Below are 72,089 nucleotides of genomic sequence, written 5' to 3'. Positions count from 1 at the left end.
AATATGGTTTGGATTTCTTATGTACTTGAATTCCAGTTTCCTTGATAATATCCACGGACGAGGCAAAAGCCTTAGACAAATAAAATCTCGAGACGAAGGCAAACTCGTCTAAGATTTCCTTTAAATGAGGATAAAGCAAAGAAAAAATGCTAAGGCATGCTCGTCCAAGATTCCTTTAAAAAAAAAAAAATGAGAACAAAGCAAAGGGAAAAATGCTAAGGCCTTCTCGTCCAAAACTTTCCTTCAAAAAAGGATAAAGCAAGAGAAAGAAGCCAAGGATTGCTCGTCCAAAGCTTTCCTTCAAAAAAGGCAAGAGAAAGAAGCCAAGGACTGCTCGTCCAAAGCTTTCCTTCAAAAAGGATAAAGCAAGAGAAAGAAGCCAAGGACTGCTCGTCCAAAGCTTTCCTTCAAAAAAAAAAAAAAGAATAAAGCAAAAGGAAGAAGGCCAAGGCCCACTCGTCTAAGGAAGAAAAGTAAGCCTTAAGATATAACATTCCAGAGACGAGCACTCGTCAAGACGAGAAAACACAAACATTATAAACTGCTTTCGAGAAGGCGAATAATAATTGCCTAAAGGACAGGCTAAAGTAATGCAGTCATCATCAGTCCTAAGTGGGTCGTCCATAAAAAGATTGTAGACGGTCATTCAACACTTAGAGCATAGGTTAAAGGACAATGACATAAATGATAACAAACAAAGAAGATATTCTTTAACTTGAAAAGGGTAGACGGCCACCGTCCAAAAACCCTTATAAAATAAACAGTAAAAGACATTGTTCATAAGCTCGTCTAGAACACTCTAGACGAGGAAATTGTACTTGAATAACATTTCAAATTCTCAAATACATTTTAAATAAAAAAGAGGAAAAGAGAAAAGAAGAAAGCTAAACAACAATAACAACTTCTTCAAGAGGAAGGGGCATCAACGTTGGGGTCGTCCTGAGCTGGTTTGGTGGAAGCGTCGTCCTCGATGTTGACATCGTCTGAGCCTGTGTGGACGAGGGAACTTGTAGCAGCAGCAAGGTTGAGTTTAATGGTGCTAAAGTCAACTTCAGGAAAGTTGTCCATAGCATCCATTCTAAAGTCCTCAAACCCTGCTGCGTAGTTTGTATCCATCAGGTTAGTGAACTCTTTGGACGCTTTGAATTCTTCCACTGCCTCGTCTTTAGCCTTCTTCAAAAGTAGATTCAGCTCGTCGTTCTCCTTTTGAAGAAGTTCAAGACGCTCGTCTTTCCTAGCAAAGCTTCGGACTTCCGCCCCACCAAAGCCTTGAACTCCTCGGCCTCGTCCTTGGCCTTGTTCGCCACCTCCTCGCCCACGTCCTATAGTCGTTTTGACCTCTTCTATTCTTTTCTCCCGGGAGGACCCTCGTCCCGTCCATCTCCGTGGCTGCTGGACGCAGCTATGAACTTGGACATTGCCTACATAGAAGAATAGGAAGTTCAGATGATAGAAGTAATATTGGGAAAACATGGACAAATTAGGACGAGGCAAAGATGGTTACCTTGAAGAGATCGTGGATGCCAGAGTGCTCGAACTCTTTCAAGGACATGTCGTAGCACGCGGCTACGTCCTCGCCCTTCACACTTCGGAATCGTTCCAAGCCCGATCCTCGTTCTCCAATAAATTTGTAGAAGTCCTTTGAGGAGGCTGGGACGAGTCAGGAGCAGGGGACTTGGACGGAGTGGCGCTGAGGGGCGTGGACGAATCTACGTCAACGACCAGACTACTGGCCGGGAGTGAGGAAGTTCAGGCCTAACGGTTTCAGTCCTAGACGGCCCGGACTTAGCTTTCTTCCCCCGACGACTTGGCAAGCTAGCCAAGTCCACATGCTTGGACAGGCTTTTCCTTTTTTCTCCAGAAGCAGGACGAGGCTGGGGCTGAGGCTTAGGTCTAGCTACCTCGTCGACAACTTCCTTCCCCTTGTTTCCCTTCATGGTTGCCATTCCTAAAAAAATATATATATATATAATAAATAAATATAAATAGTAATCATAAACAAAAATGAAAAGTGCATATCTTAAGAGGAGCACTCACGTCTACGGGTAGTTAACTCGTGTGCTAAAGCTTCGACGAACGGTTCAGGGCCGAGTCCCCACTTGTGTAGACGCTTAAGGGTCACTGACGAGTGAAAGTCTCGTTCAGGATGTAGACGGGCCCTGTGGACGCGGTCATGATGGAACTTGCTCAAAGAGGGTCGTCCAACGGCTGGAAAGGGAAGAAAGAAATTAAGGTTAGACCATCGTCCAAATAGAAAGTATAATATAAAAGAAACAAAAAAGAAGAACGTAACATACCTTCTGGACGAAGGTTCCCTATGTCTCCAGTATAAGGAGCAAATGAGTCTCTACCAATCTCAACGGGATGCCCCGCCCAGAAACCAGAGACGAAGAAAAACTCCGTCTTTCGCTCGTCGGACGAGGGCAAAGACTTAACCGCCCAGCGTCATTGCCCCTGGCTGTGAACTGATGGAAGCCTCGAGATTGATTTATTTCGGAGGCTTTATAGCAGTACAAGAACTCGTCCACGGTAATAGGACGGTCCCCGTCAAACACCTCCATCCATAAGACTTGCATGGAGACAATTAGTTTCCATGCGTTGGGGTTAAGCTGACACACCCCCAAGCCCAGCCTAGTGAGTAATTCCCTAGCAAAGGCATTTAAAGGAAGTCTAAGCCCCCCTAACAAATAGGCTTCATAAACACCTATTCCAAAACGAGGCTGGCAACACCACTCACCTCGGACAGCTAGCCTAGGGTTTAGATCATCAGGAATCTGAAACCAAGTCCTAAGGGAATCTAACCTTCTCTCGTCCGTCCTGGAAGGAACCTCTAGAGCACAACTATATACGGTTTCCTGTTCGTCTAAAGGGGAGGACGGCGGGGAGCTCATCGAGGTGTCAGCCCCAGAGGCTGTCCTCGTCCTAATACTCTCTTGAAAAGTTACTAGAGGTGTCATAACTAGAGTCGTCGTGATACTCGTCTATGGCCCTGACCACACTGTCGCTAAACGAGCAGGAGGCCATTGAAAATGTCCTAACACTTAACAAGGAAAGCTAAAGTAAGTATAGAAAGATTACCTGGCTCTAGACGAGGGACACTAAGGACGCTGAGGATATTCTTAGACGAAGCGACGGACGAGAGTGTCAAAGCGGAAAATTTGAAAAAGTGAAAGGGGCATGAGAGAGAAACCACTATTTATAAGCAGAAAAGTCTCGGTAACCGCAACGACGGACCTAATTATAAGGTGACACGTGGTGCATGCCTCGGAGGAGTAAACCAGTTGACTAACCTCCTATGGATGTGCGACACGTGGTGCGTTTTAAAATCTGTTGATACATCATATAACTCCTGGACGAGGGGCAACTGATGTGGGATGAAAACACTCAAACCACCCAAACCGTCCATGGACGGTCATCACCTCGGCAGCCGTCGGCCCGTAAGTTATCCTCGGACGAGGGTAACGAACAAGGACGTCCGCAGGTGATAGCGAAGCTACATCCCTCGTCCGTGGGATGCGCACAGCCTACCCTGAGAGGACTCGTCCACGTAAAGATCCATGGACTAGGATTTTACACTTGGAATCAGCAGGTGCACTCAACGAAGGAAATTCAGGACGAGGGTATCGTACTTAGGAGAATCTCCGAATATAATGTGACAATCCCTTATCCCACGCATAACGATCATGTATCCGTTGTGAAATAGAAGTGTAACTCCTGAACGGTTATGGCAGTTACGTTTAAGCCTCGAATCCAGGAGAGGTTCCTATTTCGATAACCGTCTATGAAGGCACTATATAAAGACTGATTCAGAAAAGGCAAAGGTATGTTCAGTTTTTACTCAAAAAAAGTTGGAACTCAGATTACTTAGAGGGAAAAACTAACTTTACCATCGGAGGATTTTTGGCCGGCAGCCCCGGTCGCCTTTGATACGCTTTTCTTTCTTTTTCAGGCCGTAGAAAGAACCAGTAGTCCTTTCAAGTCCGAAGCATCCAGTCTACTGATTTTCTTGGCATCATCAAATTATTTTCAAAATCCTAAATTTTAGATTATATTTAAATTTAAACTACTTATTAGTGTGAAGGGTAACTATTTAATTTTAAAACATAATCTTAAAGTCAATTAGACTACTCCTACGTGCCGAATACATCACTTCAACCATGACACAAATTTAAAACCTGTTTGGAAGTTGGCTGTGGTAGTTGATTTGAACCCTATTGATTGTGTTAATCATCTAAAAGCACGAGAGAGTGGAATGCCAAGATCACTAAGAAGGAAAGATAACAAGTAAGCTTTGTTCAGTTGAAGCCATGCACTGATACTTAACTTCAGTATTGGATTAGGCCACAATCGGCCTTTTCTTTTGCACTCCAAGAGATGTAGTTGCTCCAAAGAAATGTGCAAAATTCAGTGGTAGTGTAGACGACTAAATTCTTAGTTCGAAATAAATCAAACAAGTAAAATAGTTTCACAAATGCGAATTTGTATTGATGAATATGTGGTACAATTCTCTGTAATTACAAAAGAGTGATCTTCTGATTCGATCTCCTTGAAAGATTTGTTGATTGGAATTGTGGTGATGTGATTTTAATTCGAATATAAGATATCCTTCAATTTGGCTGAGGAATGGATCGAAAATCTTTGAAACAAAATTACAATGAATCTCTGGCTATGAACTTGTTAGAAATTTTTTGTTCTTCACGTTCTTTGTTGTTCTTCGTGTGTTCTTCGTGCGTTCTTCTTTTCTGAAGGTTTGTGGTAGAAGTTCTTCAGGGCTTTAGAGGCTAGAATCCTTAGAGCTTCGCTGATTTGTGGTTTGTTGAAGTTTCTAGAGGCTTTTGAGCTTGATTTTAGTGACCTTTGAGACCTGGACGAGTAGTTTGGATGATTTTGCTTCAAATGTTTTCTGTATTCGAGGTTGAAGTTCTTGAAATTCTTGGAGGCTTCGGGGTTTGATTTCGGCAAAGCTTTTGGATTTCTAAACTCAAGATATCTTTTTCTGTCTGACCAAATGTCTTAGGAAGGCTTCTATTTATAGGAGTTTGTAGGTGGGTGAGTGACACGTGACGGAGTCTGATTGGTGACACATGTCACAACCTGATTGGTCCGCTTATGTCATCGCTTACACATGCTGGATTGCTTGTGTCATCGCTTACACGTGCAGGGTTGCTTGTGTCATCGCTTATGCATGCTGATGCGTTTCATACCTTTATTTCAATGACACTTGACAAATTTCTATTGGTTTTTGAATAGTGATGGCAATACGTGACGCTTTGTAATTGGTTGTATTTTGTGGGCTTGGTAGTATGATGTGTTAGCTTGTGATAGGTCAGGAATTTTCCCTCTTTACAAATGCCCTCTCAAGACTCGTTCATGCACACAGTTTTGGAGTATGGTGAGTGAATAAGTCTTGAAAAAAATGGATTTTTATACTTGACTATTCTAGTGAAATAGCTGAAGGTGGTGGAGCTTTTAACATGATGAAGTAATTTCAGAAGAGTAGACCCACCCATATAAAAGGCTTTGATGAGACCGAGAAGGGGTCTGCGAGTACTTGAATGTACTCGCGTGATCGAGTTTTCTCAACAGAGGTTAAGTCGAAGTAATTTCAGAAGAGTATTTTGGATCGTTGGTGGCGATCACAGGGTGTCGAAGATGGAGAAGAGGTGAGAATGTTGGCTGGGTACAGCATGTAGAGCTCTGGAGCTAGCCTCCTATTTTTAAGAACTTCTGGTGAAGTTATATCTGAAGGGTATACTTCGGATCACAGAGAGAACATGTAGGAGTGTGGTTGAATGTGCATGTGTTATTGCATCACTCAGGTTAAGTTGAGGTAATTTCAGAAGGGATTCTGGGTGTGCTGATGTTGGTGGTGAAGAAGATAGAAACGAAAATGAAGTGAATGAGTGAAACATATGACACCATGGTACTGACCCTGCATGTTGGGGACTCTCTAGCGTAGATGTCTCTGGTAAGTACACCTTGGGATGTGGGACTAACTGCATGCTGAATGAGGTCCGACAGCAAGTCGTTGAATGTGCTTGTGTAACTGGACCATGCTGACGGTCATTAAGTTGAAGTAATTTCAGAAGTATATGTTCTGAAATTCTTCAAGCTGATCTTAAGTTGGAGTAATTCTAGAAAGTGTGTTTTGAGGTACCAACAACGATGACCTTTGGGTTCCACGTTGGTGGAAATATGGAATGGGGCTTTGGCGACCATTTGCCGACATCAAAGGCTAATTTCTGATGAGCTGATACCTTGGAGGTCATTGTAAGTGTTGGATGGGAGACAATTTATAGGATACCCCAACACTTTTTACCACCTTCACCTAATGCAACTTGTTGGGAAAGCACAACAAAATGAAAGGTGGAGCTAACTTGTGATCCTGGTTTTAGAAACCAGCCAAGTTGCTGTTTGTTCCGAACCATTGCTTCTGATGGGAGACCAAACAGTTGGAGAGAGACTACAAAAACCCTGATCTTAGGAACGGGTGTCTCTGCTGGACTTGGATTTCCTGGTCAACCAAATCCAAGAAAGCATGGAACAACGATGCAGACCTTGTTACGAGTAACTTTATGGACAAATGAGGTCGTTAAGTAGGGAAACAAAATTTGTTTGAATCCTATAACAGCGATAATGTTGTGAGAAGGGTTTCTACTGAACCATGAAATGGTTGATTTCAAACTGATTATGAAGCGATTTTGGTTGCTAGGTGTTGAGAATGATGAGGCCATAGTGAGAAATGGCCGTGAGAAGGAGGATTTGAAAATTTGAAAGAAGCAAATCTTCATTTCATGATTCAGTGTGTTTTTTTTCTTGATGGGCTTTAGTGAACCCGACCCTTCTATTTATAGCGAAGAGATGAAGAATGATAGTTGGGTAGTTGAGAACGGTGGACGAGACTTTTTGGTGAGAATGGTGGACAAGAATGATAGGCGTCGAATGAGAATGGTAGGTTGGAGACTGGTAGGTACCGACGAAAATGGTAAGCTAAAGTAGTGACCCAATGTAATTTCAATTTTGAGACATACTTGTGAGAGTTCATCTGTTCTTTGAAAGGGGAGCCTTGATCAAGTCTGGAGGATAATTTTAAGGGAATCCAGACCAAATGGATGGATCTCAAATTATGATCTTGAGAGCTTAAATTTTGGACACCGCTAGTACTTCAGAGAAGTGGGTCAGATTGGTGGTTTCTAAGTCCAAAAAAATACGCAGATTTCAAAATCAAAATCTTTGTGAAAACCTGATAGGATAAGCTTTGCTCGAACATCTTGATTTTCGGTCAAAGTTTACATCAAAGCCAATAGTTGTAGAATCACACTATTTGAGCAATTTTGGATTCTCAAATAAATAAATAGACCCCAAAATTGGAACGTGTGTAAAAAATTGAGCAAGATAGGTCCATCTCAAAAATTTTGACTTTTGGTCAAGATTTGTGCAAAAGTCAACTTTTTAGAAATTGGACTGTTGTGAAATTTTTAAGTCTTGGTTGAAGAAACAGATCCCAAAATTGGAAAGTACACGAAAAACTGAGTGGGACAGGCCTGTCTCAAAAATTTTGACTTTTGGTCAAGATTTGTGCAAAAGTCAACTTTTTAGAAATTGGACTGTTATGCAATTTTCGAGTCTCAGTTGAAGAAATAGATCTTAAAATTGGAAAGTACGTGAAAAACTGAGTGGGACAGGCCCGTTTTGAAATTTTTGACTTTTTGGTCAAAGTCAAAGTTCCAACTTGTCAAAGCATTTTTTTTTCAGGCGGTCCGAATCTGGGTCGGTTTTCCAGTTCGGTCCGGGTCAAACCGGTTCGTGTATGATGACATCATCATGACGTCATACGCTGCACCTAGCGCGTGTGACGCGTGTGAAGCGCGTGGGGGAGATGAGCGAGTGCGTGTGAGCGCGTGGAATGTCTCGGTGGCGCGTGGGGGCGCGTGTCAGTAGAGGAAACGTTCGTCGGAGCTTCTAGCGGCACATGGCGGCGCGTGACTATGATTTTGGACCTGAAATTTTCAGGTTTTGTAGTTATAAGGCCGTAGAAGACCTCTGTATGGTCGGTTTTGTGAAATTGTGCTCAAATTTGCATAGTTTTGAGGGACTAAACCGGTGGTCATCGTGAGCTTGTGGTGGCGTGTGGTTGATTTTTTGGACCTAAAAATTTCAGGTTTCGTAGATCGAAGGCCGATAGCTCTAATGGTGGCATCAGTTTTGTAAAATGGTTCTCAGATTTGCGCAGATTTGAATGAGAAACCCGCAGGTCACTGAGATTTTGTAGCCATGTGTGGCAGCGCGTGGCTAGGTATCTGGGCTTGAAATTTTCAGGTTTGGTGGATTGAAGGCTATAGAAGACTCCTGTGGGTTGATTTTTGTGACACCTTGTCAGAAGTTTTAGAAATCCGGAAGAGGAGACAACATGCATTGTTGAATTTGTTGCCATCTTAGTTTTCTCCGTGGTTCTGACATAGTTGAAATCTCAGACTTTCAAGTCGGTAGCACAGTCAGTTTGAACCATGAATAATGCTAGAGATACAAATAATTTTACAAACTGCTAATGTGGTGAGTAGTTTGTTGGTATGAAAAAGTGATATTAATGGTAGGCTTAGATACAAACCAACAAGAGATTGACCACATCAAAAAATGTTGTAAAATAATTTGTGGCGGTAGCATTACTCTTGAACAATATGCGGACTAGAACTTTATCCCAAGTCTAATGCAATAAATTCTTTTTGACAACATGATATTCTTTTGGGTACTAAGTGCAGTATTTTTTTTTACTTTAAGTGCCTTTGAGTTGCAAAATCTGACTTCAAATAATATCTGTTTGGTGGCAGCATTTTAATGGCTTGCCAAATCTCCTTCTTTTTTTGTCTGTTATCTCAGAAGTTTTCTATATAAAGCCACCCGGGGCATGCATGAAGTTATACAAAGTATAATCTCCTGAGTAACGTAATACAAGTGTAGAGATTTTTTTTTAATTATTTAATTGTTGTTATTTTTTTCACTTTTTGATTGATTTATTTATTTACTTTTTTTTTTTTTGATAGGCTAGAGCTTGGAACTGAAGCTCTCTCTCTTTGTTGATTTTTTTTTTCCTTAGATGTGTCATGAGATTTTCTTTTGACAAGTTCTTTGTGGTTGCTTGCTTTTGTTATGCAGCAATGTCAATAATCTTAGCAAAGTAGCCACATCACGAGTCTTGGCCATTGAAGTCGCACCAACATTTGTCCTTGTACTGAAGCTGCACTGACACTCTTCTTTTGCCATAAAGCTACCTCGACACTTTATTTGCATGGCCATGCCGATATTTATTGTTGCCATGAAGCCATATCAACACTTCATTCACACCAAAGCCGTGCCAACATTCATCTTTACCATGAAGCCACGTCAACAGTTCATTTGCACCGAAGCCATGCCGACATCCATCTTTGCCATGAAGCAATGTCAACACTTCATTTGCATCGAAGCAGTGCCGATATTTATTGTTGCCATGAAACCACGTCAACAATTCATTTGCACTGAAGCCATGCCGACATCCATCTTTACCATGAAGCTATGTCAACACTTCCCTTGCATCAAAGCCATGCCGACATCCATCTTTACCATGAAGCCACGTCAACACTTCATTTGCACAAAAGCCATGCCGACATCTGTCTATACCATGAAGCCACGTCAATATTCCACATTGGCACTTGCATTCGCATTGAAGTTGCACTAATATTGGCCTTTATAATAAAGCTTGAAGTTTCAAGAAGCTCCCATCAAGACTTTGATGATGCAAAGAGATGCCAACAAAACCTTGAAGATGTGAGAAGAATGCCGCCGTGATTTTGACATTGCACAAACATGCCCTTAGAGGAGAGATGATGCAGCACCAACTTCAGATGTTGGAGGAAGGTGACGTTGTCTAGATTTCAGAGACATAATGTGAAACAACACCACTCAGAAGGGAGATAATGTGGTTCAAATTTCAGAGTTATGAAGTGGCACAACCTAGAAGAGAGATGATGTAGCTTAGACTTGCAAGATACAAGAAGATGCCCCCAGGAGATAAGTGATGCAAAGCATACATCATAAACGTGGGAGAATGTCTATAAAAGATGGGGAATGCCATGCAGTCTTCATTTCTTGCAAAAGAAGTTGAAGACTTTATTTTACTCCACAACCAAGAAGCAACTTATATTTATCATCATTTCAAGGAAAGCTAAGCAACGTTAGCTCCTTACAGTCTTCATTTTCTACTACAACGATCTTTGAAAAACTCCCCAAGCTAGACTGGCAATCCTTCTTCTTTTCATGTGACTGAACTTAATGAAAAGTACTAAGCTGCCTACGTACCCCGGAGAGGGATCAAGTCATTACGTAGTTCAACAATTTTATTTATTTATTTATTTATGGTTTTGATGATTTTTTTTTTTGTTTTTATGGTTTTGATGAATTTCTTTTTGTTTTTTTTGTTTTTGTTTTTTGTTTTTGCTTTTGTTTTTTTTTAACTCTTTTTTTTTTAGTGAGTGACTGAACTTAGCAAAAGATACTAAGTTGCCTACGTACCCTCGAGAGGGATCAAGTCATTATGTAGTTCAATATATATATATATATATATATATATATATATATATATTTTGTTAATTATTTTTATTTTTATTTTTGTTGTTGTTTCTTTTTACAAAAAAAGGGAGGGCTCACGTGCGTAATCCTCGCCCTACACCCCACGACATTTCATGGGTACCAATTGCACAATAGTGGGTATCACCTCTAATCGAACCCGAGACCTTGGCCTCAAGGGCGACATGGGCATCCAGCCACTACGTCACACTCGCAAATGGTGACATAGATTGGGATTAATTTCTCCTTATTTGTACACTTTCAACGGTAATGGGAAGACGTCATGTACCCTTGTAGTGCTGCAGTAGGCAGTTTAAACTCTCACTGAGGAGCAGTTCTCGATTTTCAAGCATAGAAGCGTTTGAGGAACTTCCCATTGATGGGGCCGATCCTTACACCCTCCTGATTAATCAACTTGTAAGCTCCATTGGTGTAGACTTCTTGCACAACATAAGGTCCATCCCATTTTGAGGTGAACTTACTGCCTGTACAATGAGTCATGATGATAGGTCTTTGAACAACGAGGACTAAGTCACCAACTTGGAATGATCGTGGTTTAACTCTTTTATTGAATGCGCTTGACAAACGAGCTTGATAGCACTCAAGGCGTTGTTAGGCCTCGAGCCTTTTCTCATCTAGTGCCTCTAGCTCTTGTAACCTAAACTTGGCATTTTCCTCTTTAGTTAACCCTTCTTGAATGGCGATCTGTAGTGATGGGATCTGGCGTTCTAAGGGAATGATAGCTTCTACTCCATAAACGAGAGAATACGGGATCGCTTGAGTAGGCAATCGAAATGTTGTTCGATATGCCCATAATACTTCTCCAATTTTTTCATGCTAGTCTCGCTTAGTTTTGGATACCACTTTCTTTAACAAACTGCCAAGAGTTTTGTTAAAGGCTTTGGCTAATCCATTCGCTGGGGCATTGTACATAGAAGAATTGTACTGTTTGAATGCAAATTTCTCACACAGCTCCGTCATTAGCCTATTCTGAAACAGTTTGCCATTATCGATTATGATATACCGAGGGACACCATACCGATAGATCAAGTGAGTTCGGATAAAATTGACCACCGTTTCTTTCTTTACCTCCCTAAGAGGCACAGTTTCTGCCCATTTTGAGAAGTAATCAGTTGTAGCCAAGATGTATAAATGGCCACCGGATGATTTTGGTAATGGTCCTATTGCGTCAAGCCCCCATGCATCAAAAGGCCAAGAAGCTACAGTTGGGTGTAGAGGTTCTGGTGGCTGATGGATGAAATTTGCATGATATTGACAAGCTTCGCACTTCTTAGCGTACTCCATGGAATCTTGCACCATCGTAGGCCAATAGTAACCCATTCACTTCTCACAGGTTTCTACAAAGTGAGCAACGTGTTGCTTAGGGTTTCTCTTGCCATCGAATTGCAAGAACTTAGGGGGTTGATATCCATTTGGCATTCTCATATTGTCAATGCGCTTCGTATAGGGTTTTGAATATATGAGAGAATGTGTAGAAGAACCTCCATATTGTGCTCGTATGGTGTTCGTTATCATGTCTTGCAGTTGTTGAACAGATATCGAGGCCATTGAGGTGGAATGTCCTTGTTGAGATGTGCCTTCACCTCCTTTTCCCTTATCACCTCTAGCGTTTTCTCCCTTCAAGGTAAAGCCAGGAGGGTGCTCAAGGTTAAGATTTGATTCACTCGAATCTTGGACTTCTAGTTTGTTCATCAGGGTTGCAATTTGGACATCCCTTATCTTCAAGTGCTTTTGTGAGAAGGGTGACCCTTTGTTCCATTTCAGCCATCTTTTCTTCCATAGTAGAAGTGTTGGTCATCATTACTGGCATGACCTCTAGATATGATGGGGAAAACGATGAGAAAGAATGAGTCAAAGGCATTTTATTCCTTAACTTTCTCATCACGGGTGAAGAGTTGATAGAAAAGGTTTTTGTTGGGGATGATTCATCATTGATCTCAAAATCTTTCGAGATAGATGAATCCTTAGCGGTAGCTTTCCTTTTTGCAAGAAAGTCCAGAGAAATGGTATTATGAAGCTTGCTTTCTTTGGTTGATTGGGGTTGCGATTGATCAAGAGCTTTGGATCGACTGCGAGTGATTGGGCCGACATAACCATCGGCAACAGAAGCATCAATCACCGATTTTTGAGTATTCTTGTTAGAGGCCATCGAAGCTAGTAGCAAATCGAATTTCTTTTCTTTTGAAGGAGAAAGAGATGAGAGGCAGAGATGTCCCACTGGGTGTGCCAGAATTTGTAGACGACTAAATTCTTAATTCGAAATAAATCAAACAAGTAAAATAGTTTCACAAATGCGAATTTATATTGATGAATATGTGGTACAATTCTTTGTAATTACAAAAGAGTGATCCTCTGATTCGATCTCATTGAAAGATTTGTTGATTGGAATTGTGGTGATGTGATTTTAATTCGAACACAAGATATTCTTCAATTTGGCTGAGGAATGGATCGAAGATCTTTGAAACAAAATTACAATGAATCTCTAGCTATGAACTTGTTAGAAATTCTTTGTTCTTCACGTTCTTTGTTGTTCTTCGTGTGTTCTTCGTGTTCTTCGTGCGTTCTTCTTTTCTGAAGGTTTGTGGTGGAAGTTCTTCAGGGCTTTAGAGGTTATAATCCTTAGAGCTTCGCTGATTTGTGGTTTGTTGAGGTTTCTGGAGGCTTTTGAGCTTGATTCTAGTGACCTTTGAGACCTGGATAAGTAGTTTGGATGATTTTGCTTCGAATGTTGTCTGTATTCGAGGTTGAAGTTCTTGAAATTCTTGGAGGCTTCGGGGCTTGATTTCGGCAGAGCTTCTGGATTTCTGAACTCAAGATATCTTTTTATGTCCGGCCAAATGTCTTAGGAAGGCTTCTATTTATAGGAGTTTGGAGGTGGGTGAGCGACACGTGGCGGAGTCTGATTAGTGACACATATCACAGCCTGATTGGTCCGCTTATGTCATCGCTTACACATGTTGGATTGCTTGTGTCATCGCTTACACGTGTAGGGCTGCTTGTGTCATCACTTACGCATGCTGATGTGTTTCATGCCTTTATTTCAATGACACTTGGCAAATTTCTATTGGTTTCTGAATAGTGATAGCAAAACCTAGCAGTAGTACGTGGCACTTTGTAATTTGTTGTATTTTGTGGACTTGGTAGTATGATGTGTCAGCTTGTGATAGGTCGGAAATTTTCCCTCTCTACAGGTAGATTAATGGCTTGTGGAACAACCAACCCAATCAAGATCGGAAAAGGCATATAGATCAAGTGTTTGAGGCCAAATTTTGCATCCCAAAGTGAGTAGTGCCCTGAAAATATATAACACAGAATGCGTTTAACAAGCTAGAAGATGCATGAAATGGCATACCTACAAAATTCACACCGTTAAGAGAGACAAGTAATTGTAAGGTATTGCAAACCCACCACCAAGGTTATGCTAATGGGTGGGATTTAGGTAAGTCTCGCTGACACTAAAGGGAAGGAAGTGGTGACCTTTAGGAGTTGAGATGGGTTTGCAAAAGTTCATTGCAGCATGATCGTGATCGAGGAAGTTCAATGCATAATGTGTTTGGCGGAGAAATAGAATACGAGCAGATCGATGAACTTGAATTATGCCAAGGAAGTGCTGAAGAACTACCTGGTGAGCCAATTAAGAAATAAGTCGGCTAATTCGAGTAGAGTTATCACTAGTGACCGCCATATTGTCAACGTAGAAAAGTAACAGAAGAATACCATGGCAAAAGTGACAAATACACAATGTGGGATCACATTAGTCACTTTATTGTATATGAATCATAGTACGTCATCCAAAAATTATGAGAAATGTTATGATTTATGAATCTTTTTGTTATTAATTTTATTGTTATATCTATTACTAGTAGGTTCCTTCAATGAGCATGCGCAGAAGTCGCTTGCTACATCTTGCCTCTAGCTTTCGAAAGTACTTCCTTTGGTTTAGAGGCAACCGACAAAGTGACCATACTGCCTTAATTCAATTCGGGCAAGGAAAAGACCTCGTTTCTTAATGCATTGATAAACGCCATTGCAATTTGAAAACTACTGAAGAAATATGATAAGGCATGTCCATGGCCTACTTTTGAGTTTTGCCTCTCTTTTTTTGGCTAACTAATTAAGGAGAAAGAGAGGAGTAGATGAAGATGTTACCAGTGTAAATTTTGCCAATCATGATTATGAGCCAAATGCCAATACATATTATTTGGGTAGTGTGGCAAACTGAAATACATTCTGGATGTGGTTGTTTTTCATCGCATAATTTTAACTTCATGTTTGATCACAGATTCATTACTCTATGCAAGGGCAGACCTTAAAGTCCCAAGCTCAAATTATGCGTATTGAAATTCTTCAGAGGAAAGCTAGGTCCAGTAGGAGAAGGCACCAACATTTGAAGGTTGCAACCTCATATATAATGATGGCAAACCATCACTTGTGAAAACTGTCTACCCAAAACTCGCATATGCACATGCAGGTGCATAGAATTACACATCTTAAAGAATAACTACATCTTTTGAGAAACAAATTTTTAGGAAGAATTAATAAATGACAAATAATTTTAGAAGTACACAATATTGTTAAGGACAAATTACTTGAAAGCTGAAACTAGTCATAAAAGACACTTCTTAATAAAAAAAAGTCCCATTTCTGTTTGTTAAAGGGAAGGAAAAAGAGGGAAAAATTGTTAGCTTATACAAAATGTAACATCTTTTACACATGGGAACATGGATGCCTAACTTTTTAAAAGGGGATCCTATTTCTATAAAAGTGTGATTGAGTAGAAATCCAATGCTTTGACATTAAATAAATGAGATTAATGCTTGGGAATCTCTTAACATTCTCAAAAATCCTAAAAGATTACTCTCTACAAAATGCTACCTAAGGATTTAAAGCAAGCTTGGAGAATAATCGAGCCTTTATCGTAGTTGATGCTGACACTATTCCTCATCAAGAATGGATACTCTAAATAGCAGACGCAGAAGTGGTGGAGAAGATGAATTGAGGTATAATCATTTGATCTAGAGTTGGAAAAAATCTCAAAACTATCCCCTTTGACCAAAGTTTGATCTAGAATTGGAAAAAATCCAACCATTTGATGAAAACGAATTTGCGCTCCCATGAAAGACAATCAAATTCACTCTAAAATGAGTACTCATAGGCCCATATTGGAACTAAAACAAGCAAGATATTGCAAAAATTGGAAGAAAAAAAAAAATACCAAACACTTAGCCACATCTAAGAAAAGTTTCATAGAGTTTGATCACGATTTGAAAGCTCTTATGATAGGCTTCAATTGGCTAGTCATGAAAATTCCAAACAAGTAAAGAGGGAAGTCACTATTGATACTATATTATGTTTGCCATTGGTTTGCTTGAAAAATAAATAAATAAAAACCTCAAATTTAAGTTCAGAAATTCCAAAAAATTTCCCTTTCACCTTGGGATCAGAGGAATGTCAAGATATAACTTAATTTATCCCAATTGAATGTTGGATTAACCAAATTTGTGCATCAAGAATCAAAATAACCAGAAAAAAACCTTTATTTCCCAATCTTTATTGATAGAGAGGGTTTGGATAGCGCGTCTGCGTCCAGCCCTCTGCGTTTTTTTTATTTTTTATTTTAAGACCAGCGCTTAGTGCACTAAAGCATATGAACAGTGCACTAAAGCATATGAACAGTAAAAAATAGTGAACAGTGTTTTTTTACACATTAAAAAATTATTTTGCTACAGTGTTTTCAGTTTTCAGCAATAAGTTCTATCCAAACGGACCCATAGTCAAACAAGTTCAAAACTTCATCTAAAACAAAGCGATAAGTTTAAAGGAAAAACTAGCTTAAATACTTAATACTTCCTTCCTTTATTTAAAGGCCAAAGTAACTTACTCTGACACATCCTTACAGGTCTTGGTACCACCCAGCATTGTCCATTTCCCACCAACCTTGGAAGAAGAATCTATAAACTTAAGATCTGAGCAACCAAATCTTCCCGGATATACCTTCTCCATATAATTGATCTCAAACATCAGCTCAGCCTCAACAATCACTTCACCGCCAGCCAAATCACTTGCAAGAAGATTATCACTAAGCCCAAACTTAGCCTTCACTTGTGTCTCTTCATTGCGTTTTAGAACAAAAGATGGAAGTCCTTTATCAGAGAGATACTTGTGATCATGATGCAGGAACATGGTTGCTAATATTAACGAGTAATTTGCACGAGGCCCTACATTTCTAAAGGAGAAAACCATGTTGAATTCTATGGTGATTTGTGGGTAGGAAATATTAGAAACTGATAGAAGAGAGGTTGAGTCCACTTGGACCCCGTATCGGGGACTTTACATCAGGATTGGCCGAATACTTTGCAATCAAGAAAGCACATAGCGAGATGATTCCAAAAATGAAAATCAGGGGGATCAACACACAATTTATGTCAAAATCCTCTTCAGGCTTAGTCCTCCTGGTGATAGTGGCAGTAGTGGTGGCAATGGTACCAATATTGGTGGAGGTAGTAACATTAGGTGTCATGGTTGCAAGGCCTATAATCTGGTTTTTATGCCCATGACACCTAATGTTACTACCTCCACCAATATTGGTACCATTGCCACCAATACTACTGACACCACTTCTGCAGCTGCCACTGTCACCAAGAAGACTAAGCCTAAAGAGGATTTTGACATGACCTGCGTGTTGATCCCCTGATTTTCATTTTTGGAATCATCTCGCTATGTGCTTTCTTGATTGCAAAGTATCCGGCCAATCCTGATGTAAAGTCCCGATACAGGGTCCAAGTGGACTCAACCTCTTTCCTATCAGTTTCCAATATTTCCTACTCACAAATCACCACAGAATTCAACATGGTTTTCTCCTTTAGAAATGTAGGGCCTCGTACAAATTACTTGTTAATATTGGCAACCATGTTCTTGCATCATGATCACAAGTATCTCTCTGATAGAGGACTTCCATCTTTTGTTCCAAAACGCAATGAAGAGACACAAGTGAAGGCTAAGTTTGGGCTCAGTGATAATCTTCTTGCAAGCGATCACTCATTTCTCAAAACCCAAAACTGAAAATTTTTGTTTGGCTCCAATATCTCAAAACCGTACCCCACATCTCAGTACTCAATTTTTTCACTTTTTGGTGGAGCCCACAGCCTGCACAGGTTAGAAGGTTGGTTTTCTCTCGCGCGTGTCCTCTTCTCTCTCCTTTCACCCAAAACACTGTTTTGCCTTCCTATCTCCACAGACACACACACACCGAAAGGTTTGTGATTTTTTCTTTTCCTTTTCCTTCTCTATACTTCTGCCTCCATATCCTGAAGACCCATCGCTTGCAAACAGCATTACTGAAATATCAACATTTTCACAAATGTCACCAAAACTATTTTATAAACTCATCAAATACATAAATAAAGAGGCCTTAATTGCTTTAATAGTGATATCTTCACATACACATTGGATATATATATATATATATATATATCAAATACATAAATAACCTGTGCATTATCTGTTAAAATGTAATTTGCAATTGACAAGTGGCTCCCTATGTGTCAAAGAAAGAAGCAACTGAAATCCAAGAGTCAACAAATGAAGAATCCAGCACCAAGCAAGCATGCAAGTAGACACCTCATGGACAAGTGTCAATTAGAGAGAAATGAAGCAAACTTTTGTAGTATACTTGAAGCTTGTAGTCATCCTAAACTCCTAATATCTATATATAGATGTGAGTTGTAAATGAAGTTATAACATCCGAAATTCAGCAATAGAGTTTCTGCAATATTGTGTTTTTTTTTTTTTTTTTTTTCATATCAAGCATATCAGCAACTTAAATACTAAATTCTACTCCTAGCCATATTGTTCAAAACTAGCACCCAACAAATTTGGTATCAGAGCAAGGTTGCCAGCCCCTTTTTTCCTAGAACTATAAACCAGACAACCATAAACCATGGCAGCAAGTACAAGCACTGCCACCTTCAACTATGCCCAAACATTGTTCCCATCTTCACCGGTGAGAGCTATGATTTTTGGAGCACACAAATGAAGACTCTTCATCTCACAAGATTTGTGGGATTTAATTGAAGAAGGCTATGAACAGCCAGAAGATCTGTCAACTTTGGCAGCAGCAAAGCTAAAGGAGTACAAGCAAAACAAGCAAAGAGATGCAAGGGTTCTACTCTTCATCCAGCAAGGGTTAAGTAAGACTATTTTCCCTAGAATTTCTGGTGCAACTAAATCTAAAGAAGCATGGGAGATTTTAAAAAAGCAATTTAGTGGCTATGATAAAGTGATTTCTATTAAACTACAGAATCTTTGGAGAGAATTTGATAACTTGCAAATGAAAGAAAATGAAACTGTGCAAGAATATTTCTCTAAAGTTTTGGCAATAATAAATCAGATTAGAGGCTATGGTGATAATATAAATGATCAAAAAATTGTAGAGAAAATACTAAGTTTGTCAGTAAAATTTGAATATGTGGTTGCCGCAATTGAAGAAGCTAAAGACTTATCAAAGCTTATACTAGATGAGCTTTGTGGATCTCTTGAAGCACATGAAAAAAGGATGGGTAGATTTTCTACTCAATCTTTGAACAAGCGTTTCAATCTAAAGTGAAAAGTACAGACAATAAAAACACAAAAAATGAACAAGAGAATAAAGCCAGCAGTTCCTCCCAACAAAGGAATCAAACTGGAGGAGGACGAGGAAAACAGAATTTTAGGGGTCGAGGCAGAGGAAAAAGAAGTTTTTCAAGCCAAAGAAATTTCTCTAGTAACTCTGACTCTCAATGAATAATCTGTAAAAAATCTAGACATGAGTCCAAAAGCTGCTATTTTCGATGCACTAAGTGTAAAATCCCAAATCACTCTCAAAGAGACTGCTGGTATAACGATGATAAAAGGGCTAAAGAAGAACATGATGCCAACTTCACTAAGGAAGTTGAAAATGCACAAGTGTTTTTCTCATGTATGTCTGTACAACAAGAACCAAGAAGTACATGGTATCTGGATAGTGCTTGCAGTAATCATATGACAGGAAGCAAAGAATTTTTCGTGAGTCTTGATGAAGGCTACACATCCAAAGTGAAGCTTGGAGATGGAAAATTTCATGACATCAAAGGAAAAGGTGTAGTAGCTGTTGAATCAAAAGGAGGTAACTCTAAACTTATCTATGATGTGCATTTTGTTCCTGGTTTAGCTGCAAATCTATTAAGTCTTGGACAATTATTAAGGAAAGGCTACAAAACAAATTTTGATGATGATGAAGGGACAATCATAGATAAGAAGAATAATTCCATAGTGGCAAAAGTAAAAATGAATTCTAAAAATGTTTTTCCTCTCACTATGCCACTAGCTGAGAATTTTGCCTTCAAGACAGAAAAATAGATGAAGCATATTTGTGGCATTTAAGATATGGACATTTAAATTATAATGGCCTCAAATTGCTGAAGGATAAAAATATGGTTCTAGGATTGCCTCCTATTGCTAAGCTAAATCAAGTCTGTGAAGGCTGTATTTATGGAAAAATGCATAGGCTCCCGTTTCCAAAAACTGCATGGAGAGCCTGAGCACCACTTGAATTGGTGCATGCTGATATTTGTGGACCAACAAGAACCCCATCACTCAATGATAATAGATACTTTCTCTTATTTGTTGATCACTATACTAGAATGATGTGGGTCTATTTTCTTAAACAAAAATCAGAGGCTTTTAATGTTTTTCTTCAGTTTAAAGCTTTTGCAGAGAAACAAAGTGGCAGAAAAATGAAGACTCTCAGAACAGATCGTGGTGGAGAATTTATTTATGGACCTTTCCAAAAATATTGCAAAGAGCAAGGCATTCAAAGACAACTCACAGTTCGTCATACTCCACAACAAAATGGCGTGGCAGAGCGCAAAAACCATACAATTGAGGAAATGGTACGAAGCATGTTAAAATGGAAAGGACTATCAAATAATTTTTGGGCTGAAGCAGTTAACACTACTGTTTATATCTTAAACAGGTCTCCTACAAAGGCTGTTCTGAACAAGACTCCTTATCAAGCTTGGCATGGACAGAAACCTCAAGTTCATCAACTAAAAGTGTTTGGATGTGTTGCTTATGCTCATATTCCAAAACAAGAAAGAGAAAAGTTCGATGAAAAAGGAGAAAGGAACATCTTTGTCGGCTACAGCAATGAATCAAAAGGCTACTGCCTTTACAATCCCAAGACAAACAAGATAGTGATTTCTCGTGATGTTATCTTTGATGAATCAGCAACATGGAAGTGGGAAAGCGATTCAAATCAAGGGCCAAAACTATTCGAGATTATTGAACCAATGATAAATCAAGAAGGTTCAAGCTCTCAATCAGCTCCAAGTTCAAATCCATTGCACAGCCCATCAGCAAGAACAAGTCCATCAATTGGAACATCTTCAGAGTTTGAAACTCCACCAGGAAGAGTACGTTCTCTCAAAGAAATTTATGAATCATCTAATGTAGCATTTTTTGCATGTGAGCGTCAAAATTTTGAAGAAGTAGCTAAAGAAGAAGTCTGGAAAAAAGCAATGGATGATGAAATTGCAACTATTGAAAAGAACAACACATGGGACATTGTTGATCAGCCTGAAAAGAAAGAAGTAATCTGGCTAAAATGGGTCTATAAGACCAAGTACAAAGAAGATGGTTCAATTCAAAAGCACAAGGTGCGATTAGTGGCAAAAGGCTACTCACAACAACCAGGTGTGGATTTCAATGAAACTTTTGCCCCAGTTACTGGCATGGAAACTATCAGAACTGTCCTAGCCATAGCAGCCCAAATGGAGCTACATGTTTTCCAGCTTGACGTAAAAGTGGCATTCTTAAATGGAGAACTCGAAGAAGAGGTATATGTCGAACAACCACCAGGCTATGTGCAGAAAGGAAAAGAAGACAAGGTCTATCATCTCAAAAAGGCCTTATATGGACTAAAGCAAGCGCTGCGAGCATGGAATAGCAAAATTGACTCATATTTTCAGCAAAATGGATTCCAAAGAAGTCCAAGTGAACCATCACTATATGTCAAGAAAAAAGGTATAAAAGATCTTCTTTTAGTTTGTTTATATGTTGATGATCTTATTTATGCTGGTACAAACCCAGAGATGGTTGCAGAATTTAAAGGAGCATTGATGAAAGAATATGAAATGACAGACTTAGGTCCCATGAAATATTTTCTAGGGATCGAAGTACGTCAATGCAAAGGAGAAATATTTATTTCTCAAGAAAAATATCTTGAAGATCTACTTAAAAGGTTCCAAATGAACAACGATGGCGCAGAAAAAGTTGATGCAAGAAATTATCGAAGTTTGGTTGGAAGCTTAATTTATTTAACAAACACAAGATATTGTGCAACCAATCAGTCTTATTTCCAGATTCATGAATGAACCAAGCAAAATCCACCTCACAGCAGCAAAAAGAATTCTACGCTACCTAAAAGGTACAAAGAAACTTGGCATCAAATATGTGAAAGAAAAAGACAGCAAGCTAGTGGAATATACAGATAGCGACTGGGCAGGTTCAATTGATGACCGCAAGAGCACTTCTGGTTACTTATTTTTGCCTAGGTACAAAACCAATTTCTTTTTTTTTCTTTTTTTTTGATAAGTAAATAAGACCTAGGTACAAAACCAATTTCTTGGTCCTCAAAGAAGCAAAAAACCGTTGCATTATCATCAGCCAAAGCCGAATACATAGCAGCAACAGATGCAGCATGTGAAGCTGTATGGCTAAGAAGAATTCTTTTGAACATGCAACAAAGTGAAGAGATGCCAACCATCATCCACTGTGACAACATGTCAGCCATTGCTATGACCAAAAATCCAGTGTTTCACAGTAGAACAAAGCACATTGAACTCCGCCATCACTTCATCAGAAAATTGGTGCAAGAAGAAGAAATACAGCTCAACTTTGTCAACACAAATGAGCAACTAGCAGATGTTTTTACAAAAGTTGGTACTTCCGAAAAATTGGAAGAGTTCAAGAAAATGTGGGAATTACAAATTAAGAGGGGGTGTTAAAATGTAATTTGCAATTGACAAGTGGCTCCCTATGTGTCAAAGAAAGAAGCAACTGAAATCCAAGTGTCAACAAATGAAGAATCCAGCACTATGCAAGTAGACACCTCATGGACAAGTGTCAATTAAAGAGAAATGAAGCAAACTTCTGTAGTATACTTGAAGCTTGTAGTCATCCTAAACTCCTAACATCTATATATAGATGTGAGTTGTAAATGAAGTTGTAACATCCGAAATTCAGCAATAGAGTTTCTGTAATACTCTGTTTTTTTTTTTTTTTTTTTTTTTCATATCTAGCATATCAGCAACTTAAATACTAAAAGCATATCAGCAACTTAAATACTAAACTAGCCTCTGACCACGCGCTGCACGTGCTCAGAAGCTCTTCTATTTTTTGGGTAAGGGTTAATTTAAAGTATTTATTATAATTTGGGAATACTACATTTTTCAATCACAAAAAAAACCTAGGGGTATGATGAATATTAAAAACTGGAAAACAAAAAAGATTTCCCACATTGCTAAGTTTTAGGCGTTTGGTAATTGTTTTATGCGTGCTTAGAGACTCTTCTACCTTTTGGATAAAGGTTAATTATTTTATCACACATAACACTCAACTCACAAAATCTCTAAATGAAAGTTCAAACAAAAAACACAAACACACTCACAAAATCTCTAAATTAAAACCCATACCTCCAAACACTCAACTCACCAATTAACCCTCTCGGCTGGAACTCAAGTTCTGCTCTCATAATTGTACAATGGTGTAAAATCCTGAAGCAGCCTCGATTAAAGGCTTACTATGAACACCAACCAAGACGTGTTGTAGATTTTTAACTTCCTTCACTTTTTATAGTAGTAGTTGTTAGAGATGTGGGTTTTTTTTTTTTTTTTTAATAAGAATCTCAATTTCAAAATATATACATGTGTTACATTTTTTTTAACTTCCTTCAGTTATTTTAGTCATAGTTATCTGAAACTCTTGTAAAAAAAAATGTTTTTTTTTTTTGATAGGGCTGAACGTGGGTTGGGTTAGGATGTGGTATCCGAAACTCTTGTCAAAGATAAATTTTTTTTTTTGGTAAGAATCTAAACGTGGGTTGGGTTTTGACGTGGTATTTAAAAGTTTTTGGATTTTTTTTTTTTTAACTTTCAATTTTTTTTAGCAGAGTAGTTATCCGAAACTTTTGTTATAGAATTGAAAGTGGTTTTTTTTTTTTCTAAAAAAAATTGAACATGGGTTTTTTTTTAGGGAAAATTTGACCGTGGTTTTTATTTTTATCCTAAACTTTTTATTTTTATGGGAGTTATCTGGAAATTTTGTTATAGAATTGAAAGTTTTTAAAAAAAAAAAAAAATTGAACGTGGTTTTTATTTTTTATCCGAAACTTTTGTTATAGAATTAAAGTGGTTTAATAAAAAAACAAAAACAAAATTGAAAGTGTTTTTTTTTTTGAGAAACATGTTTGAATGTGGTTTTTTTTTTTTTTTTTCACATTTTTAACCCTATCATTTAAGTTTTACAAACTGATAAATTTGAGAGTATTTTGGACATTAAAATTGAGGACTCTTAAAATCTAATCATGAACTCTTTAAAAAAAAAAAAAAAGTGAGGAAATAGAAGATAAAGATTTTTTAGAATTTAACTCTATCATGGACTCTTTAAAATTTAATCACCACATCATCAAAAATTTAAATAAATAACTAAATAAAAAAAATTTAACGCCAAAAACATATACAATGATGGTAATAAAAAAAAAATAAAAAAAAAAACTAAAAAACTTTAACGCCAAAAACATATACAATAATGGTAATAAAAAAATAAAAATAAAAACTAAAAAACTTTAACGCCAAAAACATATACAATGATAGTAAAAAAAAGAAGAAGTGAGGAAATAGAAGGAAATCATTTATATTTTGATCATTAATCAGGGAGTATTGTAGTAACTATTTTTATTTCAATTCAAAATTTCAAAATTACATTTAAAAAAAAAAAAAAAGAGTTAACGTGATACACATAAAAAAGAAAAAGAAAAAGAAAGTAGAACTCAAAGAAAGTCAATCATAAACCAAAGAAAAGAAAATAAAGAGGAATTTGTAAAAGATAGAACCTGAAAATTTGTTAGTTGAATGCTTCTTTTGTAGCATAAGGCAGCCCTGTCTTTGGATCACAATACCTACAACATGAAGTGACAGTTCATTAAGAAGTACAGTGGTAAAGTATATGAAGGAACCATTCATTTCAAAATTACATTTACAAGAAAAAAGAAATAAAAAGAGAGTTATGTGATACATATAAAAAAAAAAAGAAAAAAAAAGTAAAGTTCAAAGAAAGTCAATCATAAATCAAAGAAAAGAAAACAAAGAGGAACTTGTAAAAGATAGAACCTGGAAATTTGTTGAAACCTCTATCAATAAATGTCTTTAATCTGAAGAAAAAGAAAGGAGGATGTAGAATTAAACTAAATGTCTTCAATCTGAAGAAGAATGAGAGATAGAAAGTGAGATAGAAACTGCAAAGCTACGTGAGTTTGTGGGTTTTAAAGTGTAAGAGTTTTAATTTACTTATTTATCCTCGATAGTTGAAAACTTGTAAGTGGATATGATGAGGGTATTTTAGGCATCCAAAATGTGGAATCCAAATAGGGGGAGCCCCTTAAATAGTAGTATAGATATAGATTCTACTCCTAGCCATATTCTAAACTAGCACCCAACATTATCAACAATGCTTTGACATAAATAAACTAATCAAATACATAAATATCAACATTCTGACATAACCTGTGCATTGTAAACAATCTAATTTACATATCCAGGAAGCAATATATATATATAAAAAAAAAAAAACATTTGAATATTAACATAAAGATGATATAACATATTCCATTGTCAAATTATAGGAATAATATATAAGTTACAAAATACATTGTCAACAAGGCTTTGACAATGAAGAGGATGCAACCTCAAGTAGACAGAACCTCAAGTTTTATAGAATTACAAAACAAAGTTACAAAATAAAAGTGATGACTCAATCTGATCCAAGAGAAAGAATAAACCCAGTTGTACACTTCGTTATTAGAAAGAAAGCAGCCACTCTTGTCAAGAAGAAATGACCATATATATTGAATTTATAATAAATCACACACAGAGTCCCTTTAAGTGATTATAAAGGAGTGCTTCAAAATATGAAATTTCTAATAAACCATCAATATAAAGAAAAGAAGGGAAACAGAAGCAACGAACATTTATTAAAGACTCACCACACACAATGGCAAACAAAGTCACAAAAAGATGGGATTTTTAGCATAAACCAGTGCTGACCCATACAATAACCCATAACATATACCCGAATCAAAGTTTCTCAGTCCACATTTCATCACAGAAAGTCGATTATTTTACAAAACCCATCAGACACAAATTCCATCATACACAAATTTTATTATTTTACAAAACCCATCAATGTTTAGAGAAATTGAAAAAAAAAAACATTCAAACACAAACAAAATCAAAACAGAGCACCTGAACAAAAACTTTGAAATACAAACGTTGAAATTTAGAGGAACACAAAACAGAGCAAGGTGGGTTTACGGAGGGAGAGAGAGAAAACGTGGTCACCTGGGCAGAGGTCGGAGCTGATGAACTGAGAGTATCTCAAAACTATCAGCACAAGACCCACATCAAGCAAATTAGAGTTTTTACAATATACCATAACATGTATGAAATAAGACCCATTTCGGGTTTTCCACATCAGTTGTTGCCGAAGTATAAAATTTTCACAAAACCCATAGATGTTTAAGAGAGTACATTGGAGAGACACAATCAACCAAGTTCATGAAATTTTTCCACAAAATTTATATTAAATGAAACAGAGCATAGTGGGTTTATAGAGGGAGAGAGGGAAAACGTTTTTACCTGAGCAGTACAAGGATCAGACTCAAACCGGTGACGGCGCCGGTATCAGACGTGTCGGGGTGTGCTTGTTTCTGGCTGGGACTCCTTCTTCCTCTCGGTTTGTGCTGGGTTAAGGGTAGCTTGTGAAAAAATGGAACAAGTGAGAAGTCTGAGGCTCTGAGCAATAAAAGAAAAGGCAAAAGTTTTTTTTTTTTTTTTGAGAAACCAAAAAAAGGCAAAAGTTTGAACTAATGGTATATTGGTAGGTGGGTGAGAGGTGTTAACGGAGAAGGAGTGGGAGTAAATGAAGTAAATGGAGAAGTCGAAGAGGATTAAAGAGGTGTAAAGAAAATAGAGAAAAATAGAGGCCATAACTGGCATTTGGCACAGCCAAAGCTTCCAACGGCTCTGAGGGCGATGTGACACTACACTGAAGTGGGAGTAATGTCACAAAACTCATTTATCTTAAAAGTGAAAGCAGCCTCTAGGTGTTCTCATTTTTTATTCTCAAAACTCAAAATTTTGAGATATGAGTTTTGAAAACACAAACTGAAAATTGAATCAAACAATATTTCAACTAATGGGTCTCACGAATTTTGAGTTTTGAGTTAAAGTTTTTGAGTTATGTAATTGAAAATAGGCCAATCCAAACACCCTCAAGTCTTCTGCTATTTTGGTTTTGTATGTAATGCAAACAAGTGTTTTTCAATAATGAATTAAACGTCTTATTAAATACGAAATGAAACTTCATTGGTTTTATATATATTATTATAGATTATAAATTGATATAAATTGAAAAGTCTTTAGTTTTATATATATTATTATATATTATAGATTAGGGCTGCTGTGACTGGCAGATTATACAATATTTGTGAGAATAAATCTTTCTGGAAGTGGATGGGAAGGAGTGAATTTTAGTTTGTCATTCTGCCCATTATGATTAATTTTCCTACATGCTACATCTTACATGACCTACAGAAAGCAAGGTGGCATTTTTTTTTTCTAAATGAATTTTTCCAAGTCTTTTTTTTTTTTTTTTTATAGAAACAAACACACACAGGAGAGGGAAAGTGGTACAATCATCTCAAATTAAGCTCCAAAAATAAAAATCCCCAAAATTTTCGAGTTAGGGACAGGTAAAAATCATAAAACTCCAAATCTTCAATGAATTACCCCAAAATCCACAAGTTAGTGCCTAGCTACCAAATTCGACCCTCTTGGCATTCAAGGCTTCAATTTGAACTTAAAGCTTGATTCTTCAGATAGAACAGTAAGTAGAAGGGAACAAAAGTTTTCAGGGTTTGAGTTTGGGAATTTAATTTGAATGAGAAAAGATGGTAGAGACAAAGAGAGTAGCAAGTGGTGCGTTCTAAAAAAATTTTAAGGGCAAGATTGTATTTTTGTTTGAGATAGTGGAGTAAACTGAGGTGGCTTTTCTTGGACAGATGTCAAACATTTATTAGGCATGAAACACCAAATCTGAGGCTGACTTGGTATTACTGAAACATGGTATACTTTCTTGACCACAACACCACAACAGTGATAAGTAGAGGGCAAATTCAACTTTTTCTTGTAGCCTAGAGGTTTAGACATGAGTTTAATTTAAAATACTACTACTTATTTACTCTTTCACACTAACTTATTTAGTATAACTGTCAGCTGGTAAAATCTCTGATGGTTGTATAAGAAATCTGGGGTTCAATCCCCGCCTACACCAAAAACTGATTGGTGTCTTGGTCTGATAATAAAGAGCAATTATCAGAAGTGGACGCCATAGGTTGAAACTCTTCTCCCCCTACAATTGAGATTCCTAATTACACTGAAAGCTGAACTTGACATTCATCTGTATATTTGTCAAAATGAGAAGTGACAATCTCAATGCAATAGGATGTAGTAGGATATGCACAAATATATTCTTCTTATTTGGTTTACTCATCTTTTGATTTTTCTTTCTTGCGTAATGTATTAAAAAATTCCGATCAAGTATATGTTGGCTTGTATGCAAAGAACATGATCAAAACTCTTAAATCTTAAAAAGTGCTTGGATTTTTAGTGAGTGGTCTATTTGCTTCAAATTTGAAAGAAAGGGTACAGCCAAAGGCAGAGCCATATATATAAACATAAATATTAAGCATATGTTCATACATAAACCAATGCACTAAAATCAATAACTAATAATCTATAGAACTAGCTAGGGGGAAAAAACTAAATGAATAAATATATACGTAATTAACTTAGGCTGAGTTTGGATACAGCTTCTTCCACGTCTGCGTCTGCGTTTTTTGTTTGTTTGTTTTTTTTTTTTCTTCTTCTTCTGCTGCTGCAGCACGGGTCAGGGGGACAAGGCTACTGTTCATGTTACTATGCATGAACAGTAGCCGATTTTGCTGACTTTCAGCACATTTGTGGGTCCCGTGTACTGTTCATGTGACCCACAAACTTCACTTTACATAATTTTTTTTATTAAAAATGAGTCCCACGGTACTATTCACATATTTAAAAATTATTTTGCTACAGTGTTTTCAGTTTTCAGTTTTCAGCAATAAACTCTATCCAAACGGACCCTTAAATTTAAATGTTTAGATAATAATTCATGTAGAAGAAGACATTTATTGATTTTTTAAAGGATATAAAAAAAATTTACCCTTATTTATCCTAGTTACATAATCATTATACTATTTCATATGATTCTCCGTGAATGTTGAATGGAGGAATATACACATTATTGTCTTTAGAGTTAGGCTCTTTAAAAAGCTTGGCACTAGTTAATTTTTCAAGTTCAAATTTAAATTCAACTAGTTGCTCTTCCATGCTTTTAACTTTTTCCAATTGAGAGGAATATTGATTTTTAAATATTTCTTTTAATTTATTTGTATTATCCAATTTCACAATTAATTCATATTTTTTCAAGCTGTTTTTACTCTTCTTGGAATTTATTAACAGCATTTAGAGATTTAAATAATTCCCTACTAAGAGTTTCACATATACTTATAAAGTAATAATTTTTACGACAATAATTTTTTTATGAGTAAGCATGTCAAGACACATATCATTAGTATCTTCTTTATTTAAATTTTTATAAGTATGTCAAGACATTTGATTTTATCCATTACAACAGGGGTTAAGGACCATACTCTTGAGTTTGCTCTCGATGCTTCCGCACTCTAGCATCAGTAAGGACCCCGAAAGCTGCCTTCACTTTTGGCGTTCCTTCATAGATCTCCGAATTTCACCCCTACACACGAAATTCCACTCTCCTTTGTCTCACTCAAGTGAATTGGTTTCGAGAGCATTCCACCAATTTTTGGCGACTGTCACTTTCAACCCGATTCACCGCCTATGTGCCCTTTATGCCCAGTGTGTAAGTGCTCTGACACCAATTGTTAGAAAATTTAACCACTTGGTTGATTTTACAACGGAATTAATCCACTTGCTAAATTAAGTAGTTAATAATTCATATTGATTTTTAGGTTAATTACCACGGATCAAATATGTCACCAATAAACCAATAAAGAAGTAAATAAAGAACACAACAATGACGTGAGACTTTTCATATTGATTTTTAGGTTAATTACCATAGAAACCCTTTATTCTATACATCCCTATAGAAACCCTTTATTCTATACATCCCTATATATCTCTTCTAACATGAGACTTTTCATGATATTTTTTTCTTTGGAACTAGGCTTTATAACCCAATATAGCTTATTTTTTAAAATTTTAAGTGACTTTTATAGGCTATTAAGTCATTAACCGTTACTTAAATGAAATATAAACTGTCACTTATTTTACTCTTTCCCTCTTATTTTTCTCTTTTTTGGAGTGGCAAACATGACAAGGTAATTAAATATTGCAAATAAATCACATACTCCATGCCATCAGTTTAAATGTTTTAAAAATAAAGGATATGGAAACAAAGGGTCCTGCAATTACTAGAAAGATTATTAGGAAAGCATTTAGAGAAGAGGGCATCATATATAACTTTCTTGATTCTTGAGTGCATCCTGAAATTACTTAAGCTACCCAACATTCTCAGGGTGATGCGTCTAAACATAAGTATTAACATATGCATATGAGAAATGATATGTCCACAATATTTTTACAACATTTTTACAACAAATTCTAAGTGGCAGGATGTTACTGGTTGTTATTGTTGGGGCAAAAAAGTAATCTTAGTGTTAGGTTCAAATTTGAACCAATAACAACTAACTACCTATGATTTGTTGTAAAAATGTTGTAAAAATGTTGTGGACGTAGCACCTCTCTATGCATATACACAAACTAACACATTAAATTTAATGATTAATAATTTATAGAAACTAAAAACAAATAAATTAATAAATATATACATTAATAACTTAAATTTAAATGTTTTGCAGAAAAATTCACAAAGAAGAAGAAATTTAATGAGTTTGAATAGTAATTATAAAGTTATTTTGTTTTCCATTATTTTTTTAATCTTTGATTTAAAATACTACTTATTCACCTTTGTCATTAGTTAGAGTAGATAGGATAATTATTGACTTAAATATAGTGAGTGCGTAATGAGGTTGTAAGTACATACTTCAAAGCTCATGATCTTAATATAGATTCAAAGCTTATAATGTAAATTGTAAAGCCTGGGCTAGCAGATTTGGTGGAAAAAATGCTACCTTTATTATTAATAGTAGTATTTAATTAATTAGGTGAACATGTGGTAAATTTTTATTGGTGGAGTATAAAGTGGAGCAGGAAAAGTGAGACAGAAGATTTTGACTCTCATAATTACGTAATTTTTAGCAATGGATTGATAGAGGGGAATCCATATGCTGCTATCATCCAAGATCCAAAATAAATAAATATATAAATAAAACCATTTATTACAATCAAATTGAACACCCATCTTCTTAGAATTTACCATTACAATCCTGCCTGAGTTATGAAGCCGATGATGAATATAGAGAATCTCATAATCCCATTATTGCTTATTAAGATGACTTGCTAATGAAGGTTGACATTTTTTTCTCACTTAAAATTACACACGCAAACACAAAAGCACATACGTACACTCACCCAAACATAACCATTACCATAAATATATGTATATACACAAACTAACACACTAAATTTAATAACAAATAATTTATAGAAACAAAAATATATATATATATATATAAACATTAATAACTTAAATTTAAGTATTTATATAAAAAAATTCATGAAGAATAACCAATGTAATGAGATTTGACATGTAATTCTACACTTATATTCTTTTCTACTTTTTAAAATTTTTTAACTTAAAATACTACTACTTATTTACTCTTTCACACTAACTTATTAGTATAAACTATTAGTTGTGTATTGATGCGAAATGTGATTCGAAGTGTCAATGTTTTAGTTGGCAAAATCCTATAATTATGAAGGAGAAAATAATATATAAACAATACTGTAAGTGCACAATTGCACCTGAACCCAAAGACAACTACGGGCTCAGGTCCAATGAGCCTTAAACAATGAAATTTGTAGAGTGTGGGTTTCGAACCTAGGTTTGAAGTACTGAGAATTTGATAACAGGCTAGAAGTTACAAACACTTATAAATAATAAACGATAATTGCAAATAGACCTCCTCGGACGTGAGCCGAGGACTACTTCTGTATTATTTCTCTTTCTTCTTTCAAGGTTACAATTCTTAATTTTCTTTTTTAGTTACCGACCCCCCATCTCTTTGGCCTTCACCCCCTTTAAATACTTCCTCCCTTGATGCCTTTTTGACAGTGACTAGAAGTTTCAGCCCTACTGTTCAGGGGTCACTTCCCCATTAATGCGGCCAGGGAGGTAGGTGCAGAGTCTTTAATGCGAAGGTGGCAGCCTTTGCTCTTGATATTTTCTTTAACACTGGTGCATCGAGAAGGTTCAGGGTTTCCCCCTTTAACCATTAGTCTTTCCAGAGTTGTGCTTTGACCTTCATAATTAAGCTTTGAGTTCTCTTGGACCTGTCCGAGGAGAAGCTCGCCCTCGGCTGTATCCTCGGATCCTCGGCGTATGGGCCAATTCGTAGAGTTTAATTCTGGAGCAGGTCAGCCCTCCATGCTACAGTCCAAAGGCCCATATGCCCACTTGGGCCCTTTTACTCCCCACAAATACTATATCTATATGCATTGTGGTACGTAAACCTCAGACTACTTTACATCTCAACAATCGAGATGCCTACTACACTGAATGCTACACTTCACTTTCATCTATATATTTGTCAAAGTAAGAAGTGACAATCTCAATGCAATAGGATGTAATAGGTTATGCATGAATATATTCTTCTCGTTTGGTTTTCTCATCTTTTGATTTTTCTTTTTTGAATCACGTATTAAAAAATTCTGGTCAAGTAAGTTGGCTTTTATGCAAAGAATATGATTAAAAATCTTATATCTTATAAAATACTTGGTTTTTTAGTGAGTGGTCTATTTGCTTCAAATTTGAAAGAAAGGGTAGAGCCAAAGGCAGAGCCCATATATATATATATATATATATATATATATATATATATATATCAAACATTAACATAAATATTAAGTATATGTTCATGCATAAACCAACCGGATTCAAATTCTCTAGATTTCTTAGGGTACTTTACAATGTAAAATTCTTTAAATCTCAACATTTTCTTTTAAAATAAATGGTTAAGATGCTGCCACGTTATCAATTCATAAATACAACCCTAAATTAGTCTTAAAATACAAAAAGTACACTTAATGTATAGTCGGGGGCGGAGGGAAGGGGGGCGAGGGGGGCAGGTGCCCCCCCTGAACTTTCAATTTTTTTTTTTACTGATAATGATAATGTATTGAACTGAAATGTCTTATTTACCCCTACACAAAAGACAAAAAACTTTTCTATTTATTGGGAACAAACAGCTACATGATTCAGAACTCAACAGCCTTAACTAATAGAACTCTAAAACTACTATAACTTTAATATAAAACTATTGGTCCCACTTAGTAATGATTAAAAGAAAAGAAAAGAAAAAAAAAAAAACCTACTGCTAATGCTATATGCCAATACGGAATAGGAATCACACCAGCCTAATACTAATAGAACTTTTTTGTTTTTTATTGGAGTACTAATACTAATACTAATAGAACTCTGGAAAAAAAAAAAGTGTATATCTAATACAGTATAAAGCACGCCTCCCATAAAAAATAAAAAAAAAGTTCTTTAGATTTTTTTTTTAAAATTAAGTAAGGGGAGAATAATTAATTTTTTCATAATTTGTAATTTTGTTAATATAATAAGGGTAAATTTAATAATTTATTTGGTTCAGCACTTCTAAACTCTGCCCTCCCTCAAAATCTCTCCAATTTTGGAAAATTAAAAATGAGGGGTTAGAACTCATCCAAACCCTCCCAAATCCCTCCCCTTCTTTCTTAAAAAATATCCAAATAAGGTAATTTATCTTACTCTCCCTCTCTCTACTCTACTTCCTTGTACTCACCTTCCATCCAAACAAGTTATTAGAGTTTCTGTTAAGTTTTTAAAAGCATTCAAGTCATTGAGTCACATTTAAATATTCACAGGTATATTGTATACTCTTAATATTCATATTTAAATTTTTTAAGATTAGTTTTTTACTTTCAATTTTATCTTTTAATCTTGCCCCTCCTGACCTAAATTTCTGGCTCCGTCACTGTGTATAGTAAAGGTTGACATTAGCTACTTAACACCGTTCAACTTCTTTTTTTAAATTCTTTTTCCATAAAATCGCCAACTCAAAAAACAATCCTTGCCTCAATTGATGATTTACGAGGAATGAATATTAATATTAACATTTAATAAGAAATGAACCAGTGAGGTCAAGCCGTCAAGGTGGACTCCCAAGTCAGAGCAAGTCTTAATACTACGTTTATCTCTTCAACATTGGGATGGTTAATCCTCCCAAGGATGAAACAAGTTAAAATAATAAAATTGCTTGAGCAATTCTGTTCAGATGGAGATGCAAACGCTTTTTACTGGTTCAAGAATCTAGAACCAACTCTAAAGATCTTGTTGCCAACAACGTTAGATGCAAACTATACCCTTGAAAAAAGCATCTGATGAAAAATGATCGGGTTGTTATTTAGTTTTTAAAGATGGAAACGTGGAGATAAATGCTTAAGTTATAATGATCATTGTTTTTGGGTTGATGATTTTTCTGAGAAAAGAAGTAACAGAGATAAGTCCATAATTTTTTTTTTTGAGAGATAAGTCTAGAAGTTGAAAGGTGTTTAGGAAATATAGGAATATTTACGTGTTTTTAAAGACTAATTTAAAATTGTATAAGTGAATTGATGATGTGTCACCATCTTAACCATTTATTTTAATAGAAATGTGGAGATTTAAAAAACTTTACCTTGTAGAGTACCCTAGGAAATCTAGAACATCTGAATCCAAATCAATATATATTAATTGATTTTTTAAAGGAAATTAAAAAAATTATTTTAGCTTCTATTTTTTTAATCTTTGATTTAAAATAACTAATACTTATTTATCTTTTTTTTTTGGCACTAACTTATTAGTAGTGATGTATCGGTGTGAAAGGTTAATGTTTTAGTTGGCAAAATCCTATAATTGTTATGGTAAAAACATTGAACAACCTAACTGATTAAAGAACACAAACAGAGGAAAAAAATAGAAAAAAGAAGCAAATGCATGCAATGAAAGAAAGATAAAGTGAAGAAGGGGTTTTATTTTTTATTTTTTATATGTGTTTGTCTAATCCTAACTTTTAGCAATGCCTGTGACTACTAAAAGGCAACAGCCTTGTTTGTTGCCAGTCCCGCATAGCGAAGAAGGGACTTGTCTCATTGAATTTGAGGGAAATTTACCTGGAAAAGAGGGTAGGTTATTTGGTCGGAGATGTAGCCAAGCATAATAAAAATAAATGTTAGTGGTTGGAAGGACATAAGGTGCCAAAATTTAGAGACAAAATGAAATTTGTGTATTGTTTAGAAACAAAGCAACATTTTAACCATAGCGGTAATTTTGCTTTAATCATAAAGAGCTGAAGGAGCAACAAGTAACAACCAAGACCATCTCCCTTCTACAAACAAACATTTTGGAATAGATGAGATGGAGATTGGCCCACCAAAATCAGAGGAACTATACTAGCCCCAGAATATGCACAGAAAAGATTAGTTTATCTATGGATTTGGACAAAATCCGAAGCAATGGAGTGAAGCGGAGATTTGGCATCACCAATGATGCCACAACCGTTCCAATCAATGTCTTCCAATGGACTCATCATTGCTTCTATGTCTCAACAAATCCATCAACTTCTATCTACTGCTGAAGTAGAGGCTGCAGCTGCAGTTAGAGCTTTGCAATTTGCCTTGGAAATTGGTGTTAAACAGGCCGTTCTAGAGCTTTGGAGTAGATGTTTTAGTTTATCTACTCGCACGCGGGGACTTACAATGGCAACAGCAGAGGCCTTCTCAGCGATGGTCCTCCTCCTACTAAGCGGTGGCATAATGATGATTGTTGACGGAGGGATGCTGTCATGCTGACCCTGCCATGTATACTATGGCGTCGGCTTTTGAGCAAGGTTGTAGGAAAACTAGAAACAATGATATGTGATAAATAACTTCAAGAGATGAAAAATGAAACGTAAATCGTAGCTGTGAATTTGAAAGAAAATAAGGTCTCCCTGTTTTCAAGAGATGAAAAATGAAACGTAAACCTGTTACACTAGCCGTGTTGTTTGTCTCTCTCTCTCTTTTTTTATATATATTTTTTATTTTTTATTTTTTAAATTTAACCACTAAAACTCAAAAAGTAAAACTTGGACAGAACAATCAAAAATTCATTTGAGAGGTTAAACTTAAAACAATCGATTGATATAAATGAAAATGTGAGATTTGGACAATTAATGAAATGAATTGTTGTTGACAATTGAGAATTTAATAAAATAGGTGAAGAATTCGTTTGAGAAGGTTGTTGACAATTGTGTTGCTAAAATTTGTGAGTTCTTTGTCATCGCTGGTATGTCCTTGGTTCCTTGCCTTGAACACGAATGGTTCCTCCTTAGGCAACCTTGGGATTGCCAATGTTGGTGGTTTGATCCGTGATTAGAATGGGACGTAGATATGTGGGTTTGCTTCTAATGTTTGTTATGATTGAGCTTGATGCTCTAAGTGATCTCTTATTTTGTTAATGACTATAGAGTTCACCCTCGTTTGAAAAATCATGTGGATGATTGCAGGTCTTTGTTGCAGCACATCCCTAGTTATAGTATGTCTCACATTTTCAGAGAGGGAAACAAGTGTATGGATGTGTTGGCTAGATTTGGAGGCTCTTTGTCATTTTATTTTGTTATCTTCTCTAATCCTCCTGATTTTGCTTTCATATGTCTGCGAAGGTCAGTCTTCGTTTGGTCCCTGCCCCTTGTTAGGAATTTCTGTTCTTGGTCCTGCTTGTACAAAACAAATAAAAACCTTGATCATTGGCTCGATCTCTATGTATCCACCTAAAGTTCTAAACTCCACAAACTACGACTCCCTTGGCCAATTCACCAAGTCTTCAAATTCTAATTTCCCGAGGTGCTAACTTCACCTTATCCCCCTTCTTGGCTTTATTAATAGCATATCAAAACAAATCCTTGAGTCTCATTCCATTTGCGTTTTGAAAAAGGCTTAGCTTTCTGCCTTTTAACTTAACTAACGGGATATCCGCGCAATGCGCGGTGCATTTTGAAATATTTTGTAAAAAAAAAAAAAAAAAACTTTTAACCCCTTTTGTTCATTAATACAATAATTGTATTAATGAACCAAACCAAACCCTAGTTCCTAACCATAATCAAATCCTATTAAAGCTCAATACTAATTTAGATTTGGCAACATTCTTTGTTATTTTTTGTAAGTATCCCAAACTAATATCAACATGACAATTTGCAATGTGCAGTTGTTACGCGTTTGAAAGTCACAAACAACAATGGTTAAAAAGTAATTACAAGAACAATTATATTCAGTTGCCCCTTTAAAGCTCTCAAATATGAAATTCCTCATCATAAGCAGGATACTTTGTAAATTTACAAAGCAAATTGCCAAATATAAGCATTTGCATGCCTTAGAATTATAAATTATTATTGAATAAAGAAAAAAGTTTCTTATAGCTAGAAAACATGAACGGAATTTACATTCTTTAATGTGTTATTGTGTCATTGCCTGAATGGTCCACTTCCTATAGAAGATTGCATAAAGTTCATCTCCTGCACATGTAAACTCAAACCTTTTAATTCACCTTCTTGTGCAAAGTACATTAAGCAACACATAAACTAACATGAGGTCTACTACATTGATGCTTAACTACATCCAAATAACACTCAAAATTGATTAAGAATGAAAACATAAATATCCAAATGTTTTATGGAATCAAAAGCATATCATTAATTAACAACAAAGAATGAACATTGATAAAGAGCAAGTTAAATTCAAAAGAGAAAGAAGACTAAATTAATATGCACACAAGATGAAATTTGTGCTGTGTTGATATCTAGCAATAATATGTGGTTAAACCAAAAATTCCCAATAGGGCCTTTGAGAACTGTAGCACCAATAGGTGGCTGCACCAATAGGTGGCTAATGCCTAGCAGTAGTTGAAATGAGATCTTAATTGAGCCCAGCACGTCAAAATTGCAAACTCTAATATTGAATTGATAACAACACAATTAAAACCTAACCCTTTGTTGCAAACTCTAATATTAGATTGATACCAACAACAAAAATTAATTTAGTTTATATTAGTTAAAGCACAGTATTTGTGTTTCCTCTTACTTAGACTAGAATGCAATCACTTTTCTAGAAGAAAGGAGAAAAATAATAAAATTTCAAACCCTTACTTACCATGTTTGAACTTTATAGATTCTAGAATGCAAAACCACAATTTTGCCATAGGATTTACTCATTTCAAGCACAACCTGTCCAACAATACATCAAGAATTTGAGTTATAAAAATGTGATTGCTAAAAAACGTGTAGCTAAATATTTTAGAAAGAAGAAGAAAAAAAGAAAAAAGAAAAGAAAAGAAAGAGAAACGTTAAAAGAAAAGAAGAGAAGTGCTTGTAAAAGGAGACTCATGGCTAGAAGGAAGTGTACTAATCAATATATAACTTATATAATTGAAAGAGGCGGGCAACTGAAGGGTTAGATGTAGAAGAGCTATATACTTGGATAATTGCAAGAGGCGGGCAACCGAAGGGTTAGACGTAGAAGAGCTGAATTAATGGTATTTTTTTTCTTTATTAAACAATTAATGGAATACTTGAAAGTTTAAAAGTTATTTCAATCAATTGAGACTTGAGAGAGAGGCGTGATGAGGAGTAATAAGTAATAGATGAGGTGTAACTTGAACAAAAAAAAAAAAAAAAAATTAGATGGCTATAAAGAAGGCACCACATAGCAAAATCTCATGCTTTCCCGCATGTAGTCTCTACTTTTACACACACACACACACACACACACACACACACACATATATATATATATTAATTGCTTAAATGGATTATTTCCTTTTGTTTTATTAATTGCTGTCTTTTTTCCAATTAAAATCATCCCTATTGACAAAATTTTAATATTTTATTGATCGAATACAACTATAATTCATGTATATTTGTTTTACATAAGCAATGACTTTGCTCAGGGGCGAACCTACATAAGGGCAGAGGGGGGCCATGCCCCCCCCCCCCCCCCAACCCACCCCCATTAAAAAAAAAATTGGTATACAAAAAATTAAAGTTTGCCCTTAAGTATTTATATATATATATATATATTTTTTTTTGTCTCTCATTCTCTAAAATATTTAGATATTGACTTACAAGAAAAGAAATAAATAAACAAAATTCATGCCCCTTTAACTACAAAAACAAAATAAAAAAATAAATATGGACTAAACAAAAATCGTGCACAAAATAAGAAACATTTATTTTATATGTTATACTTTGTTGATGTGTTTTATAATATGAAATGTTTAAGAAATATTTATTTTGTATGTAATATTTTGTTGAATATGAAATAGATGTTAGTTTTTATTTTCATAATTTTTTTTTTTTTGGTTTTAAGCTTTGGCCCCCCTCGGGTATGAATCCTGGTTCCGTCCCTGACTCTGCTAATTCTATAAATGAAGATGACACCGAAAATTGCCTAATATTCTTCGGATGATGGTTAAATTTAAATGTTTATATACAAAAATTCACCAAGAATAACAAATATAATGAGTTTTGACATATAACTCTATACTTTTTTTATTTTCTATTTTTTTTTATCGTTGATTTAAACTACTACTACTTATTTTCTCTTTCGCACTAAATCATTAGTATAATTGTTAGTGTGGTATATTAATGTGAAAGGTCAATGCTTTAATTGCAAAATCCTATAATTGTGAAGAGGAAAAATAAATAAAAAGACATGAAATTTTTTGTTGATTGGTTAGTTTCTACAGTTTTTTGAGCAATTTTGTCTTTTGTAAAAGTTGTAAAGAGTTATTATATATTAATTTACTTAGTTTTTAAGTGCACATCACTTCATACAATTAATCATGGGAATTAGCTACATTTTGCTCCTTGCTTCATCATGTTGCATGCATAGTGTAATTGTTAGCTTTCTCTCATCTGAGTTTTTGGACGTGAGTGCTTTGGCGAACTTGAACAAGAAAAAATGCAAAAAAAAAAAAAAAAAAAACTTGAACAAGAATTAAGCATTAATGTTGTTTATCAAAAAAAGAAAAAAAAGAAACAAGCATTAATATCTTATTACAAATAGAGGCTACCTGGGTTTGGCAGCAACACCCTCCTAAGGGCATGCCATGACTTTAGTTGCGTGCCTAGGGCTTGATTGCTAGCCCATGGGAGTTGCCAAGGCTAGGGCATGCAATAGCCAAGGCCAAGGTAGCCCCCATGGGTAGGCAACCAAGGCCGAGGCACACGGCCAAGGATATATATATATATATATATATATATATATATATATATATATATATATATATATATATATATATATATATATATATATATTCAAATATAAACATAAATATTAAACATATGCTTATACATAATTCAACTCACTAAAATCAATTACTAATAATCTATAGAAATGTAGGGGTATTGGGCCCAGTAATTTATGAAGGACGGCCCAACGAGGTCTTTTGGGCTAGAAACCCAAATCCGAAAACATCAAAATGATCGTGGAGTATTTAAGTGTCCCATACCGTCCGAGGAGTAGATTTGTCCTCGGAATGTTAAGCCGAGGATACACAGTATACGTGGAGGACAGTAGAAAGAGCGGTGGAATGTCTAAAGTAAAGCTGCTACCACCGCCCATATATTAAAGACTCTGTAATTGATACGCTGAGAGTATAGATGGAAGGATGGGACCTGAGCATAGAGCTTGGAACTTGGTCCCAAATCCCAGCGGGCTTTAGGGAAGAATGGATGTGACAAGTATCCAAAAATCAGGGTTGCAGCCATAAAGTGGAAGATGATGAAGAGAAGAGGAGGGGTATAAATAGGAGGGAAGGCATACGAAGAAAGGAAGGCTTTTTGAGAAAGAAAAAGTGTATGATAATCAATATTTGTATCCAAACTTGAGAAATACTATTAGAAACTATCCTCGAAAACTGTCCGAGGAGGAATTCTCAGTCTTACTCTTTGCAAACGATTCTTTGTTTTGTTCCATTGGGCCCAAAGCCCGTTCTTTTTGTAATTGTCTAAGCCATCCTTGAAATCTAAATTACAAACCCATCATCTACAAATTCATTGTGAAGAAAGGCCTTTCAAGCCCATTTTCCTCTCAGTCGTGGTTTGGGAATTTGAATTGTGTCCTTACAAGAAATATTATAAAAAAAAAACTAAATGGATAAATGTGTATGTAAATAACTTAAATTTAAATGTTTATATAAAAATTCATGAAAGAAGAATATTTATAATGAGTTTTGAACGGAAATTCTAAAATCATTTTTTTTAATCATTGATTTAAAATAATTACTACTTATTTATCATTTTTCGCACTAACTTATTAGTAGAGATTTATCGGTGTGAAAGGTCAATGTTCTAGTTAGCAAAATTCTATAAATGTTACGTTAAAAACATGGAACACCCTAACTGAATAAAACAGTAAAAAATATAGAAAAAGAAACAAAAACATAGAAAAAGAAGCAAAAACATGAAATGAAAGAAGGATAAAAACAACGAAGGGGGACTTCTCTGTGTGTTTGCCTAATCCTAACATTTAGCAATGCGTGTGACCAATTTTTTAGTCCCAGATGTAGCCAGATGCCCAGATAGAATAAAAAGTATTGTTAGTGCTTGGAAGGACCTAGTATAAGATGTGTCAAAATTTAGAGACAAAAATGAAATTTATCTATAGGTTAGAAACAAAAACAACATTTTCACCATAACGGTAATTTGTCTGAATCATAGAGAGCTGAAGAAGGACCAACAACCAAAACCATCTCCGTTTACAAACAACCATTTTGGAATAGATGAAATGGAGATTGGCCCATCAAAATCAGAGGCACCAGCTCCAAAATATGCACACAAAAATTAGTTTCTCTATGGATAATGGATATGAACAAAATCCGAAGCAATGAAGGAGTGAAGCAGAGATTTGGCATCATCAATTATGCCGCATATGTTCCAATCAATGTCTTCAAATTTCCCTAAGGCTTCGGTTCTGCTGAGGATGATAATCCAAAAAGATTAACAAAACAAGCTCTCTTAACTAACGAATGGACAAACTCATTAGCTTCTCTTAAGTGTGCATTTGGATGAGCACTTTGCTATTGTTACTCATTTTTAAAAGTTGATTACTTTAAAGTATGGTCATAACTTATAAGCCTAAATAAACCAAAAAAAAAAAAAATCTACTGGCAAATAGAGACACAAACAACATGGCAAGCTTTCTACTTTGAGCACTTTGCTATTGTTACTCATTTTTAAAAGTTGATTACTTTAAAGTATGGTCATAACTTATAAGCCTAAATAAACCAAAAAAAAAAAAAAAATCTACTGGCAAATAAAGACACAAACAACATGGCAAGCTTTCTACTTTGAGCATAAAAATAAAAAGGTCTTAATATCCAATACAATAGTTTCAATGGATGAATGAGGACTACTAGTGCTGGATTGAATTGGGTGAATTACATAGCTTGTGACTTTCTGAATCGCTAAAAGGGCTGCCTTGGCTCTTGCAAACAGGGGATCATTAGTGCTATATCCTCCTCAGTCCACACAAAAATAATCTCCTATCTGTGGTTGCAAAAATAACTACTGCTAGACCTGCCTTAAGGCAGAATCAAAGTTGATCATTAAAAAGAAGGAAGTTGAGGAAATCAAACTGAAAGTAGTATTTTTTTTTTTTTTGGAGGGATAATCAATTCCTATGCCTAGAGATGGGCTTTGTGGGTGGAGTTGATTTCCTTTACTAAAGGTCCGTTTGAATACAGTTGAAAACTGAAAACTAAAATTGAAAAACACTGTAACAAAATAATTTGTTAATTGTAAAAAACACTGTTCACACCTAAAATCATTGTTCATTAGCCTAAAATCACTATTCATGGCCAATGAACAGTGGACAGTGCGCATTTCAGGAAAAAAAAAAAAAAAAAGAGGGTTGAAACCACAAAACGCTTGAAACACAGATGTGGGTAGAAATAATTTCTACCCAAACGTACACTAAATGTAGAGGATCTAGCTACACTTTCCCTTTTATTTGTTATTCTTCTGCATCCATTTAATAAGATAGCAGCATACCACAACAAACATGTTCTTGTTTCCTCACACTCATTCCATAATTGAATCTAAGTTTAGTGCATCCCACCTAAAAAATATTTCGTGTTATTACAATTCCAATTCAAAAAATGGTACTTCCATGAACCCATAAAGGTAATTTTATTCAAAATTAAAAAATTAGATGACCACAACAACTAGTCCAAATTGCAAAAAATCGGTTGGGCTTTACCCTTTCAATTGCATAAATGGTCCAATTAAACAACTGAACCAACCTAAATATTGGTTCACCGGATTATTGGCCTAACTTGGTTGGGTTACTATGAAATTGACTAGCTACGGTACTCTATGGATCTTGTTCATAATCATCAATGCACCCCCCCCCCCCCCCCCCCCCCCCCTTTTTTTTTAAATGAAACTATCAACTACTCTGAATGCTTTAAGGTCAATCCCAAAATCTGCTTCACTTTATTATTCTAATGTAAAACATAATCATAGCTTAATTTTCTCCTCACTCTCACTTTTTTTTATTTATTTTTTATTTTAACATGTAAAAACCCTTAATTCTCCACATCCAATACATCTCTCCTAACGTGACTCTTTCTTACCCTTTTTGTTTGGGCTAACCTTTCTAACCCTATATAGCTTATTTCTTAGGCATTTAAAGTTTAAATGGCTTGGGCTTTTAACTAACATGACAAGTACTAAACCTTGCAAAGAAATCACATGCTCCATGTTATCAATTTAAATGTTTCAAAATTTAAGGATAAGGAAACGTGGGGTCTCATAGTTAGCAAGAAGCGTGCATCGAATATATGACTCTCCTGAATGCATCTTAAAGGACTATGACTTCCGCTACCCAACACTCGGTAAATTTCTGCTTCAAATCTAAATTTTATCTATCTATAATATTATACATAGGGTTATGCTAATGAGTGCTCTTAGGACAATAGTTATGTGTGTATAAAAATTAGGCGAAACTGCACTATTGGTTCCTGAAGTTTACTCTATGTGCGCAATTGGTCCCTCAAGTTTGAAGCGAGCACAATTAGTCCCTTAAGTTTTGAAACTGAGTTGTATTAGTTCTTTTACTAACTGCTGTTAACGGTGTTACTTACGTGGCTAACGAAACAATGACTTGGCATTTTTTTGATGATGGGAAATGTTTTTAATTAAAAATTAAAAAAAAAAACAATTTACACATTAGATGAAATTGAAAAGGCAAACAAAAGCTCTCAGGCTCTGAGGGTGTTTCTTTCGCCGACACTGTGATTGGTGATATGGCACATACAGTTTCCAAGCACATATACCCATCAGCTGAGAATTCAAGATAAACGCAAATTCACATTATCAAAGATGTAAATATGTAATCCATACAACATACTATGGTGCATAAATAACCCATGGAATCTTAGAAACCTTACCATCCAAACAAAGAATTTTGAAATTTATAGATTTAAAATCCAAACGCAACAACTTCTAAACAAAATTATTCTCATCTGCTAGTGCTAATTCTTAGATAGAGAAAAGGTGTACACACATTTTTTTCATCAGGGCTAGGGGATGGAAGTACCCCTGTTAGACACAAAGGGAGGTAGAGGACTCTTCTGCGGTGTGCCTAGCAATGGAGCAGTGTTGACAGAGGGAGGCATAGGACTCTTCTGCGGCAATGGAGCAGCGTTGACAGAGAGAGGTTGAGGACTCATCTGTGGTATGCCTAGCAATGGAGCAGTGTTGTGACTCATTGTAGTTGAAGGTGGGATGATACGAGTGCTAGGCTTGGGTTTGGTCTCCTTCGGCGGTGGCTAGGGATTTGTGGAAATTAATTTTTTAATTAAAAACATTCCACGTCATTAAAAAAATGCCAAGTCATTGTTCCGTTAGCCACGTAAATAATACCGTTAACAGCAATTAGTAAAATGACCAATACAATTTAGTTTTAAAACTTAAGGGGCTAATTATGCTCGCTTCAAACTTGAGAGACCAATTGCGCACACAGGGTAAACTTCAGGGACCAATTGTGCAGTTTTGCCTAAAAATTAAATCTCTACAAATGCCAATTGATAAACAACTATTGGTACATGTCAATCTTCTTGCTATGTGTCACCAATAAATAAATAAGAACCTCAAATGTGCACTATAAATTCCACATTTTATGAATTATCTACTACAATCTCCTTTAAATACTCCATCAGTTTTTCCTCTCTTTTTTTCCCTTAGTAACCTAAAAGGCATGTTCCGAAAAATGCAAATTTAAGTAAACATTGAATTTGATGTAAAAAAAAAGTTTAGGTGAAGAATCATTTTTTTTTTAGAAACAGGTGAAGAATCTGAATAGAGAGAAATCTTGCAAAATTAAAATTAAATTATATAAAAGTGTGATTAAAATGACTCCTCCTCTACCTCTTAGTTTTCTTACAAAAGAATTGATAGAATTTAATAGTATTTTAAATAACCTTACTATAAATCAAGTTAATAATCCTTCTCAAAAACTTAATAAATAAAAAATTAAAGTATTATCTTCCCCCTCCCCCTCAAAAAAAAGTTAAGTCTTAAGAATATATTTAATAGTACTGTTAAAAAATATATGTATTTTTTTTTTTGAGAAATAATTACAACATGTTGCTAACCCGGCAGCTTGAACTCTTTCCCCCCTAGACCTCCAAACACTTTGCATATGGGGAGGTGTCAATTCAGCTACAAGACCTTTAGCAAAAAAATATATCTATATTTGAATGGCTATCAGACGTAAAAAAAAATTGCCAAAATGATATAATAATATTATAGTACACGTCCATTCGTCTTCTAAAGACAAAATGAATTAGCTCTGTAACAGCAAATAACCTTAAAAGGTTTCCAAATCTATCTTTTCCATCACTACAGAAATCTTATAAACTCACCCTCTAAACCTTACTCACTTGGTTCTTGGAATGGAGTACATGCTAAGAGAAGTAACAGTACCTTTGGAATAGAAAATTGTTATGAACTCCTTTCATCTAAGGATACTCTGTAAATTTGATTGATAAAATCTTATCTACTTTTCTCTTTCTTTCTGTTTATTATTATTTTTTGGTTGCAAAGTTTGAGTTATTAATTTGATTTTTTTTTATTAAGTCCGTTTGTTTGGTTGGTGGAAACCATGCAAGCGGAATTAGGGTTTTAAGTTTGTTAGTAAATTTACAATATAGAATAAATGTATGATCTGTACCAAAATTTAAAATTTCAAATGACTCACTAGTTATTAATATAATTCAGTTTATTCATAATTAAATTTAAATTAAGTCGTGCATTGCACGGCCATACTATTAGTATATAAACTGAAGAAAGCACACACGATACTCTCTTTGATAGAATAGAAGCTAAATTGTTAGTTTCTGATAGTAAATCTCAAGTTCATGAGGGATTCTTTCAATCTACAAAGTGATAAGTTTAGAATCCACCAGAGAAAACAATATATAAAAGTCTAAATTTTTATTAATAATAATCTCTGAAATAACATTTATAGACTTAGGAGCTTATTTAAAGGCTTTGTAAAACTTGATTGATAAGAGAATATATTATAAAATAAGTCCTAATTGATACCTAGTCATAACAGGAACCAAATTTGACCTAAAAAGCACTAAGAGCACCTAAAAGTAAGGAAATGAATAACCTAAGCCTAAACCTAAAATAACAAAAATTACATAATAATACTAAAAAAAAAAAATTCCAAAAGTTAAATAGTGGATTTTGTCCTAAATCAATTAGAAACGAAAAACTTTTTCAACAAAAAGGTTCTATTACAATTGATGTCAAGAGCTCTTTGGTTAGATGATTAAGAGAGTTTAAGAGAGTTGAGAAGCAAAGCTCACACTCCCTACCTCCAAAGCCTAGCATGAAATGGAGCAAACCCCCATGGGAATCATAAAACTTAACTATGATGCAATTGTTTCCCTACATAAAGCAGCTCTAGCCATTTGATCATGATCTTTTGGATTCCTTAGGGTACTCTACTGTATATAGTTCTCTTCATCTTGACCATTCATTTTGAATTAATGGTTGAGAATATATCATTAATTCATTAATAAAATCCTTAAAATGACAGTGCCACGTCAATAATTAAAAATCACATCAAAATTTGAGTTTATTAGGGCATGTTTGACCGTTGTTTAAATAATAGTACACGTATTTTCATAACACTTTTTCACCCATACATATTTTCATAATATTTAAACAACGTTACTAGAAATCTCTTACTAAATGAGTCCTTAAATTCAGGCCATTGGTAATGTTGTTCTAATAACGTTGTTTAAGTGTCATAAAAATATTTGTGTGTGAAAAAGTGTTGTGAAAATATGTGTTGTGTTGTTTAAATAATGAAAACTGTTGTTCAAACAATGTTATCAAACAAGTCCTTAATAATGCATTTTAGTTTTTGATTTTTTTCTTTCAAAAAAGAAAAACTAAAAACTAAAAATAAAATAGATTGCAAACTGCCAAACTCTCAAGATACCTCTTCTTTTTCCCACTGTCGAAGGAAAGCTCTGGACAATTTTTTAAAATTGGCTTGAATGAGTAAAGTAAACTTACAGAAAAAGGCTACTATTGGATTAAAAACAAATTATTATTAAGGTTTATGATTGAATTTATAAGATTACAACTGAGTTGGGTCTAAGAGATTGGCTTACGATGGGTTGGGTTTTTGGGAGGCAATTTCAGAACATTTAGCACTATATCCACGGAACCACATACCTAATGGCGTCATCTCTATGTCTCTATTTCTCTCTCTTTCAATTTCCAATCCCCTAGCCCTACGACGTCAAATGTGGATTCACGCTTGGTCGGACAAACTTGATTCCCTTGCGTTTTGCAGTTGATGACGATGGTGGAGATGGAGTGAGAGATCCGCGAAAACCTTTGCTCTCAAAATTTGGCACCGCAAAAGTGGGGACGAAATTTGCAAATTCTAAGTTTCTATGTTTTAGATCTGAGTGTTTTTTGTTCTTAAAAAAAAAAAAATTCTGAGTTTTATTTTCTTTGAAAAAAAAATACTAAAATGAATTAATAGATTCAAAATCTGATGTGGTTTATAATTGCTGTTTAAGGATTTTATTAGTGAATTAACGATATAACATAATCTCAACCATTTATTTCAAAATGAATGGTCAAGATGAAGAGAACATTATATAGTAAATTACGTTAGGAAATCTAGAAGATCTTGATGCCTGGCAATTATTGCACATGACCACAATGCAAGTTACAACTTACAAGCAAATAGAATTTTGGAGAATGACTCAAAGCAATGCATCCTCCATTTTAACTCAACCACATGAGGCACCAATATGGACTATAGAAGGGCTCGTGTAGGATATCTATTTATTTTTTATTTGGTATTAAAGATAGGGTTTTCTTGTTAATAAAAAAGAAAATAACATCAGAACATGACATTTATGCTATGTCAATTTCTTTAGCGTTAAATTCCTTAACATACTTAAAGATTTGGGCTAATAAAGATAAGGTTTAAAACTTTTTAAAACTAACTAATTTGGTTTCTTCTTCTCAACAAAAAAAAAAAAAAAAAAAAACTAATTTGGTTTCTAAGTTGGTTTTAAGGACCAATTTTTTTTTGGATAGGTTTTAAGGACCAAATTGATTGGTCTTGAAAAGTTTTGAATCTGGTTAGTATTAACCCAAATCTCACATATGTTAATGAAATTTACCAATTTTTTCATATGTTTTTTTTAGCAAATTACAGTAAACTCACCTGTAGTTAGACCCGTTTTTATTTTGCTTATCTATGATTTAAAACTTAACACTTTATCTAATTGAAGTATCTCAATTAAAGGTTTAGTAACCCACTTCTGTTAAAAACAGGGATTAAAAATGTATTTTTAGACACCTTTTTATGTCTCTCTCCTCTCAAAACAAAAATAAATAAATAAATATAACAAAATCAAATCTAAAAATTAGGTTTTGTAAAGGAGGTGTCTCAAGTGGACAAAGTATTATTTTTTAAATTATACCTATATAAAGTGAAAATGAATCTAATCACATGTGTGCAAAGTGTTATTTTTTAAATCATAACTAGGTAAAGCAAAAACTAGCCAAATAACGAGTTACTGCAGTTTGCCTCTCTTCTTTTTTTTATTTATTTTTGGGGGTCAAAAGAGAGAGCTCTTGCCAAGTGGGCGCTTCTTGTAATTTTGCAGGCCTATTTCATTTGTTATATGCACCCAGTCGGTGAAAATAGCAAATTAACTCTTAGTTTCCAACTATATAGTTAGCAGGCCCGGTTGCCAAACTATATAATTTACTAACATCTCGAGTCTTAAAGGCTCGATTTTGGGCCTATAAATCGAATCTTTCAGACTTGGTTTTTCAGTTTGATGTGGCATTTTTCCCAGGTGGCGTCCACCTGGAAATCGAGTCTTAGAGACTCGATTTATGTGACGTGGCCATCTGGGTATGACGTGGTTGATCCACGTAGAAAAATAGGAAACCGAGTTTGTAAGACTCGATTTCAATTTGGGTTTTTTTCAAAATTAATGCCTCTCGCACAGATACTCTCCCCTCTTTCTAACACAGCAGACTCTCACTCACTCTCCCTCTCACCCACCCTCTCACTCTCACACACCGAACCTCAGCTCTCTCACCCTCTCCACTCTCACTCACTCACCCTCTTCATACTCACCACTGTTCTCTCACTCAATCTCCACCCTTTTCCTTCAGTCTACGCGGTCTCTCAAAACTAAAAAAAAAGGTGAGTGCTTTGTACATAGAGAAAACTGATAACCCTTTATCTTGCTCTGCGCCTCCACTGCCTCCCTCTTGCTCACAGAGAAAACCTTGATTGAGAGAACAACTTGTAAGGTAAGTGAATGGTCTTTTCCTTTTTTGTTTGTTCATGTATTTTGCGTTGAATCTTTCTTTATTCAGAATGGGTTTTTTCTGTGTGTGTTTGGTTTGGGATTTTGGGGTTTTGGGTTTGCTTTGGCCGTGTTGGTATGCTTGTGAATTGAATTGATGTAGGCTAGTGTGTAATTAGTGCAAGGACACAATAAAACCATTATTTTTCATGAAAATTGTGTTCCTAAATTTTTTTTTTGAACGAGTAAGAGAGTTTGATTCCCCCCCCCCCCCTACTTTGGTAGTTTTTACTTGAAATTGGTGTTGTATTCTCATATAGTATGCTTCTTTTTTTTAAGGGTTTCTTTTCGTTAAATTGTTATGCCAATCCTATGTATCTTGTTTCAATTATTGTTATTTTTGTACACCCATTTCATTTTATTAATCTTTGCTAGATTTCCTTGAACTTCTTATAGGATTTGTTTTTCTTAGATTGTTATGGGTCTTGTTTTTAATTGATTTCTCTTGACACCAGCAGCAGAGTAGCTACCCAAACTTGTAATTATATTTCAATAAGCCTGTAGACGACTAAATTTCTTAGTTCGAAATAAATCAAACAAGTAAAATAGTTTCACAAATACGAATTTGTATTGATAAATGTGTGGTACAATTCTCTGTAATTACAAAAGAATGATCCTCTGATTCGATCTCCTTGAAAGATTTATTGATTGGAATTGTGGTAATGTGATTTTGATTTGAACATAAGATATTCTTCAATTTGGCTGAGGAATGGATCGAAGATCTTTGAAACGGAATTACAATGAATCTCTGGCTATGAGCTTGTTAGAAATTCTTTGTTCTTCGTGTTCTTCGTGTGTTCTTCGTGTTCTTCGTGTGTTCTTCGTGTTTGAAGGTTTGTGGTGGAAGTTCTTCGGTGCTTTAGAGGCTTGATTCCGTAGAGCTTCGTTGATTTATGGTTTGTTGAGGTTTCTGGAGGCTTTTGAGCTTGATTCCAGTGAACTTTGAGATTTAGGAATATGATTTGGATGATTCCTCTTTGATTGTTCTTCGTATTTGAAGGTTTGTGGTGGAAGTTCTTCGGGGCTTTGGAGGCTTGAATCCGTAGAGCTTCACCAATTTGTGGTTTGTTGAGGTTTCCGGAGGCTTTTAAGCTTGATTCCAGTGGACTTTGAGATCTGGACGAGTAGTTTGGATGATTTTGCTTCGAATGTTGTTTGTATTCGAGGTTGAAGTTCTTGAAGTTCTTGGAGGCTTCGGGGTTTGATTCCGGCAGAGCTTCTGGATTTCTGAACTCAAGATATCTTCTTCCTTCTGTCTCAGTCCTGTCTGTTCTCCTAAATGTCTTAGGAAGGCTTCTATTTATAGGAGTTTAGGGGTAGGTGAGCGACACGTGGCGGAGTTTGATTGGTGACACTTGTCATAGCTTGATTGGTCCGCTTATGTCATCGCTTACACGTGCTGAGTGCTTGTGTCACTGCTTACACGTGCGAGGCTGCCTGTGTCATTGCTTACACCTGCTGAGTGCTTGTGTCACTGCTTACACGTGCGAGGCTGCCTGTGTCATCGCTTACACCTGCTGATGCAGTTTCATGCCTTTATTTCAATGACACTTGGCAAATTTCTATTGGTTTCTGAATAGTGATGGCAAAACCTAACAGCAATACGTGGCGCTTTGTAATTGGTTGTATTTTGTGGACTTTGGTAGTATGATGTGTCAGCTTGTGATAGGTCGGGAATTTTCCCTCTCTACAAAGCCCTAGATAAAATTCTGGTTAGTGTAAGTGTATTCATGGAGCATATACAAAAAAATTCTGGTTAGTGTAAGTGTATTCATGGATCATATACAAAAAAATTCAGGTTAGTGTTAAGTGTATCTTAAAAAAAAAGTTAATTAAAATTCCAGGGCTGCCTGACAACTCTATGGTCTATGCATTTTTTCGCAATAAGAACTGAACCCAGAATTTGCCTCTCTTGCACAATTGCATTATATAATTGGGAAATTACTTTCCCTAACACCTCCTTCAATATATTTGCTAAAATTTTAGCTAATATCCTGTACACACATCCTACACTTGCTGGTCTGAAAACGTTGAGATCTGAGGCCCCTCCCTTCTTAGGAATAAGAGACACAAAAGTCTCATTCAAGCTCTTTTTTAAATACACCACAGTCATGAAAAGGCTGCAAATTGGCTAATACCTCCACTCTAACCACCACCCAACAGTGATTGAAGAAAGCAATTGTAAAACCATGAAGACCCAGAGCTTTATCCCCACACGATGCCTGAACCACTTCCTCCTGGATTGCATCGTGAGTAACCTAGTTGCTCTCCATATTTGTTATATTTGCAATAAAAGTACGGCAATGATGAGAATCAGGAACCAGGGGAAAAGCTTGTTTTTTTATCACCTTCTTTTAGCCACAATAAGAATAATGATTTTTTTTTTCTCCAAGAGATCTCCTCCAATACATTGTTTTTTCCAAGGTTGCCTTCACCTCCACCATTTTTTATCTATCTTCCTCAGACAAATATCCACTATTCCTTTTCTCCTCCATCAACCTAAGATCATTTAGTAGGTTTTTCTTCCTAATCCCCATATTTCCAATTACTTTATTGTTCCATGACTTGTGATAGATTTCTCTATGAAGTTATATAAAATAATGGTTCTTTTTAATTTCCATGGGATGTTCAAATGCATGCTCAATTTTTTTTTTTTTTTTTTTTTTATGTTTCTCTGGCTACCTTGATGTATATGGATGGGACCATTTGAATTTTTCTTCTATGAACAGAAGTTTTGCTGGATTTGTGTGGGAATTATTGTGTGTGTGTGTGTGTTTTTTTTTTTCTAAGGGGTTGAGTTTTAACAATCTGGGTTGTTTTTTGCTTGCATCTTAGTTTATTAATTCTAATCCGGTTCGGCTGCAGTTGATTGCTACTACTACTCTTTTTTTATTGCTTTTGGTTTAGTCTTTCATCTTTTACTGAATTCTCGATGTACAAATTGGCTTTAGTTGCTCTAACTCATACCTAGTTCCATAAGCATATTGTGTGTTCATTTCTCAAACTAAGTGCTTATCATTCTTGTGTAGTATGACTGCTACAAATGCTAGACAGATTGACTATACAGAGCCTGGACCCATTGACAGGTCAATGTTGTCAAAGCAGCTTAAGCATCGGTCCGAAGCTATTTGGAATGGGCAGGTAAAACACAACACCAAATTAATCACTAATGTACATGCATTTAATTCATACAATGTACATGCATTTGTTGTCATATATTAATTCATGGTTCTATTCTGTGCAGGATCCAAGATCCGTTACCTGCCGTAGCCGTAGTTCAGAGTTCTCCAATCGGGAGCCAATGGTGGACGACCGAGTCAGGAACATCATCAAGGCAGTTGGTTTGGAGGGACTCCTTTGGGTCCCAGGTAGAGAGATTGACCATGGTATGATAACGGCCTTAGTGGAGCGATGGCAGCCCGAGGCTCACACCTTCCACATGCCACATGGTGAGATCACCATCACATTGCAGGATGTGGAGGTTCTTCTCAGGCTTCCTGTTGATGGTGACGCTATAACAGGGAGTACGCAGAAAACTTGGGTGGATGTGTGCCGAGACTTCCTTGGCTTTCAACCTATAAATCAAGACAACCATAAGCAACTTACTGGTCAGAGGATTCTCATCAACCGACTTTTGGAGCAAGTTGCTAATCCATTGCCGCCTAATGCTGAAGAGGACCAGCTGCATAAGTACGCATGATGCTACATCCTAGCGCTACTGGGGGACACAATATTCATGGACAAATTCGGCGATAGGGTGCATCTAATGTGGGTGCAACAGTTGGAAGACCTTTGTAACCCACGAAGGTACAGTTGGGGAAGTGCTTGCCTTGCATGGTTGTACCGAGAGCTATGCAGGGCAAGCGAGGACACCAGTCAGATTGGTGGGTGTTTACTGTTACTCCAGTATTGGGCATGGGCCAGGTTCCCCTATTTGTGCCCCGTAGTTGAGCATGGCCCGCCAGTGGGTGCTTATGGTCCTCCAGTGCGTGGTCCACTGTCCTTGAAGTAAGTCTTTACCTTATGCACGTTATATACATTATGTGATCATTACCTAAGCCCACGATCATGTAACTTGATTTTATTTATTTATTTTAAAGGCTTCTAGCAAATTTTTATGTCAACATTGCGTAAATTTCAAATAGAGGTTCAATATATATTATTACGTTAATATACTCTAATTTTGTGATTGTCATATGGCTTGTATGTGCTTTGTTTTTTATAAGGACTGTTTCTTATTCTAGTGATATTATTAATTAAGTAAATATCTATAAGATTATCTCAGTAGTTATATGTGATTACATTATAGTTTTAACATTGGAATTATCTCAGTACGAAAGTTGGAATTATCTCAGCGTGCAACATGGCGATCAGTAGGGTCTACACCCCTCAGTAAATTAATCTTGGCCTCCTTAATGATTTGCATTATGGATTCAAATTTAGCTTCATAGGTCGCATATCCAGCTTTCAAGGACAATGCCTTTAGAACTGGGTCATCAAAGCGTCTGTTGAAGTTGCTAGCAACATGTCGAAGGCAATATCAGTGATATACCTGTTCTGTTCCGTCCCTCCCTCTAGGCCACTGTCGAATGGCATTTTTGATACCTTTATGTCGGTCAAAAATAATGCAAATGACGTCGGCAGGTATAACATGCTCAATCGAAGCCCTAAGACACTCTAAAAACCACCCCCAACTAGCTTCTGACTCCTTGTCCACAACAGCAAAGGCAAGAGGCAAAACCTTTTGGTTGGCATCGGTTGCCATTGCAATCATCAAAACCCCTTTGTATTTACCATACAAATGAGTCCCATCAATACTGATCATTGGCCTGCAATATTGGAATGCAGCAATGCATGGAGCAAATGCCCAATATACATAGTGCGATAACGCAGAATTCTCGTATGGCCTAGGTATGGTGTGATAGTTGTACTGGGTACCCGAATCCTGATCCAAGTATCCCAACAACAACTTTCGCAACCTTTGGTAAGACTCCTCCCAGTCCCCAAATATCTTAGCAATTGCCTTTTGTTTTGCGTCCCATACTTTATAGTAAGAAAGCTCATGTTTATACTTAGTATGTATGATGTCCCAGAGATCTTGTATACGGGCAGTGTGATTTTGTCGCAATTTTCTCACAATTTCTGATGCAACAAAATTAGAATCCATCATTTTACCGTCTTTTCGCAGGCCAAAGGGAATACAAGTGTGTGGACCCACATAAGATGTGACCATCCATAGGCCATTAAGTTTAACCTTCATGAATGCCCCAACGTACCACTTGGAATTGTCGTCAACGCATGCAACGCACAATTTACTTTTGGTCGACCTTCGGATTATAAAATTTCTATTATCATTTGCTGCGTATATTATCAATGCACGCTTCATCGCCTCTTTATTTGCAAAAGTCAACCCTTTATGAAAATGCATCCCATCTTCCCAAGTAGAAACAAATGGTATCTGAAGACGTGAATGATCAACCATATTTTCCCAAGTATTTGCGTAAAATGAGTCGGCAGGAGGTCTGTAGGCAATGGTCGTATTTGTATCATGCTGGATGCCGATATCATCGTCTGCATCACTTTCATCATGGTACTCTATATTTTCCTCTTCAAAATTGGGAACGACTTCATGGTCATCCATATCGTTCTCAAAGTCACCTCACTCAATCCTCTCTTCGTATTCATCCACGTCATCAATATTTTCACCATCATTCGCGGCATGATCTTCGTCTTCGTCTTCCTCCTCTAAATGTGTCTCTTGAGGATGGAGGGGTTCACCAGTATTGGCAACATAATCTTCAGATGGGAGCGTATAACCTCTCATTGTATACCCTCCCATTGTAGTACATCCATCATCTAGGGCTGTAAATTGTAAAGCCGTAGTTGTTTGTTGCCCACCTCAGTATCAACTTCTACAAGCGGCTCCGAACTTACGTACAACTCAGCAGCATTTACTTGGGGCATTTTTTGGATTCTATTAAACATCATCTTTACATGTTTGTCTTCTTTGATCGCCATATACCCGTAATTTATCCGTTCATGAAGGACTTCTTATGGGTAACGATAAATAATCTTGATGTCATACCAAGCAGGGTTCAAATTCAATGAGTGCATTATTTTCCTCTTCAAATCATCCAACGTCTTCAACTTACGACGTATCATCATGTAGTAGCATTCAATACCCGACCCTCTAAATGGGAATCCGTCAATCTCTCCAAGATTGTCAAGGGGTCCACCATAGTATACATTTATATCAATATTCTTCAGAGATTGTGAACCTATTAGAAAGTAAAGTATAATATGTTAGTGACATATTTTATCTCTTTTATTTAACATCAAAGTACAAAAATTACAACCTCTCCCCCCACAATTGCATATACTTACCCCATATCACATACAAACACACTCAATCATTATCATTTCGTACTCAAACAAATAAAAAAACTAAAGACAAAACTCACCCCCATTACAAAATTTCAACTCAGTTCTAACAAAAATATAAATAAAAATATCAAACCAAACAACAAAAGTTATAAGGATGTGCAAATGAATGAGTGCAATTATGTAACATCATCATTCCAGTGCAAGAAAATTCATGGCATACCCTATTACACTACTATTAATGAAATAACATAAAGAAGGGTTCATCAGACAAAAAAAAAAATCAAACACTAATGTAAATATGATCATGAGCAATCAAACTTAGACATATCATCTAATTTCAAAATCAAGGCATTAATATACAGTTAAATATACCAAATGTGATATACAAACTCAAATTTAATACAAATTATGGAGAAAAGGAAGTAGATAAATTCACCGAAAGCTAGCAAAAAGACTTCCTAGATCATGAATAAAAAAAAATATATGTATGTAAATATATATAAAAATATTTATATATATAGTGGTTAATACAAACAAATAACAAATACTCATGAAATGTCATGACAAATTCAATGCAAGCAACACTTTCTAAAGCACTTATATACACTAAACAACCAACTAGAGAGTGAGGAGACCCTTACCTGACATGAGGATGTGCAAATATGCTACTAGGATTGTATGAGAGCGAAGAGAGGAGCAATGTCTGTGTGAGAGTTGAGAGAGAAGCAATGTTTGCTGAATGTGTATGAGATGGTTTTGTTTTGCTGGACATTCATTGAATATGGGATGGTTTTGTTTTTCTGAAGATTCATGGACAATTGTTTTTTTTAAGATTCCCAAGAGATCTACAGGAGACCTACAAGACATGGAGATTGTCTTCTTTTTCTGAAGATTCCCGAGAGATCTACAGGAGACTTGCAGGAGAGCTCTATACCTGGAGACATGGAAGTGACAGATGGGACCACTGGGCAGTGGAAGACCCTATTTAAAAATCGAGTTTCTAAGACTCGGTTTCACTTTTAACAAACCGAGTCTCTACGACTCGAGATCTACGTGGCGTCTACGTGGACTCTCCGATAGAAATCGAGTATCTGAGACTCAGTATAAAACTCGAGTCTTAGAGACTCGATTTCCAGGTGGAGGCCACGTGGAAAAAACGCCAGATCAAACTAAATAAATCGAGTCTTTAAGACTCGGTTTATTGCCCAAAATCGAGCCTCTTAGACTCGAGATGTTAGTAAATTATATAGTTTGGAAACCGGGCCTGCTAACTATATAGTTGGAAACTAAGGGTTAATTTGCTATTTTCGCCCACCTGGTCTGTCCTCAATGCTTTGAAATCTTTGCAGTGTAGCTCGTTGTTGTTTTGAATAAGGCAGAAAAAGCCACCAAAAAAAGTAGACAATTTTATACGAATCATCTTTGATCAATCGAGCCTTAACTGTGTAAGGATGCGACCACCACCTTCTCCTCACTCTAATTTCTTCTCTTCCCTCAAACAGGTAACTCACTTTCTCTCTATCTGTCTCTCATTTTTTGCTTTCTCCCACATGTTCTCAATTCTGGCTTTATATGTTATTGTTTGTGATAGTACATTGATTTTCACAGGTTGAGAAGAGACTGAAATTAGAAGACACATCAAAACCCACAACTCTCTCTGTCGCATCACAATCTCAAACTAGCATCAATTTGGCAACAGGATCTTTGAGCTCACCCTTATACCTCCACGTGGACCAATCCCATTCGCTCAGTGAACAACAACAACAACCATTCCTGTCAAGTACTTCCTCACAGTTCCCACAAACCCAACAATCCAACGATTTATTGTTATTACACGACCAACCCAAAACTGTCTTTCACACTCAACACCAAGAAGCCATTGACGACATCCAACGGTTAATACAGCTCTTGGGTTTATCAGATTGTTATTGTAATGGTGATAACAAAGAAGAAGAGGAGGAGGGAGAGAGAGAAAGCCAGAAAAGAGTTGGTAATTCTTGTGATTTTGATGAGGGTGAAAATGGGTTTTATGCAAAGATTGTTGGGGTGAAGGGTCCGAAGTGTGGGAAGGAAGTGGAGAGGTTGGAGGGTTGGATTCAGTATTTCATGAATGGGGAGATGGAAAGGAGAGAGCCTTTGAGGTTGGCATATTTGCTTTTGGGTAAGGCTGCTATTGAGAACAAGGAGGATGCTGATTGTGGCTATGGAGGCTTGGACTTCCCTACAAGTGTACAACAGTTTTTGCTGAATGACCCTCCTACAGATTAAGGCACCCCAGCATATCATATGCCACCAAAAAGTGTCAAAAACACTTGGGAAAGGTACCCATGTATGCATATTGCATTGCCCTTAGAACCCTTTTAATGTATGCAATATTTCTAGCATTTGTGTCAAACATAGCTTGTTTTGGACCTTTTGGTGGAGAATGGAGATGCATTATTGATGATGGTGATTATTGTATATATTTCTGTTAGTGTATTTAGCTTTCTCTTTTGTTTGTTTTGTTCATGATGTTATAGATGTTATAAATTGATTTGGCATAAATCACTAATTAATAAAGAAGTGGGAAATTTATTATTACTAGTTTACTCCTAAATACTTAATCATGCTTCAGGGTTTTACATATCCTCATTTATTTTAGAACATTAAGTGGGTTTTCAATAAAATCAAAATACTAATGCAAAGATAAAGCTTTCATGCCAATATGGTCATAATGGCCAATGATGAATTCAGTCTGCAGACCTTTTTGCCTTCTCTACTGGGAGCATCATTTTTTGAGCCTAACTCATGCCATAATCTTCAGTGGGGAAAACAGCATTGGTTTTGGTACTATATGCGCTTGCTTAGCTTCAAAACGATAGACAGCACCTCATTTATGTCAGGTCGATCCTCAGGATTTGGTTGTGTGCAAAGCAATGCTATCTTAAGTAGCTCTTTCAGTAATTCCTCATGATCCTTGGAGATATTCAGCGCCAGCATAGGATCCACAATTCGATGAAGATCATTCTCTCCATTTGCAAGAGCTTTCTCCACAAGTTGACGCAAACCAATTGGCAACCCATCCTCTTCTATTAGTCCTGTTGGCCTTCGTTTAGTGAGAAATTCCATGACTATTATACCAAAGCTGAATATGTCAACTTTAGTTGTGACTTTCGCCATATATGCAAACTCTGATAAGAAAATAAACATGTTTTAGTATATTGAAGACAAACAAGTGGAATAAAAAGGGGAAATCTGAAGATGGGAAAAGCAAAATAACTTATCCTTACTTGATATCTGGTATTTGAATTCAGTGGCTTCATATATACCTCTGGGACCTTTGTTATGTAAAACCAACCACTGCATTCATGTTTTAATTGAAGGGTGACACAGATTTTTCTTCCTAGTTTACAGTGCTCCAGTCGCTTTTCATTAAAAGAACTTTTTTTTTTTAATAATTATTTATGACTTCTGAAAGTGAAATAGCCATGGAGACCTTTGCATTGTTTACAAATAGCTGAATAGAGCACTATATATATATATATATGCAATGCTTTAGGATTTTAGTTTGCTAGGTTAAACCTGGTATTTATATGTGCAAGACTGAATCCCTGGTCGAAACTGATTGTGATTGTTAAAACTATTTCACTCATTTTCTGCTAAAAATTTATGACAATGAGATGATTTTGCAAATCTGACAGCGAAATTAATGGAGATTAACTTCATAAGTGAGAAAGGGTAGTGATAAGTTACCTGGTGCCAAGTAGCCAATGGTGCCTTCAAATGCTGATGATGCAGACGGACTTCTTCCGTCTTGAAGATGAACACCTAGCATTCGAGCTGTTCCAAAGTCACTTACATGGGCTTCCCAATCTTCATCCAGAAGAATGTTAGAAGGCTTCATGTCACAGTGAACGATAGGAAAATCATAACCTGAATGCAGGTAATCCAACCCAGTCACAATGGAAATGAAAACTTTGATCCGCTCAGATAATGTCCATCTTGACTGATGCACCTCAGGGTCATGTATAATGCTATCCAAATTCCCATTCTCCATGTATTCCAGAACTAAAGCCTTTAGTTTTCCACTCTCCCAAGCATACCCTAGAACCTTCACCAAATTCCTATGCCTCAGTTGTTTTAGGGTGTTGATCTCCCTATCAAAGCACTTATCAGCCTCTTCAGAGAACTGACGCAAATTCAACTTTTTTACTGCTATGATCTGCCCATCTTCCAGTCTACCCTTGTACACAGTGCTCAAACTGCTTGCACCAATAATGTTATCTTCACTAAAGAAACTAGTAGCATGTTCTAATTCGTATGGTACAAACCTCTTGAGGGTCAATACTGGAGTATATTCTGATTCTGGATTGTCAACCCCTTCTGGTTTTCTTAACTTTGTGCGTTGGTGGAGGATTATAAATATGAACACAAGAACTAAAAGCACAAAAATAGATCCAAGCACCACAAGAATCAACACGGTCTTCTTGGGTAGTTGACGTGAACTCAATTTGCTGCAGGACCTGAGGAATTCAATACCACACAGATGAGGGTTTCCCATCAAACTAGACGAGTTAATATGTCTACATATTCCAATCTCCGGAACATGGCCTTCAAGTTGATTGAAAGAAAGGTTTAGATGTTTCAAGTTAGAGAGATTGGCAAAGCTCTCAGGGATAATGCCCTTCAACTGATTCTGAGAAAGGTCAAGAGAGCTAAGGTACTTTAGACCTGCCAGGTCTTCAGGGAGTCCACCATCTAACTTGTTCCTTGAAAGGTTCAAGCTAGTAAGCATAACCATTTGAGTAAATTCTTCAGCTGGAGTTGGACCAGAAAGATTATTCCCTGATAAATCAAGAGAGAACAAATTTTTGCAGCCACCAAGTGTTTTAGGAATGGTCCCCGAAAGGTTATTGTTTGAGATGTCAATGGCTTGAACCATTTCCAACATCCCAAGCTCATCTGGAATAGTTCCAACCAAGAAATTGTATGAGAAGTTCAAATATAACTGCATTCTTTTCATACTTGCAAGCACTGATGCAGGTATTGATCCTGTAAGATAATTGTGGGAGAGATCCAAGGTCATAAGTTGATTAAGATGCCCCATGCTTCTCAGAATGGACCCGTTAAGCATGTTGCCATGGAGGTTTAAGTAAGAAAGCTGCTCAAGCTTAGAAATTGCATCTGGAATTGGACCCTTGAACTTATTATTCTGCAACCCAAGTTCGTTTAGCTGTTTCATTTCAAAAAAATTCTCAGGTATTGCACCCTCTAGATCATTGTCATTCAGATAGAGCCCTTGGAGAAGAGAAAGTTTAGATAATTCTGGTGGAACCAGACCTGACAAACTATTTTGACCAAGTGATAAAGAAAAAAGTTTACTTAAATTGCCAGTGTCAGGTGGGATTGGCCCTATGAATGAATTAGAATGGGCTCGCAAAATCTGGAGATTAGAAAGTTTGCCAATGCCAGACTTTATTGGCCCACTAAAAAAGTTCTGAGTCAAATCTAAAATACGAAGATTGGAGCAATTGAAGAGGTCATCTGGGATTTCACCTACCATTTTATTGTATGAAAGACTCAGGAAAGTAAGATTTTGCAACTGCTGAAAACCCTGAGGAATTTTCCCTGTTATTCTGTTATGAGATAGACCTATGACTAGAAGATGGATGCAGTTGGTGATACTAGACGGAATGGCTCCCTCAAGGAAATTGTTGTTCATGGTTAGGTTCTTCAAGTTGTAAAGCAATCCAATATCTGATGGAAGCTTCCCTGTGAGGAAATTGAAGCTCATAGACAACTGAGTTAAATTTGTCAAGTTCGTCAATGACGAAGGAACCTCCCCAGAGAACTTATTTGAATGCAGGGTCAACACTTCCAATGATCTCAATGATCCTAGCTCAAAAGGTATTATTCCAGTTAATTCATTCTCCGAAAGTCCTAAATGGGTTAATGATTTCAATTGAAATATGGAGGCAGGAATGGTAGAATTTAATTTATTCTTGTACAACCGCAATTTTTCTAGATGAAGTAAATTTCCAATCTCAAGTGGAATGCCTCCAGTGAACTGATTGATGTATAGTTCAAGAGCAACAAGCTGTTTACAGCGACCTAGTTCAGATGGAATTTTCCCAAAAAAGGAATTTTCAAACAAGAGAAGATACTCTAAATTTGATAAGTTTCCTATCTGTGGAGGTATTACTCCAGAGAATTGGTTTTGACTCAGGTCTAAAGCTTGTAAAGATTCCAACCTACCAATGGATACAGGTATAGAACCAACCAACTTGTTCCCATATACAAAAATGAGTTGAAGGCTAGCTAAATTGCCTATGTTTGAAGGGATTCTTCCAGTTAGATTGTTAAAAATGACACCAAATACTACCAATGATGTGCAGTTACAAATGCTTTCGGGGATGCTTCCATTCAAAGTGTTATCACCTAAATCTATTGACTGCAGATTTTTGAGGTTTCCTAGTTCTGGTGGAATTGGACCTGAAAGAGAATTTTCATAAAGAGTTAGCTCAGAGAGCTGGGAGCAAAGTCCCAGTTGAGCTGGAATGTGGCCTGTAAATGAATTCAAAGTTAAATCAAGAACCTGGAGGCTTGAAAGGTTTCCAAGGAATGGTGTGATTTCACCTTTAAGCTGCTTATCAATAAGAGAAATTGAAATGACATGATTTGAAGGATCACAAGCAATACCAGACCAGTTGCAGCGGTGGTTACTATCAGTCCAATCCGTAAGTGCTCCAAATGGGTCGTTGGTGATGGAATTCTTGAAAGCATTCAAGGCCTCAAGTTGAACTTCTAAGCTTGATTCTTCAGATAGAACAGCAACTAGAAGGGAACAAACTATGATTACAATCAAACCGATTTTTTGAGATACCATTGCTATAGAAGTACAAGACACTGATATGTAACTTGAATCGAATGAAGCATTTATATGCAAAATTTAACCAATATTATATGTGGCAATCCTTGACTTCTTTTCTGAACTAATTCTTTTGGACTAGGAAGTGGGATACGTCAAGTTGTCAAACAATGAGCACAGCAAGTGAAAAAAAAAATGTGATTCTTTGAATATTAACAGGAAATTCAAATCTGACTTTGAGCTCATCCACTGTCAGGACTCACGAGACCTACTGGCTAGTGCTACACGCCAAACTCTAGTGATAAAGATTATGGCAATACTATATATATCCAAAACGTGTTCTACCCACTTGCCACTACGTGAAAACAAAACTTAGATACCTAAATTTGTATCAATAATTGCCTCCAAAACCAACATTTAATGCTATTCAAGAAGTAACATTTTTTTTTCATAGACATTTAATTGGAATCAGTGATTAGTATAGGCAGTATAGCTTGACCAAGATGTGGTTTATGTGGGAAAAGGTTATAAACTCAAGGTGGCAAATGAAAGCACACTGATTTGTTGTAAATACAGCATATGTAGGTTCACATGGTTTGGACTATGCAGTATGCAATGCGCGCGCACTATGTACAAGTTGCTAATAGATATTAAAGGCCAAAATGATGGGTTGGCTTGTCAGTTGTGGCTCAGACCAAGAAGGTGCTGAAAGAAAAAGAGTATAGGAGTCAAAGAAAGGATTAGGATAGGAGATAGGATTGAATCTTAGCAAATTGTATGTGGTACCAGCACTTTGTCCATTTTGATCATTTGTTCAACGGGGCTTGAAGTATGTAAGAAGATAAGAACACAAACGTAGTAAAAGGAAAAAAGAAAAAAAAATACTGCAAACTTGACAGCTGTGGGATTTGAACCCACGCCCTTTCGGACCAGAGCCTAAATCTGGCGCCTTAGACCACTCGGCCAAACTGTCCACCTTTTGCCATTAGATATCTGTCTTAATTTATATTAACAATTTAAAAGTTGTTATGGGGTGTAAAAGTAAAACGTCTAACATAATTGGCCAGTAATTTCGGTTTCCTTAAAAATAATTTGGTTTATTTGGGCCTTGTAAAAAGTAGTAATCAGAAAGTGAACATATTTAATTTCAATCATATATAAATTCAAGTTACACCCTAGCGTACCTCTATAAAAATTACACATTTTTTAGAAAGTAGATTTCTAAGAAATCATTTTTGTTTTTTAAATCGCTATAATCAATGTCATATTTTAAATTAATTGCTTTCCATATTAGCTAACCTAATTAATTTGAGAGAATATTATATGATTTTCTTTTCTACTATCTTTCTCTCTCCTAGTTAATTCATCCCTAACCTTGCACAAGTGACTATCTCAACGTTTTTGAGTTGTAGATTTTCTTTCTCATGGACTTATCCTTATCTGGTATTACGTGAAGGTTAGATAATCCTAACCTAAGAATATCTATGTATTGACTCCTTAAATTAATTTGAGAGAATATTTTATGATTTTCTTTTCTACTATCTTTCTCTCTCCTAGTTAATTCATCACTAACCTTGCACAAGTGACTATCTCAACGTTTTTGAGTTGTAGATTTTCTTTCTCATGGACTTATCCTTATCTGGTATTACGTGAAGGTTAGATAATCCTAACCTAAGAATATCTATGTATTGACTCCTTAAATTAATTTGAGAGAATATTTTATGATTTTCTTTTCTACTATCTTTCTCTCTCCTAGTTAATTCATCCCTAACCTTGCACAAGTGACTATCTCAACGTTTTTGAGTTGTAGATTTTCTTTCTCATGGACTTATCCTTATCTGGTATTACGTGAAGGTTAGATAATCCTAACCTAAGAATATCTATGTATTGGCTCCTTAAACATTGAGAGAGAGAGAGAGAGAGAGAGAGAGAGAGAGAGAGAGAGAGAGAGAGAGAGAGAGAGAGAGAGAGAGAGAGAGAGAGAGAGAGAGAGATTTTATACGGTAAGAACTCTTACTCTCCTAGCATTAGTGTTGTCTTGTCATATGGTAGGGATTAGAATTTGAAATATAAACAAATTCTATTCACTACATATCAAATTTTGATAGTTCAATCTTATTATAATCTTTACAATTTGATAATTTTATTTTATCTCTAAGGATCAGATTTCGTTTCATTTGTTTTTCTCCTTATAAAAACAATATCTAAGAGTCTAAGATCATTTAAGAGTAACTCTTCCTCACTAAGATAAATATCTCCCTTATCAAGGGCATCCACTTGTCATTGATTTTCGCATTCTACCCCAAGATTTGTAAATCCAAAATAAAGAAATTTAAATCTAGACCCAAATAATCATTTGCCAAACAGCCTCACATATCAAATAATCAATATGTAAGTGCTAGATAAGAAGAAGTCCATGAGAAAGAAAATCTGCCACTCAAGAACGTTGAGAATAGGCTCTTATGCAAGGTTAGGGATGGATTAATTAGGAGAGAGGAATAAAGTAGAAAAGAAAATAATATAATATTCTCTCAAATTAATTAGATTAGTTAATATGGACAACAATTAATTTTAAAGATGACATTGTTTATAGAGATTTTCTAATTATTAAATTTCTTAGAAATCTACGGTCTAAAAAATATGTAATTTTTGTAGAGTTACACTAGTTATAGCTTAAACCTTTCTCATATTCATATATATATATATAAAAGAGCATTTACATCAGACAATACAAAATAGAAAAAATGACTTAATTTTACGCATCCAAATCCTAAAATCACCCACATTCGTCAAGTTAAAAATGTGTGAATTTGCAAAGTTGCTATAATGACCGTGTAAATTTATACTAACAATATTTAGTTTGTATTTAGTTTTTTATTCTTTCTTTGCATATTTTGAAGATAAAGGAAGAGAGTGAATGATGTTTGTTGTGTAAAAAGAAAGAAAAATAATTAAAAAATAAAAATTGTTATTTTAATAAAATATAGATTAAAATAAATAATCTAATGTGAGTATTTTTGAAAAGTGGTCATTTAACAGAAATTAAAAAAAAAAGGTTTTTATGCCAAAATAAACATATATTTTTGCATGAGTTGATGTGAATGCCTTAAAATGTTTTAAGTCTAATAAATTAATGATTCTCTAAAAAGCGTGTTAAGAAATGATGGATTTTAATCATTTTACCATAATTTTAATATTTTTCCTTACGTGTGGGCCTAATTGTGAGATTTTAACATTTTAAATTAGAGGTATAGTAGAGATAAGGGTCAAGCTTAGGACCTATTAGCTTGATATTATAAAAAATTACTGATTCTCCCAAAATTTTAAACTAGTAAAAAATAATAAACTTAGTCATTCAATCATAATTCTAATAGAGTCATGAGGAAATTCAACCTGTGTTATTTCTAAGGATATACATGACTTGGGTTGGATTTGGTTTTAATTAAGTATTTTTCAATTAAAAAAAAAACTGATCTCCTTGGATTGATAAATCGCCAACCCAACCCAACTCAGATGAAATCTATAAAAACCATTGTGGGCTACTTTTTTGTTGGACCCAGAGAAACTTTTTGCGTACTTCCTGGTCAACATTTTTGCAATCTCACATCGAAAGTTACTCCCCCCACTTTCTCACTTATAAGCCTGAACTGAAGAGAGGAGTGTACCATCAGAGTATGTAAAAAGTTTCCCTGGGTCCAACAAAAAAGTAGCCCACAATAAATGCAGATGGTACACTCCTCTCTTCAGCTCAAGCTTAAAAGTAAGAAAGTGGGAGGAGTAACTTTCAATGTGGGATTGCAAAAATGTTGCCAGGGAGTACGCAAAAAGTTTCCCTAGGTCCAACAAAAAAGCCCACAACCATTATATTCATTATTCAATCAATAATTTCAGTTTAAATAATAGATCCCAACATTCCAATTGCATCAAACTATGCCTCAAAATACTAAAATAAATCAAATTAACAAAATTAAACTAAGTGCCATTCAAATTAAATCAAACTAATAAATTTAGAATATATATGTGTGTGTGTGTGTTATATTGGGAATGTACAAAGTTTGCTACAAAATTAGTTGTAGCCTAAGGCTACAACCTTACTCAATAAAATAAACATCACTAAATATTTTAAAAATCTAATAATTGAATTGCATGTTCTTTACACTCTTCATACAATGTCAAATTTTGTGTTAATCGGATATTATTAACTATATGATTTATAAGCTTATATTTTATGCATAATTTTAAATTACAAAAATTTTGTAATTTAAACAATTTATTGATAACATAACTATTGATTTTTAATTTTTTAGAAATTTTGTAAGTATGCATGGAAGATATAAGAAGAAGTTGTAATTTAATAGTAGATTTGTCAAAATTCACCTCAAATAAAAAGATATTAAGTAAGGTTGTAGTCTTATGCTACAATTAATTTTGTAATTAAATTTTGTCCTTTAGCAATTATTGATATATTTAATTTGGCCACTTTGAAGAGAATTTGTAACATTGTTACTGAAGTACCGAGTTTCAGGCGCAGCAGCACTGCTAATGTTGCTGCTGCGCCTGCATCTTTTGTATTAGCTGAAACCTGCTCCTTTGCTAATTAGTTTATTAATAGACTTTATGTTTACCAAAAAAAAAAAAAAAAAAGAAGTACCGAGTTTCCTGGTAGTGCAAGTCAAACTCAAATTGCTATCTCCTTTTAAATATTTCCAAACCTACATAATTAGAGTTTAGATTGGCCTGTTTTATACCATGGTTATTATTTAGTAGAACATAATTTTTTTGTTCCTAATGAATTAGTCTAAATACTCTTATACAAATAGGACAATAACAATACATACAATATAGCATACAATATAACTTAAGAAAGTGTGTTGTTTGTAGTATAACTTACACCACCCTCCCTTAAAAGTTACCATGACTTTTGAGTAAAATTGTAGTGTCACGCCCCAAACCCCAAAGGGTTCAAAACGTGAGAAAGACATCTTAAGTACCTGTAAATTTTTTACTTTTTGACAATTCAATCCACATAAATCCTATCAAGTATCAACATCAAGAATTATCTTAATAATTCCATTGAATATACTCTCAAAGTAGGTCAGAGCTTTAAGTATTAATTACAAAGACTATTGACCACAAAAGAATAGAGGTCTGAATAATAATTACATATCAACAGCCTGTTCCATTAGTGGGAAATATAGTCACAACCACTATAATATACAAAATAATGAGTCAAGCCTATTCTAAAATGTACATCATCAAATAACTCCATTACAAAAGTTCAGCCTCCATCAGTAGTTAGTCTAACTACTATTAGCCACCAAAAGCTGTCTCAAAATATTGTTGTCTACTCTGAAAAGTTTATAAAAGTAATGAGATGAGACAAGACCTAGTGAGTAGCATAATTAATTGGGGTAGGAGAAATGCAAGTTTCATCTTCAATAATAATAATATGACAAGGATGATTAAATAATGAAATACCAAATTTCTTTAAGTAACTACCTTGAAACAATATACTATAATCTGTGAACATTAACAATATAAATTTCAAAGCCATAATATCTAACATAAGATAAATTATCACAATAATATACCATACTACCACATAGACTGGTTAGGGGATCCACCTATTCACAACTGGCATGATATTGTCCTCTTTGGTATGCAAACTCTTGGCCCCATGGACGGCAGCCTCACCCATACTCTCAAGGTTTTTCTCTCCCCCCATGGGCAGCAGAGAGAGCGCGTCAAATAGGACCTCTTTTGCATGTGGTCTTTTGGCCCCATGGACAGCAGCCTCACCCACACACAATCAAGGAACCTCTTCCCCCCATGGACAGCAGGGAAGAACGCGTCATTCAAAATGAAAGGGCACTGACCTAGATTTGATTCTGTTGTTACAAAGACTACAAAAACCAAATTGGGTGATCACCGAAAAATCACACATGACATGGTGTTAAAACTACATGATGCTCACAAATTACATTACTTTGAAACACATAATTTATATCCAAGTAGTTTTAGAAAAATCTTAAATAATCTACTTCCACAAAGTTTATAAGGTTTTCAACTTCATTCTTACCAAAAAGATTTTCTATCAATTTCTCAAGTACTAAGACAAGATAAGCATCTTTAAATTTTCTATTATACCATAGAATCCATAATTTCCTTATCAAAGATTAAATAAAAGATGCTCATTTTTTTCCATATCAACAATTCATGCATTTCCCCAAATGCAATACCAAATATGATGCATTTTTATATATAATAATATGTAATAGGGTCACAACACGACAATTTTAAGAAAACATATATCCATATATAATTTTCCAAAATGTGTTTGACCCAAAAACATCGTTTGTGAAATATGGCAATTTTCCAAAAATATCCAATTAAGAAGCTACTTACCTCGCAACCACAAAAGCTTAACTCTCCAAGTTCCAAGGAGATTAGCTAGAACCTAAACAATATCAAGTAAACCTATCACAATAAGTATCGAACTTGAAATTGTATCTAACCAAAATTTAGGATTTGCCAAATAAACACTTAATTAGGCAAGCCTACTATTTAACCTCATCAATAATAATATATACCATTGCCAAAGTTTCTCAACAAATTTATTCACAAGGTATCAACTCCAATTTATAAAGTTAACCCATTTCATAATATCTCCAATATTATGACTAGTTTTCATAAGATTTACACTACATCATTAAGAGACCCATGAAAACAAAAATCAACATATCCTCCAAGACAAGAAATTTAGAATTTCACGAACTCCAAATAAACCCAATGACAATGGCAAAATTAAATTTACCAACCATTATACATTATATCTTAAAACCCCTAAATTTTTCCATCATACATAAACCTTGAATAGCCATTTTAGCACAATATATATATATATATATATATATATATATATATATATATATATATATATATATATATATATATACCCACTCATCAAAAATTCCACCAATACAAAACCCATACATAAAAACACATAAATATCACTTCCAATGCACATAAATCACATGGGTATCATTATCAAAGCTTAGATAAAAATATCCTCAAGCAAAAGTGTAAAACCCACCAAAAGATTAGAAATTTTTTATCTCAAATAAAATGATGAAGATGCTTATGGGTTCCTAAGAGTTTTTCCGGCGATCTTGCCGGAAAAATGATAGTGAGATGGTGTGTTTTGGAGAGGAGGCCAGCGGGTGAGTTGAGAAATGAGTGTGTTTAAGTGAAGAGAAAAGAAAGAAAAATGAAAGAGAGAAAGAAAAGTGAGAGCCGGCCAAAAGAGAGAAGAAATAAGAGAAAAAAAAGGAGTGGTGGAGAATGATGGGTAGTGGAGTTAGGTGAGGCACGTGGGAGGGGCTTAAAATCTGACCTTAACATTTTTTTTTTCTGACAGATAGGGACGTTACATGTAGTGTGCATTTGTGTTAAAACCCCTTTCCCTTTCTCTTTCCCTTTCCCTCTTCCTTGTATGTGTGTGTGTTTCTCAAAAAAAAAAAAAAAAAAAAAAAAAAAAAATAATATATATATATATATAGCATACACTGAAAACAATACATACATACAATATAGCATTGTGTTATCGTTCGATTTCATTGATTCTTTGAAAACTTCATTTTATTTCAATTGAATTTTGTGAGAAGAGATTTGTTATCCATAAATTTTAAATATTTAACTTTACCCTTAAACATAGAATGTTTCTAATTTCTTTCAAAGATATTTGTTTAGTCTACCTAATAGGTACAGGGATTCCTTTTTTTTTTTTTTTTTTTTTTTTTTTTTTTTTTTTTTTTCAATTTATCAAAAAGAATAACAACCCAGACCCTCAATTCAATCAATCATCACCTCATGAAAAACAAAAAGAATTTTAATTTTTTTATGGTTTAATTCGAATATGAATTTTTCTATATTATTATCAAAATATGATTTTTCTTGTAAATTTCAAGATAACCCATATGAGGCTCATTGTTCAATTGCTAAAAGTCATGAATTGACTTATATATGGAATATTTGAAAATTATTGGATATTCTGATGCTAACTTATCTTGTGACATATGTTGGAATTATACTTAAAAAGTAATAATTCAAGAGAGACACATATAATACATCTATCAATTAACAATTATATCATGTGCATATGTAATAAAATTCAACAATAAAATGTGAGAAATATACATACTAGATTATGTTATTTAAGGACCTCACAAGCAATTAGGATGCTCTCCCCAGCTGGTCAGGATTAACAAGAGTTTTATTTTCTCTTTTTTTACACCTCCTTGCAAGTGTGGCCTTGACAATATTTATAATATTCAGAAAGGACATGACCAACCATAAAATCCTTCCTATCGTAATAACACTTCATGTAATAGATATGTTACATTTGTTAATAAACAACTTTATTAATTAGATTTATTAATGAAGAAGTTCATTAATGTGTTATTACTTTTGTAACTCCATGCCAATACATGGATTCATCTATCGTTCATATCTAGAACTACTATAATGACAACACTTTTAATAGGAGTTCAAGTTACTGGTAATGACACGATAGATTTATTAAAGCCAACACTCAACGTGCATGAATCTCATTATGGAAAGACTTCCGAGATTATTATGCACTAACCATCGAAAGCCTAGTCCTTATTGTCTTCCATAGTCTGAGCAATTTTAACTTGTACCT

The 72,089-nt window shown here is 35.4% G+C and overlaps 3 protein-coding genes, 1 long non-coding RNA gene and 2 other non-coding genes across 7 annotated transcripts; 1 reads left to right on the top strand and 5 right to left on the bottom strand.

The window, feature by feature from the left end:
• Positions 1 to 17,818: 17,818 nt before the first annotated feature.
• Positions 17,819 to 26,862, bottom strand: LOC142636081 (uncharacterized). Its single transcript, XR_012844249.1, has 2 exons — positions 26,550 to 26,862; positions 17,819 to 17,957 (listed from the first exon to the last, which is right to left on the bottom strand). It is a non-coding gene; the product is annotated as an uncharacterized LOC142636081 (long non-coding RNA).
• Positions 26,863 to 29,687: 2,825 nt separating this feature from the next.
• LOC142637760 (18S ribosomal RNA) lies at positions 29,688 to 29,873 on the bottom strand. The gene has a single exon (XR_012844885.1). It is a non-coding gene; the product is annotated as an 18S ribosomal RNA (ribosomal RNA).
• A 24,635-nt stretch (positions 29,874 to 54,508) lies between these two features.
• Positions 54,509 to 55,324, bottom strand: LOC142635399 (uncharacterized). Its single transcript, XM_075809558.1, has 2 exons — positions 54,957 to 55,324; positions 54,509 to 54,674 (listed from the first exon to the last, which is right to left on the bottom strand). Exons 1-2 carry the CDS (start codon positions 55,322 to 55,324, stop codon positions 54,509 to 54,511), a joined length of 534 nt encoding a protein of 177 aa, XP_075665673.1.
• A 2,548-nt stretch (positions 55,325 to 57,872) lies between these two features.
• Positions 57,873 to 59,450, top strand: LOC142633502 (uncharacterized). Of its 2 annotated transcripts, XR_012843925.1 has the most exons (3): positions 57,891 to 58,043; positions 58,150 to 58,862; positions 59,345 to 59,450. XR_012843925.1 is itself a non-coding variant. In XM_075807745.1 (2 exons), exons 1-2 carry the CDS (start codon positions 57,993 to 57,995, stop codon positions 58,807 to 58,809), a joined length of 711 nt encoding a protein of 236 aa, XP_075663860.1. In that variant the 5' UTR covers positions 57,873 to 57,992; the 3' UTR covers positions 58,810 to 59,001. The 2 variants fall into 2 exon arrangements, 1 of the variants encoding a protein (XP_075663860.1); XM_075807745.1 differs by lacking the exon at positions 59,345 to 59,450 and having other exon boundaries at positions 57,873 to 58,043; positions 58,150 to 59,001.
• On the bottom strand, positions 59,104 to 63,634 carry LOC142633501 (uncharacterized). Its single transcript, XM_075807744.1, has 2 exons — positions 60,274 to 63,634; positions 59,104 to 59,711 (listed from the first exon to the last, which is right to left on the bottom strand). Exons 1-2 carry the CDS (start codon positions 63,404 to 63,406, stop codon positions 59,371 to 59,373), a joined length of 3,474 nt encoding a protein of 1,157 aa, XP_075663859.1. The 5' UTR covers positions 63,407 to 63,634; the 3' UTR covers positions 59,104 to 59,370.
• A 647-nt stretch (positions 63,635 to 64,281) lies between these two features.
• Positions 64,282 to 64,361, bottom strand: TRNAL-UAG (transfer RNA leucine (anticodon UAG)). The gene has a single exon. It is a non-coding gene; the product is annotated as a tRNA-Leu (tRNA).
• Between the last annotated feature and the right edge of the window lie 7,728 nt (positions 64,362 to 72,089).

Source organism: Castanea sativa, chromosome 5, assembly GCF_040712315.1.
Source record: "Castanea sativa cultivar Marrone di Chiusa Pesio chromosome 5, ASM4071231v1".
NCBI lineage: Eukaryota > Viridiplantae > Streptophyta > Magnoliopsida > Fagales > Fagaceae > Castanea > Castanea sativa.
Note: the sequence above shows the minus strand (reverse complement) of the source record. Positions and strands in the feature narration are given on the sequence as shown.

Coding starts and splice junctions, on each gene's coding strand:
- LOC142633502 (XM_075807745.1), top strand. CDS start 57,993: ATGCGACCACCACCTTCTCCTCACTCTAATTTCTTCTCTTCCCTCAAA. Junction 58,044..58,149: donor TCTTCTCTTCCCTCAAACAG/GTAACTCACTTT, acceptor TGATTTTCACAG/GTTGAGAAGAGACTGAAATT.
- LOC142635399 (XM_075809558.1), bottom strand. CDS start 55,324: ATGGATTCTAATTTTGTTGCATCAGAAATTGTGAGAAAATTGCGACAA. Junction 54,675..54,956: donor AGTATTGATGGGACTCATTT/GTATGGTAAATA, acceptor ACATGTTGCTAG/CAACTTCAACAGACGCTTTG.
- LOC142633501 (XM_075807744.1), bottom strand. CDS start 63,406: ATGGTATCTCAAAAAATCGGTTTGATTGTAATCATAGTTTGTTCCCTT. Junction 59,712..60,273: donor CATTGGCTACTTGGCACCAG/GTAACTTATCAC, acceptor TTTTCTTATCAG/AGTTTGCATATATGGCGAAA.